We start from the raw sequence: 72,089 nt of genomic DNA on the forward strand, positions 1-72,089 counted from the left end.
CACTCTCTGTAAGCTCGTCGTCGTCCTCCTCCTCCTCCTCATCTTCCCTATCCGCAGAATCCTCAGGCCTGGCTGAGATTACCCCCCACACACTCGGAATCCACGGTCAGGGGTGGGGTAGTGGTGGCGGCCCCCCCTAGAATTGCATGCAGCTCAGCGTAGAAGCGACATGTCTGCAGCTCTGCACCGGCCTTCCGTTTGCTTCTTTGGTTTTCTGGTAGGCTTGTCTGAGCTCCTTAACTTTTACGTGGCACTGATCTGAGTCCCTATTGTGGCCTCTCTCCATCATGCCCTTGGAGATTTTTTCAAATGTTTTGGCATTTTGTCTTTTGGAACATAGCTCTGCTAGCACTGAATCCTCTCCCCATATAGCAATCAGCTCCAGTACCTCCCGTACAGTCCATGCTGGTGCTCCTTTTCGATTCTCGGACTGCATGGTTACCTGTGCTGATGAGCTCCGAGTGGTCACCTGTGCTCTCCACACTAGGCAAACAGGAAATGAAATTCAAAAGTTCGCGGGGCTTTTCCTGTCTACCTGGCCAGTGCATCCGAGTTCAGATTGCTGTCCAGAGCTGTCACAATGGTGCACTGTGGGATAGCTCCCGGAGACCAATACCGTCAAATTTTGTCCACCCTAACCCTAATTTGAACCAGCAATGTTGATTTCAGTGCTACTCCCCTTGTTGGAGAGGAGTTCAGAAATCGATTTTAAGAGCCCTTCATATCGAAGTAAATGGCTTCGTTGTGTAGACGGGGTGCAGGGTTAATTCAATTTAACACTGCTAAATTCGACCTAAACTCATAGTGTAGACTAGGCCAAAGACAACAATGGAGTGCTTAAAAAAATTTGATGTTATTTCCATGTAACAGGAGATTCAGACTCTCATTGGAGGTAATGGACAAGAGTTCTTGGGTTCTCTAGCAGGTGAGCCAGAGCACAGGGAGAGAGAGGCACCAGACTGTGTCAAAGAGGGCATGCCCCTGGAAGGGACTGTAGTGTCAAGAGAATGGGAGGGAGCAGAAGAGCTTCGGTCAGGAAAAGGTGCTAAATTGGAGAAACCATCTTCACAGGGGCCAAAGTACCATAGAACGAGGAAGAGCATCTCTCTGTGGGAGGACCCTGGTGTCTTAAATAGGGGGTGTATATCTTGCTGGTCCTTGAGGAAAGGCCTCCCTCTCTTAAATTTGGAAAATATACTCTGAGGGGAAGGCGGCTCTCCAGCAGCCTTTCATAGACTTAGATTAAGTGATCATTAAGATCTAGTTGACCTCTTCCATAACACAAGCCAGAGAACTTCACCAGTGATTCCTTCATCAAGCCCAGGACATCTGGCTGAGCTAGACTAAGTCTTTTTGAAAGACATCCAGTGTGGATATAAAGCCTTCCTGTGATGGAAAATCTGTCACGTCCCTAAGAAAGCTGCTCCTTTGCACCTCAGCAGCCACTGTACTGTCTCTGGATGGGTGAGGAGAATTGACTTGCAACCTCCCCACAATCTCTTCTACAGCACAGCCCTGTGGTACAAGTCACCTCAGGTGTGTCTTGTTTTTCTTGTAACCTGCCGTGCAAAATCAAGATGATGCAACAGAAGGGAAATGAATGGAAGAGTTTAGATTTGCCTGTGGGGATGTTAGCAATAAATTCACATTCTTTTCTGTTACCACAGAGGAACCAAAGCATGTTTGAACTGCAAGCCTGATGATTCCTTCTGAGGCCTGTAGAAACAACATTCAACAGCTTTTTGCTTTATGCAGAAGCTAAAACAAAACTATCAGTGACAGAGAACAAACTGAACAGGCCTGGACTGTGGATGGTGCAGAGGCCAGGAGACTTCTTAGGCACCATCCCAGCTGCAATTCCTTCCTACACAGAGGAGTGCACACTCTGCATCATTTCTTAGGAAAGTGCAACAGACTTCATCTAGCCTTAACCTCCTTCCCACCCCCTTTGGAGCGGTGGAAGAAAGCAGCTCTGTGCTTCGCAGCCTGCAGGGAATGCTCTCGTGCCAGGTCCTGGCATGGGGTGCAAGAGTAGAGAAATGTGCCTTGTACCATTCTCCCCACCTCTGCATAAAATCCCAGACAGCCCACTCCTAAATACAAATAATTTTCATCATTCACAAGTTTGCATCAATGCCAACAAAAGGAAACACGGTCTACCTATGGAGTGCCCAATTTTCAGTGCAACTTCTACCCCGCCTGTTGTGCATATGCAGCTTCATACATATGCATAGCCCTGAATATGTACTTCTGTGCACTAACATATGCAGGAGCAGTTGATAATATACCACATGCATGCACAGGAGATGGCATTCCTTGTGCAAAATGCATTCATTTACAAAAAACATTCATGAAAAGTTGCACATGTACATTGGGAGACTCTCTTAAAAGTCAGGTGCACAGCCTGTGAAAGAAAACTGAGGCTAGTATTCTCTAGCCAGAACATATTTCAACATTAGCAAGATTTCAGTCAGTAACTGGGTGAGCCTTTTTCCCCCTCCTTGCTACCTCTTGGAAATGAAGCTTCGGTAGCATTGTGGCCTGAGAATACACAGAACCAGATGACCATGCATTGAAACTCTAAGGATCACCTTTGCCATTAGCACCATAGCATGAGGTGGAGTTGCATGCAGATAACACGGTGTTTCAAGAGTCAAAAGCCTGAACTCTTGACAGATCTGCGATCCTCCAGAGCTTGTTTAGTTGGAGGAGGATAGAGGTTCTCAGCAGAGGCCCTCAAGCAACGTTTGATTCTACAGAGTCCAACTTTATTGACTTTCAAACTACCTATCTATTTTCTCAGGTTTTTGGGGAGCCAGAGGGTTGAGTGGGCAGAGCCTCCACTTTGAAAGACTGTGTGTGTTGAAGTTGCACTTGTTTAACTTCTGGTCTGATTTTAAACAGAGGTCATTTAAAGCGGTGCAAAACACTGTGTGGATACTGTACTTATTTTCTTTTTTTTTTTAATTTTTATTTTGACTTGATTAGGAATTCATTTAAACTAAACCAAAATATACCCTTCTTAATTAAACCAAGATGAGAGTGTTCACACAACTTTTAGCACTGGTGTATTAAACCAGTATAACTTTCTTGTATAGACATTGTCCAATATCAATATTATGCGATCTGGATTGATGGTCCCAATCTTTAAAGAGACAATGATTTTAAAGAGACCCTAGTGAGTTTGTGCACTATGTAGGTGCCCAACTGGACACCTTTTAAGGGCCTGATTTGCAGAGGACAGGTAGTTGGCAATTTCTGAAAATCAGGTCTCCTCAAGGGATCATGTTTGGTATCCAAAAACAATAATGCTAGCATGCTCAAGAGTTTTGGATATGCACATTGTACTAGCTGAAAGATCAAAGAAGTTCCCACTCATTTGAGCTCAACTTCTCTCTCGTAGTAGTGGACATGGAGCAGCATGTCTGTGTGACAGTACGTCACCCTTAATTTTTTTCCCCATAATTTTTAAGCCTTTGCTGAAGTGTTAATTTTGTCCCTCAGGAATGGCTTCAGTGCCAGCCTCACCTACTCTTTTGCAAGGTGTAGCCGATGCCTCTTATTGCAAAAGGCTCATGGAAAATGTTCGTGAGTATGTGGCCTTGTGTTCAATTAGAAGCTGATGCATGATTATTAATCTCTTTGGAAGGAATGTACTGGCAAGGTGATGGCTGACAATTTGTTATAAGGAGTTGCAGCAAAGGGAAAGGCTCACTCTTGTAACTTCTGGTGTTTGTGGATGAACAGCCTTCTAGGCACCTTCCACACTCTGCGCTAAGTGGTTCAGATGCAGTAGGTTACAGAATTCTTTTTCTGTGTAGTTTAAAAAAAAAAAAATAGTTTGGGGACATATTGCAAAATACAGGATGTTGTCCAGTCAGTCAGGAAAACTATTCCCAGAAGACAGATTAGGTAACATCAACCCTCATGATCGCTGCTAATGGGAACTAGATTGTTGAGTAGATTATACCAAGCTTTTCAAGTCTAACTTGAAATCTAGTTCAGATTTCAGGTAAAAGCAAGTTTGAGATCACCCCCATTTCTAGTGGACATTAGCAACTATTACCAATCACAAAATGTAGGATGATCACCATCAACACTGTTCAAAAGGCTTACAATCTGAGTAGGGCGTTGGTGATTAGGACTGAGGCAAATTACAACATACCCAGAAACTTTTCTGATGAAAAAAAATTTCATGCTTTTTCATTTTCCACAAGGATATATATTTTACAGGGAACACATTGAAGGGATTCAGAATAATGAAGATATTGATAGGTGCGTCTGTCTCAGGAGAGATTAAGAAGAACAGAACAAAGTTAGAACTGGGTTTAATTTTAAAGTCCGTTTCTTTCTGGCCTCTGCTTTAGAAAGTGCATTCGGAGGACTCCATGCTCTTAAACATGGCAGAGATTTAAAGGCTGCATTGTGTATGTAACCCAGTGTACTGGCTAATAAATACTATCCATTGGCATGGAGTAAATAGCTACGCTCTAATATAACCAGCATGGGCAGTCAGTGAAGTATCCCATCCAAGCAGGTGATTTTCAAAAGTGCTAAGCAGCCTGCAGTTCCAAATGCAAGTGCTATGTATGGATTTAAGAGCCTAACTTCAGACTCCTGGGGGTTTGTTTTGTTTTTGTTTTTTTTAATCTTGGTGTTAGTTTCTCTTTAACAGAATTCTTCACACTGGTACATTCCATAGAGTAGCTAACAGTCTGAAACAGTTGAATACATATTTGGAATGGTTTAGATTTTTTCATCCAATTACTCTGTGAAGTGATTTGCTGTACAGCACTAATACATGCACATTCATACAGAATGTCATTCTCCAGGACTGTCATACGGCACCTTTTATGAGCAACAAATTCAATCTAAAAATGTAAGTGAAGAAAGCTGATATGACGGTCTAACCTTTGATTTGTTTTAATTAATACCTCAAGCTTTTAAACTGAAGACAGTCAGCATTAAATCATGTATATAATAGCATAATAAACTGCGATTTTCCTCCTCAGTCAGCTACTTAACCTGTCTCCATTGATCAATTTGGTTTATTGCCCCAAAACAGAACAAAGCCCTACTTCTTTAATAATGGAAATTTGTATATTCCCTGCCCCTTCCCCCCCCCACGTGTAAGGTTTAGTAGTTCAGTTTGTTTAACTACATGATGTACTCTTCCTTTTTTCCCCCCTACTAATTACAGGAAACTTTGCCTAAGAAGAATTTACATACAATAGATATAAAACAATTATATTTATTGATAAACAGATCACATTTTAACTTTGAAAAGCATGAACATTGAGAGGCGTATTAAAACATACCCAGGCCTAAACAGTCTCAATATTTTCTGCTGTAGAAAATGTATACAACTGGTAGAAATACTCTATACACAGTATATTTATATTAGACAATTCACCACACACAGTTCATTCATTTAGGACACATAGCGTGCCACTGTACATGTGGTTCTATTATATACCTAATCTAAACAAACTGCTTGTGAAGAGTTCTGTAATGTTATTAGAATATAACATTTAACTACAGTTGATCATGAATCAATTTCAGCCACAAAACCCTAAAACCTTAGTTGCTTCTAGTTTCACATTAAACACACGAACAGATCCTTATTTCACAACTGACTAGTAACAAAATATAATTTTATATTTTACTGATCTTACACTATATACAAGTTACTATATTGTATATCAAAAGTGAACTTCTGTGCTTCACTCCACCAGCCAGTCTGAGAATTCTTCTACCATATGCATTGACTGAAGATAGTCTCTTGACCATTCTGAGTAAACAGAAATGTGTGGCTTTATAATCAACAACTCTATATTACAATGAAAGGAGTGGATCACTTTTATATATTCCATTTTGTACCTTCTGAAAATGAAATGAGACTTAGCCACATGGTCCAGGTTGAAACAGGTCTATCCTAAAACACATTTTAAATAAAAATAGCTTGCGTCTTTCCAACAATGCTCATTTCAAAATGATTTGTGTACTGTCAATGCCTCCATGGTAACAAGTTATATTAAAAACACACACAAAGGATAGATTATGTAATAATCCAGTCATCTGAAATAATATGCTTCTCCCACCATGTGTCTGAAGAAATCAGAAGGCAGGATGATAATACTTAAATGCGGGTCTGGCACATTGAAAAATTAAGGCACTATTTAAACCCCATCTAATTAACCCTCACAACATCCCTGTGAGGTTAGTTATACAAGTATTTTCATCTCCACTAAGGAAACAAAATGCCTTGCCCAGGACCACACAAATGACAGACCTAGAATCAGTACTCAGGAGTTCCTGGCTCTTGGTCCTACACTCAGTTCATTAGGCCATGCTACCTCTCTAAAATGCAGCTTCTGATTGGCTAGAATTCAGACTTATCTGCAGACTTAATAGAAAAGCAGGTCACTGCGCAATTCCAGGAGAACTCCCAAAGAGAGTCAAGCTCCAGTAAAGATCTCAAGATTCAGAATTTGTTCATTTAAGTCTCACCTAGCAGCATGACTACAGAGCTATTCCCACTTTGCTTAGCCAGCTGCAGTGGAGTCTGAAACTTGAGGCTTTGCAAGTCATCCAGGGCCCCATGTTGTAATAGAATCTCAACTGTTTTTGCATGCCCGCCTCTTGCTGCCAGATGAAGAGCTGTCAGCCCTTCCTCATCAGAATCATTCACATTTTCCGAATTGACGAGTTGCTCGACTACTTCGGCATGTCCATTTTCAGCAGCAAGGTGGAGCGCTGTCCTGTTCAAAGGGCCCCTAGCCAAAGCATTAGCCATTTCATCTAGCAACAGTTTGGTAGTTGCTAGATGTCCATTGCGAGAGGCTAAATGAAGTGCGGTGCATCCCTCCGCTGTTGCTACCTCGATTTCTGCGCCACGATTGAGAAGCAGCCTCGAAGTGCTGGTATGGCCAGTTTCAGCAGCTACGTGGAGAGCCGTTTGCAGAAGCACGTTCCGTACGTTGACATCGGACTGTAGTTCTATAAGAACGCGGGCAACTCTGTAATGCCCTCTTTGTGCTGCCAGGTGCAGTGGGGTCCTTCCATCCACTGTCTGTGCATTCACATTCACGCCTGGCTGTTTTGCCAGAAGCTTTACAATGGAGAGATGACCTTGCCAGGCAGCATAGTGCAGTGGCACCCAGCCATCCTTGCCTTTGATATCCACATTGACACCTCTTCTCAACAGTATCCGCACTATGTGCTCTTGTCCATGCTGGCAGGCTATGTGTATGGGGGCTCTTCCTTCAAAATCCACTTCATTCAGTGATGCATTTTTATCAAGCAGCAGTCGGGTACTGAACTCATCCCCATTCTGTGCAGCAAAGTGAAGAGCAGTCCACTGATCCTCATCTTTGGCATTCACATTGATTTTCCGTGCCAGAATAAGCTCCACAATGCTTTTCATTTTCTTCTCTATGGCCACATGGAGAGGAGTGGACCCTTTCTTGTTGGTCAGGTTGGGGTTGGCATTATACAGAAGAAGCCACTTGACACATTCTTCTTGACCTGCTTCAACAGCCAAGTGTAAAAGGCTGGAGCTTCCATCTAAGACAAGATCAACATCCTGGGGCTGGAGAATCTTCATCAATTTGCTCGTGTCTCCAGATATAATTGCCTCGGCCAGTTTTCTCTTCTGAATATCTGTTGTGCCAATATCTGGGTGGGGAAAGAGCATCAAAATTCTATTACAACCAAGAATTTTATTTTCATGACTGAAATAGGCGAACAGTGAATAAAGTCATTACCTTTCCTTGCCTAGGAATTAAGCTACAGTTTAATCCACACCTCCTTGCAGTATAGTTAGGACAGTTTTAAAATCAGATTTGGAATGTGTGCTAACTCTTTTCTTGTCTTCTCTCATGAAAGTAGGCAGGAGAGCATGGTGGGGTGGGAAAGACATTCCGCAGGTGATCTGTCCTCACCCCTGCAATTATCTCAGTTTAATCCAGGACTAAAATAGAGTCTTTAGGAGCACTAGCTTGGAAGTGGAAAAATCTATTATAGTTCTCATCATGTTTGTATTGAACCAACTGCATGACACTAAGCACAGATATTCAAAAAAGGAGCCCAATTATAGGCACCTGAAGTCTGTATTTAGGCAACTAAACAAGTTACTTGATTTTCCATAGTAAAATAAGTGACTAGACATCTCCCACTAAGCCCATATTTAGGCACCCTGGAGCTTAAATTTAGGCACCCATTTTTGAAGAATGGGAAGAAATATATATCTTTGCCCTAGTTTCAAATCACATAATGCTTTCCCATTTCAGTCTGAAGGTTTATCCAGCATTTAGGTGAACAAATAGTGCTAAGAGCAAAACGGTCAATGCTCTGATTTATGGAACAGTTTATACAATCCCCCTCTCTCACTCCCCACCTTGTCTCCCATGGCTCATTTCAGTAAAATCACCAACACTTACCACTTCCAGAGTTCTCTCTCTCAAAGGACAGTGACAGGGAACCTCTAGAGGAAAAGGCTGAATCCACAGACGAAACCCCTGAAAGCCTCTTGTCACTGGAAACAAGTTTGGACTCAGAAGAGCTACGACTGAGTTCTTCAGGGCCTTCCATCGTCTGCGAGATCCCTGAATCCAGCTGGGACAACAACTCAGAGAGGCTATAATCCTTAGCAGATACTGGAGTGGACTCACGTTTTGGCTGGGATAACACAGGCATTCCCTTCAAAAGAAAGGAAAACACATGTTTTAAAAGTGTCTGAATTTCACTCGGCAGTGGGGAAAATTAACAGCATGAAATCAAAACGTGTTCATTTGCAGGTTTCTTTAAATGCTGTTAAAGACAAACAAAATGAAAAGGTGTCTGGAAGACTTCAGTACTAGGAAAAAATGGCAGGGTTTATCAGTATTATACTTTCAGGGAATCCCCAAATCCAGCTGTTCCTTCACAGCATTTTGAAGATCAAGCCTTTCTCCCATCCAGATTGAGAAAGTGTTAACTATCAGGCCCTCATCTCCTCTCTGGCTTTCCTCACACTGTCTTTTCTGGGTTTTTTGCCCCATCTGCCCTTGTTATTCACCTTTGAAGCCCTTCCACTGACTCCCTCACCCCCTACCCTCCAAAAAAAAAATAATAATAATAATAATAATAATTTCTTAGCCTTCACTGCCCTGCATAATACTGCTCTCCCAACCACACCCGCCTTGTTTCTTATCACATCACTCCCACTGTTTCACTAATGGTCCCAACCTCACTCTCCTCGTTATCCTTTTCTGCCACAGCAGTTTTTGTGCTTCCTTACAAGTCCACCCCAATGCCTAGGAGGTCCTTTCCGATCTACAAGTCTGCTATTCCTGTTTGCATTCAAATCCCTCATCGAGATCCACTTCTACTATAATGCCTACACAAAGTTGCCCAACTAAACCACTGGTGGAGGGATACTGGGAGTATTACAATGGTACTATAGGGGGTTTAGGTCAGGGCAGTGTTTGATTCTGGCACATTTCACTTCTGGCAACAATTTAAGATTTGTTTAGAGTGCATTTCATATTAACTTTGCATTAAATATGGGAAGAAGAACTACCTCTGAATGTGGTTCCGGACATCTTTTGGTGGTCAGGTCCTGAGCTATCATTTCCTTTGTTTCATCTTCTGGTTTTTCACAGAGGTCCTCGGTTTCTGAGGTGATTTCTTTGAAAGAGGCAAGAAAGATTTAATAGCCAAACCAGCAGTTATTTGTCTGAGAGGCATTTAATGCTAGTGAAAGATGCTTGGGTCAACAGTACTGGAGATTTACTCCCCTCTCCCCCCCCCCTCCCGCTTTATCCCACAGCACACGCATCGAGGGCAGCAATGTAAGTTTTCCCCCCACACTGCCCACTATCAGTGTGCTATTTTCACCTTATCTCTAGACATGAGCACGTATCTCAGTCTTCCTGGATACTGAATTATGCCTTTATTGAAATGCCAATGGCCAACTAGCCACTAAAAACTGAACAGAGCCTAACAGCAACTCATTGCACATAAGCTAATGATCAGCTGTGAGATGGTAACAAATCTGTCAGTACCCGCCTGGCCCAGATTCAGACATGTGACTGAGATGCGGAAGTCTCCTCATCCTCAGGGCTTGTCTACATTTGAAATGCTATAGTAGCAACACGTCACTATAAACACTACCTATGCCAACAGGAGGGGTTATCCCATCAGCATAGGTAAATCCACCTCCATGAGAGTTGGTAGCTAGGTCAACAGAATAACTCTTCCATCGACCTAGCTCTGTCTACACCGGGTGTTAGGTCGGCTTAACTACATTGCTCAGGGGGTGTGGATTTTTCACACCCCTGAGCATTGTAACTGGGTCGACCTAACTTTTAAGGTGTAGGCCAGGCCTCAGTCATCATCCAGTCCTGTACTTCATCTGGAGCGGGGACAGAAGGGGGGCAAATCACACTTTAGCAATTAGCATTAAAAACATCTGTAGAGGATTATTGCATTCTCTTAGGTGTTTACAGTTGGAGCACTTGTGTTTGGTTTTGGTTATGCTGAAGGCTTTTTTTTATTTTAATTAAATTGCCAGAAACATGTGTCAGTTGTAGAAAGACCAAGCCCATTCATTGGTTTATAACATTAGGCATCATGGCCCAGGGCATCCAATGCTCTCCTCCACCACACCAAATTCAAATCTTGGCTAGGATGTGTGCTTTAGGAAGTCAACCTACGCACACACTCCCCAGGCAATGGCTACAGGGATTACCCAGTTCAGTACATGTCTTACTTCTAGGACGTTTACACAATATTTCTTCATGGCCAGACTTGTCTTCATATAATCCCTTCCCCAAGTGAATAAGCTTCCTCTAGCCTTGTCTTCACTACACAATATGCTCAATGCATTGTGTTACCATCAGTTTATATAGGATTTAGTCTTCAACACTTAAATGATTCACAGGAGAGATGGGTAGCTGCATTATCAGGAAAGGTACCTTGAAATGTTGGCCGTTTGCTAGGATCATCTTGCCAGCACTTTTGCATCAGTTTGATCAAGTTATTACACGAGCGAGGTCTGGATTTGGATATGGCAGGTAGCTCTGGGCGGTGGCCTTTAACCACTTTCACCATAATATGCAAAATGTTGTTTTCCTCTGCAAAGTAAGGGCACACAAATAGAAACAGTTTAGCAAAATGATGAGATTCTTTTCCTTGAACCGTTATATGAAAGTTCAATTGCTTCAGATGAAACTTGGGTTCTCTGCATTTTTTCCAGGGTTGGGAATATATATATTTTCTATTATGGTATAAAAACAGGTTTTAAATTCAAATTTCACTAATTGCTAGAGAATAAGTTGAAATACCCAACCATATTTGCTTTGCTTTCAGAACAGATGGGGATACTGATGTCACTGACAACAGTGCTATGTTTCTATCACCTATGTCAGGTCACTTTACAAAACCATAGGTTGGAGAGAAATACTGGTCTGTGTTACTGTACAGTATTTTGCACTAGTCTATCTATCTGCAGTAATAAAAGAGGAAGGGACTTGTTCTCTTATTCGTGTGCCTCATTATAAGCTAACAGTACCATACAGCAATTCAACCTCCAGACATACTGTATATAACAGTTGGTGAATCTACCATGGTCTCCATGCTAACGTGCATGATCATGTAATTCAAGTGATGAAAGCTTGCACTTTTAGGTTCTATTGTATGTTAAAGTTAAGCAAATAGGGACAGAGAAGGGGCAGGAACAAACAAGATCTTGTTCTCCAGAAAATGGACAGTAGGGTGGAGAGGGTAACCTGCCCAAACAAGTTTGTTATAGATTTGAGAAGCTAACTAAAAGGGTAAGATAGCATAGTTTGCATTTCAGTACATTATGGGGAGGTAATACTTAAAAAAAAAAAAAAAAAAAAACCACGTAACACTTATAAAAATTGATCTACATCAGGACTTGAACAAACTCTTCCTCGGGGCCCTTCGGGTTTATAGTTAGTCTCTGAAGACAACATTTCTTGCAGGATGGATACATATCAATTTTTATTTAAAATTATATATTTTTTTTAAATAAATAAACCTGCTTAAAAAGTTAAGTTAAATGTAACACTAGTTATCTTAAGGTCCAAAATTATAATCTCTTAACACATTTAAATAAATAAATAAGCAAGCTGAATCCATGAGCCTCTATCAAAAACTCTGAATTAAAGGTGGCTTTCCTACATAAAGAAAAAATTAGAGGAAAAACATTACTTTTGAGGTCAAGCTTTACAAATATGGCATAACAGCTCAACCTGTATAATTTAGGAGATGTCTCATTTTTCAGGAGACTTAGGCAAGTAGGAATTTGTGCGCCACTCATTTTCACTTAGGCACATGTGAAAATTTTCCCCAGGCTGATGTGAAATAATCCATTTAATTTATTGACTACAGTCAATCCCTCTGTTTAATTAGTCAAATAGTTATAAATGTGAAATATATTTTGATGAGAAGTTTATATATTCAACACATTTAAGGTTGTTTTAAATAAAAATAAATTGTATATGCTGGGGTGTGTGTGTGTGTAATTTCCAGTTACCATCCTAATGCAGCTTGACAAAGTCATGAGCAAAAAATCAATTATCTAGTAAAGAAGCAATATATCATTCACCATTTTCTAATGTACTTGGAAAATATTAGGCTAAATAATTGCTTACATGAATATATATCGTTATAGTGTTCCCTCTTGGGTAGCACAGATATACAAAATCTAGCGTAAAGGCTCTATTTAGTTGTAAATAAACATGTTTTAATGGTTATATCAACCAATGAAAATGCATCTTTCTTCAGTTATTTTCTAAAGTACAGACGGAAAAGTTTATTAATTTTTTTTAAATCACCGATTTTAAAATCAATCCACCCTGATTTCTTGACAATTGCCTTCCATGAACTACCAATAGCAAAGCCAAGGATCTGTTTAGAATTCACTGGACCACATGCTACTCTAGAACTGTATGCAAACTCCTTTTGGATCACAGATTGAGGGCAGGTTACACTTTCAGAATATAAAGGGGAAGTTGGACTTTTTTCTTTTTCTTTTTTATATATAATCATACTTGAAATATGTGAGCTCAGAACATTAGTTAGGGACCAGCACATTGATATGCTGTAGAAATGGAGGTTGGTAAGTCAAGACACCAGACAAGACAGCTCAATTTGGGATATGCACACAGAGGAAGCAAAGAATCCTGTTTCTATTATGTACATCCAAAATACGAAGCTCATGAACAAAGTAGCATTGGCTTACCTGCAAACGGCTTTTTCTGTGTGAGGACTCCCCAAATGACTATAGAAAAACTGTAAAATAGATATTATGTCTGTTAATCCTAGGGAATGCTAGTGTATAGACAGGGCAAAAAAGCCACCCGCCGCCACCCTCCCCCCTCCCAGTGCAGCGGAGCAGGGCAGCGAGCCCAGCCGGGGCTCTCCGCTCTCCCCGGCGGCCGGAGCGCTGGGAGCAGGAGGGCGAGCCCGGCCGGGGCTCTCCGCTCTCCCCGGCGGCCGGAGCGCTGCGGGGAGGGTGGCGAGCCCAGTCGCGGCCCCACTCTCGGGCTGGAGCGCCCCGCCGCGCCGCCCCCCTCCAGGTGCCGCTCCAAACACATGCTTGGTGGGCTGGTGCCTGGAGCCGGCCCTGTGTATAGATGACCCCATGTGATTAGGTGTATTTATAGGCTGGGCTAAGAACCATGCCTGAATGGCAGTTAAAATGAAATTAGGGATCTTATGGCGAGGACTAACTAACAGTGTCCAGGCTTTAGTGAGTGACCGGAGAGAGTAAGAATCATGGTTACATTCGCTACTAGTTTACACCAAGTCACCACATATGCCAAAACCAAGGAAATCTGAATGAAGTCGGGAATTTCTAAGAAAGTTGCTAAGTAAACTTGGACTCAAACTGAAGCAATCCCAGTTTGTCTTCCATTCGCTTAGAACATGCATTATTTTATTAGAAAAACAAAATAAAAGTATGGGTAATAAGCAGGAAGAACTGGAAGTGCTAATAAATAAATACAACTATGACATTGTTGGCATCACTGAAACTTGGTGGGATAATACACGGGATTGGAATGTTGGTGTGGATGAGTACAGCTTGCTCAGGAAGGATAGACAGGAGAAAAAGGGAGGAGGTGTTGCCTTATATATTAAAAATGTACACACTTGGACTGAGGTGGAGATGGACATAGGAGATGGAAGTGTTGAGAGTCTCTGGGTTAGGCTAAAAGGGGTAAAAAACAAGGGTGATGTCATGCTAGGAGTCTACTACAGGCCACCTAACCAGGTGGAAGAGGTGGATGAGGCTTTTTTTAAACAACTAACAAAATCATCCAAAGCCCAAGATTTGGTAGTGATGAGGGACTTCAACTATCCAAATATATGTTGGGAAAATAACACAGCGGGGCACAGACTATCCAACAAATTCTTGGACTGCATTGCAGACAACTTTTTATTTCAGAAGGTTGAAAAAGCTGGGGGAAGCTTTTCTAGACTTGATTTTAACAAATAGGGAGGAACTCGTTGAGAATTTGAAAGTAGAAGGCAGCTTGGGTGAAAGTGATCATAAAATCATAGAGTTTGCAATTCTAAGGAAGGGTAGAAGGGAGAACAGCAAAATAGAGATAATGGATTTCAGAAAGGCGGATTTTGGTAAGCTCAGAGAGCTGATAGGTAAGGTCCCATGGGAATCAAGACTGAGGAGAAAAACTGAGGTGAGTTGGCAGTTTTTCCAAAGGGACACTATTAAGGGCCCAAAAGCAAGCTATTCCACTGGTTAGGAAAGATAGAAAATGTGGCAAAAGACCACCTTGGCTTAACCATGAGATCTTGCATGATCTAAAAAATAATGAGTCATAAAAAATGGAAACTAGGACAGATTACAAAGGATGAATATAGGCAAACACAGGAATGCAGAGGCAAGATTAGAAAGGCAAAAAATGAGCTCAAACTAGCTACGGGAATAAAGGGAAACACGACGACTTATCAATACATTAGAAGCAAGAGGAAGACCAAGGACAGGGTAGGCCCACTGCTCAGTGAAGAGGGAGAAACAGTAACAGGAAACTTGGAAATAGCAGAGATGCTTAATGACTTCTTTGTTTCGGTCTTCACCGAGAAGTCTGAAGGGATGTCTAACATAGTGAATGCTAACGGGAAGGGGGTAGGTTTGGCAGATAAAATAAAAAACGAACAAGTTAAAAATCACTTAGAAAAGTTAGATGCCTGCAAGTCACCAGGGCCCGATGAAATGCGTCCTAGAATACTCAAGGAGCTAATAGAGGAGGGATCTGAGCCTCTAGCTATTATCTTTGGAAAATCATGGGAGAAAAAAAATCAGTTTCACACATTCAGAATGGGAAGAGACTGTCTAGGAAGGAGTACGGCAGAAAAGGATCTAGGGGTTATAGTGGACCACAAGCTAAATATGAGTCAACAGTGTGATGCTGTTGCAAAAAAAAAGCAAACATGATTCTGGGATGTATTAACAGGTGTTTTGTGAGCAAGACACGAGAAGTCATTCTTCCGCTCTACTCTGCGCTGGTTAGGCCTCAACTGGAGTATTGTGTCCAGTTCTGGGCACCGCATTTCAAGAAATATGTGGCGAAATTGGAGAGGGTCCAGAGAAGAGCAACAAGAATGATTAAAGGTCTTGAGAACATGACCTATGAAGGAAGGCTAAAAGAATTGGGTTTGTTTAGTATGGAAAAGAGAAGTCAGAGGGGACATGATAGCAGTTTTCAGGTATCTAAAAGGGTGTCATAAGGAGGAGGGAGAAAACTTGTTCACCTTAGCCTCTAAGGATAGAACAAGAAGCAATGGGCTTAAACTGCAGCAAGGGAGGTTTAGGTTGGACATTAGGAAAAAGTTCCTAACTGTCAGGGTGGTTAAACACTGGAATAAACTGCCTAAAGAGGTTGTGGAATCTCCATCTCTGGAGAGATTTAAAGAGTAGGTTAGATAAATGTCTATCCGGGATGGTCCAGTATTTGGTCCTGCCATGAGGGCAGGGGACTGGACTCTATGACCTCTCGAGGTCCCTTCCAGTCCTAGGATCTATGAATAAACACACTCACAGTAAACTGAAGATGTAAATTTAGCTTATCAGTGTGTTTAATATCGCACTATACAATTTAACAGTGCTTCACTTGAGAAAGGATTAAAACAAAGTAAGACCAAAACAAGCAATTAGTCACCAAGGCCTCAATCCTGCAAAGACTTCAGTGGGTCTACTCTTCCTCAAAAAGTGAAGCATATACGTCTTTACAGGATCAGGGCCTAATCTGGAATTTTTATTTATTTTTTAAATTGTGCTTTGATGTTAGAGAGACTTCCAGAACTTGAGAGAAACAAGTCTCATTATTACAATTACAATGTTGTATCATTTAACCAAGGGTTTTTGATAGCTCTACTGATACCTACGGAGACGTATGCACTGACCTGTACACATCATGTTTAGTGTCAAAGTATCTGTTCTTCTCTTTTATACGTTCTGGAGGCAGATATGCAATAGTACCACACAGACCATCTATGCTGAGATCATGGGAATGTGAAAGTCCATTGCACTTTGCTAATCCAAAATCAGAAATCTGCAAAAGTAGGAAAGAAAAAGAAAAAAAAACATAAAACAATTAAACTTCAGATGATTTCACCTAAACTTTTCTTGAACAAGTTATAATCCTACATTACAGTGAATTGTCATGTGGAAATATCAAGCTAATAAATTCTGAAAATACTAAGATATGGTAGGCTTACTTTTTTATTGGCTTAACAAGAAATAATTTAAAAGATTTCTATGAAGAATAAAAGATTATTAGCCCATAAACTAAAGAGACACCCTTTTCTTTTTCCAGTTAGCCCATTACAAACGTTTGCACTTATATTACCTCAGGAGGGCAACTTCACATGATTCAGACTGTGAAAGTTTGGCTAATGTAGTCCACAAATGAATACAACCATCACTCTTTCCCCTTCCAAGCAACATCAAGCTAGAAAAAGTTTGATCATGTATGTTTCAGAGAAACTTTATAGCTTGCTCAAAGCCCAGGGAAAAAAAAAAAAAAAAAAAAAAAAATCACAAAAGCTATTTAGAGAATGGTTATCAGGATCATCTATGTATAGTGATTATGTCTACGTAGACTAACAAGTGGCATGTGCAGAGGAAGACAATGTAAAAAAGCAGTAGGGATTTTTCTGGCAAGCAACACAGATAGCAAGTTGGAGTGAAGCAGTGGAGCCAGCTGAAGAGAGAAGAACAAGTGACAGCAAGTTATTTTTAAAAGGAAACACCTCCAATGTAATCTGAAGGATCAAACAAATATGCATTAATTTGTCCTCCAAGGTACATCTCAGTCATAAATCAAACAACTAGATAAAGAATTTTCTCTTGTGTTGCTACTTGATATTTTCCCAGCTATTTTAGGGAAGATTCTAGAATATAGGTGAGAATTTCAAAAGGAGATTAAGTGATTTAGGAGCACAAATCCCACTGATTTTCAATGGAACTTGGGCTCCTAAGTAACTCCCCCCCCCCCCTTCTTCAAAGCATAAAACTCACCACTGTATATAACAGGGTTCAAATGTCCCCTTTTGTGTAACAATGCACAGATCTCCCAGTAACTCATTCACATAACATTTTTCTTCTTTATAGCATCCCCCTTGAGAAAATTCTATACGTTTATCACCTATTGATTCAAGGCAATGTTAAAAATTAAAATAAGTTTGTGGGAGATTCTGACTTACACTTTGGGAACTCCATCCTCCATCCCATACACATTATAACCAGTTTTATGGTGTTAGAACTCAGAGACTTCAGTCTCAAAGAACATTTGATCTCCCTGTTAATTTTCAACAAATTTCAAAACATTCCCCTACCATAAGGGCTAAGAAAAACTCTCCTCTGGGAGCAAGGAATCAGACAGACATTCTTACTCCAGAAGTGTCTGGAAGGGTAATTTATAATATTCATAATGGTGTAGTAATGGACAAGTATGATCCCAACCCACTTAGAGAGCCAATACAAACAGTGGAATCAAGATCGGCATGAAGATGCAGAGCAGGAGGAATAGGGAAGAGATACCCCCAGACAGGCAAATGCTCAAAATCATGTTGAGTTTCAGAGGGGCTGAGAACCTGCAGCTCCTATTAACTGCAACAGGAGTTCTGGGTGTTCAGTGCTTCTGAAAAATACAGCCCTAAAATGTCTGTTTAATCAGCGATCTGACTATGCAAGTCTGAACAGATCCAACTTGGAAGAGTCCTGGTACCTGTATTATATGACTAACACAGTGCAAGGTAGTGGATTGTGCACTTCCCATAAGATTTACAGGGCATTGAGTGGTTGCTCATAATGGAAGTAATGTACCACCCTAAGATAAACAATGTAAAGATTTAGTGTTCAGTTGAAGTGAAAAGTGAAATATAAAACTGCACATATGTAAAAAGTTCCTAAGTTCAGAACAGCTCCTCGCTCACCTTTTCTTTATAGATCCAAGTCAGCAATTCCCAGAACTACAATATAGATTAGATTAAAGGTCTTAGAACCAACAAAGGTAAGGAAACAAAAGTAACATTGGAACTGTACAGCGCATCTCTGTAGGTCTGTTGGGTTTTTGGTTTGGAAACATGTTAGCATGAATGTACAAAAGGACACCACAGAGTCAAATGTATATAGATAAAAGGAAAATCCAACAGCAAATTTCCACCTTGAATGTGCTAACATACTGCAAAGGGCACTGGAAATTAAAGTACTGTACCTGAGGGCTGCAACACCCAAGTTAAACAGGCATTTTCTGGAGGAAGCTTTTGTGGGATTAAATTAGGTCCTCTGAAGTAAGTTTTCAAAAGTGTGTAGTATTTAGTCACACAGCTCTTATTAACGCCAGTAAGCAGCATATGGCAGGTGGAAAATGTAACCATTTAATGTAGGTTTTCCCCTTTAATTAGCTTGTTAGAGTTGTCCCCCAAACACACCTATTAAGTTATGCAAAATGACAACGTTAAATGTAGTGATTCAGAGTTTGGCATGTGAGTGTGTTCTTGGAATGGATATCTTCTCTAACTAGCAAATACACACAACTACAGGCAACTGGAAACTCCCAAAAGGCATTTGTGGGTGACATCATCGTTAGAGGAAACCTTAACCTTAATTCCTTAGAATAGTAATTTACTTTCATATGGAGCCTTTCATTTCAATGTGATTCATGAGCTTACATAATAAAAGCAGTTAAAAATTGCTGCCACTTCTGGGGTGGAGGACAGCGTTCTATACAGCATGTGTATTGAGATGAGGAGACAGACATTGAGAAACATTTTCCTGCTCCCACAGGATCTTTAATATTCAGAGCATTTAAAGAGCCTCTTCCTTTGAATTTCATACGGTCAATGATGAGGAAAGAGTAGCTAAAGTATTTATACATGTGTTTCTGTACATCTATCAGAATAGCATTTGGTACGGAACTTGAGGATATCAAATCATTTCTCTCCCAGGGGTTTCAGTTTGTTCATGGAGCATGGCCGCAGCATTTTTGGCTTGTTAAGCTCACACATTTCTATTCTGATCATCAGTATAATGTGCTCAGAATAACTTTCAGAATACTGGTCTGGTCAAACATGATTTCAAAAGCTACTTTTAATGACCATTCTGGAGAAACTGATTCTCAAAGAGACGTAGTACATTGGCATACCTGGTATTACCCATTATATTTGCAGATCATTATCCATAATGCCCTCTGAGCTGTCAGCTGTTTCATAATAGTGCTGGGGTCTGAATTCTGGGAATTAAACAGTGAGTTTAAATTGGGATTTTTGCACACAATATTCTGTATGTTATACAAGCCAGAACTGTGGAAGGCACTTGGTGCTTTTAGCCTGTAATCTCATGTGTGTTATTTTTCTGTGAATAAAACCAAAGCATTTAGTCATCAACTGGGGTTCATTGCATCACACTCAGTGACAGAGTTCATAAACAGGTTAGGTAATATAAAACAAGATTAATATTTAATCTCTGTTGGCGTGCCTGGTGTTTATTTCATTGTCAGATATGAACAGACACCTGGAGAGCTACAAAGATGCTATGGTTTTGACGACTTTTGGAAACAGACGGGTGTTTAAGCTTGCATTGAATGGGTGCAGCGAACTGTGTGTTTTAGCTTCAAAAAATGGAACTTTAGTTTTTAGCATTTCTTGATAACTATCACATATGATGGAGTGAAAGCAAATTGCTACATTAACTAATGCAAGCTGTATGGATAGATGGTATTTAACTTTTGTTTGTCTCCATTTCCCTGAACGGTCCCCAATTTATTTAAAGCCTTTGCTAGTAGAAATATTTCTTAATTGTAGGACTCTGACTAATTTAAAAAGAATCCCAGTTTCTGATAGGCCATCCTTTAAACAATACCCTGAAATGTTAAAAATATATATTTTTTTTCCCCTAAAGGGTTTTTCTGTTCCTCGGTGAATATTTAGAACGAGCTTTTCAGCAAAGGAGAAGCTGACAAACACACACTACTAACAAAGTAAACTGCAGAACAGAAAAAGCTAGTCTAACTTTTCAGTTTGAGTAATTTTGAACGTTACTTGTTACTACAGTAAGTACTAAGGACATTGCCAGACAGAAATACATCTTTCAACTTGACTGTGCCCCTTTAAAGTTCACATTCACTTCTTTAATAAAACAAAATTAGCAAGTGACAGGAAAGTGGTAGATGCAATAACATTTAAATGTTTCACAAAGTCTCACTCCTAACATTTGTTTAGATAGGAACACTAATGATACAGAGGAAGTGTGTGTGTGTGGGGGGGGGGGGCATTAAGATGGGGTCTAGCTAAATAATTGTCCTTAGATCTGATCTTATTAGAGATCTGGAAGGAGGAATGAAGAGTAGACCAAAGGATCCTGTGGATTATGTTGCGAGAAGTTGTAAATACCAGCCAGGGTAGAAAACAAAAAAACAAAACAAAACAAACAACAGAAGACTCTAGAGAGATCAGGAACTGAAGCAGAAAGCAGCAAAATGAAGTTAGCCGGGAGAAGAAAAAAGAAATGACTAGTACATCCAGGGAAAGTGATCTGAAACTGATATTTAATGGGAGGAGAACCTGGAAAGCGGTAATGCTGAAAAAGACCTACGAGCAGTAGCTGCGAGAAAGTTAAGAGTAGATACTGCAGCACAAGAGGCCAATGCACTTTATGGATGAACATGAAGAGGCATCAGATCTACTCGAATGGCTCTTTATGGCAGCATCTGAGATATTGCATTTGTTCCTGGGCACCCAATTACTAGACATACTGGAAAAATCACAGGGAAAGCAGAGAAGAGTTATTTCAAACCACCCAAATCATAAGATTATCAAGAAAGATTGCCAGAGCCAATTATGTCTAGCTTGGCTAAGTGAAAAGTGGAGACAAAGAGACTACAGTCTATATTTGAAGGGGGCAAACACTAAGAAGAGAGAGGAATTACTTAGATTGGTACAAGTGGGAACAACAAGGAGTAATGGGTCAGAATTAAGACAGTGAAAATACAGGCTGAATATCAGGAAAAGATCCTTGATAGTGAAGCTTATTAATATGTGGAATCACACTAGAACAAGTAGTATAGGAAAACAGTCCTGCATGAGCAGAGAACTGGACTAGATCATCTACTGGGTCTTTTCCATCTCTAACTGTAGGATACTTGTAAATAGCTGCATGAACTAAAAAAAAAAAAAATGCTTAGCAAAGCTTTACCATAAATAGATCATTTAAAGATGACAAGACAAGACATCACCTTGAACTCTTTGAAATAGATTTCTTATATTCATTTGTTTCCGGCTGTGGTTTACACCACTCTGTTAATTATGCCTCAATAATAAAACTAAACAAAAATACTATGCAACACCCCAGAGACAACTTTATTGTACAAAGGCATCCACTTGATGACTAATGCAATAGGGCTGCACAGAAGTTAATATCATCCCCGCATGGAATTTTTTAAAATAAATATTGTGCTTGTAAAAAGACGGGCGTGGTTTTTATTTTAGAAAGTGGAAGGACATACAGGAGCATTTCCTATTTACTGCATTTGGGAGCCGTTTTGTTTGTTTCCTGGCTTAAGGACACATACTTTGTAAAGAACCTTTTCCCCCAGAACACGAATCTACTCTTCTTTTGCAGCCTGCAACTGTTTGTTCACTCAGGGCAGGCTACACTTGCACATGCAGAGCGCTGTGAATTAAACCAGTCCTCGGAGAGCACAGTAGGGAAAATGCTGCAGTGTGTTCACACTCAGCTGCAAGCACACTAGCTTGGCCACATTTGCCGCACTTGCAGTGGCACTGGGAGCAGTGCATTATGGGCAGCTATCTCAGAGCACCTCTTCCCATTCTTTGGAGTCTTTCGGCCAGTGATCACAAGGACGGTTGAGATCTCAAGGTTGCATCTCTAAAGCCAAAATGCAACACTTAACAGAGGCAACATCATTCACACCAGACAGAGCAATGATTCGCCCATACTTAAAGACAAGCACAGTCTACACAATAGCAGAATTTGCCCATCCCAAAGCAAGCGCACATAACCCACAGGAGCCCCAAAATGGTGAATAAGCACAGGGGCAAGAGGGACTGATTGTTTCATGGCCATACTGTCCTCTGGGTTTCTGTGCCTTAGGGAAAGCTAACAGCTGCAGGGGGGCTCCCTATACTGACCACTGTCCCCACATTTTCCACAGGAGTTCGTCCTGGACGATATCTCGCTGCTGAGGGTGACCTGGGAAGCAAGGGAGGGTCTTCTACTGCAATGCGGCTTCCGCCCTGGCCCATATGCAGCTTGCCTGTGTGCCATGGAACAGCGGCACGGACACGTTAGCCTGACTGATACAAGGAGCACAGTAGCTTTCCCAAGGAACCTGGGCAAGCGCATGCCTAGCTTCTGCATGAGATCTTTGAAGAGATCACTGAGGCCGATTACCGCGATGTGAGAGCACATCAACGCCCTATTCCGCCACACCTAGAACAGATACAGAGCTGGCCCAGTGCACCACTCATGTTCGCAGCATATATACAAAGATCTGCTTCAGTCAGGAACAGTAAGGAGCTGTGCATGAGCGTGTCTTTTAAATGACTTTGTAATTATTTATTTACCATTTAAGAGTTGGGTTCATTCCAAGGTAAAGAACTCAAAAGGAGCTGATGGACTAGAACAAGCTGTTTATCCATTTGGGGGAGCAGGTCACCACTTTGATACAAGATACATGTGACCACCAAACAAGGGGCTAAATCCTGCACCCTTGAGGATAAGAGTTTTGCCACTAACTTCAGCAGGGGCGGGATCGGGCCCAAAACTAGAAAACAAGCACTGAGCTCAAATTCCAAACACAAGGAAAGCCCACATTTTTAACAGAGTGGATGACAGGACTAGAAAAATCCACCTCAAATGGTCACGACTTGGCTGATGAGGGGGAAATTAAGCGAAAGAAGAATTTCTTAACACTAAGCCCATGAAAACCTCCGAGTGAACATTATGATGGGTGTGGCTGGTATGATGGGAGGCTCACTTTTCACAGTATCAACTCCGAGCAAACCAGTTGGGGGGAGGAGGGGAAAGAGCACCTCCAGGAATTCAGTCATTCCTGTGGATTCCAGCCCGAAGCCTGCTAATACTGACTAGACTTGGACGTGCATGGAGAGGCCCCAGATGGAATAGGGCTGCTAAGTGGGTGCTGTGAAAGATCTTGGAACATACACAAATAACTTAGAAATCATCCCTCCAAGGGCCACATCCCTTTTCCCTCCATGTTTACGGTCTTATCCCCCATCACAGGAGTGAGCTCTTTGCTAAAGACCTAAAAGCCAGAGTTTTCTACTAAACTTTGACCCTGCTATTTTTTAACTGATCGAGCCCTAGATCTACTGTAACTGGTCTCTTCTTCAGAGGGAGACCTTAGAGCCTGTACCAAGCCAGTTGTGCAACACTTCAGAATAGGGCGGGGGAAAAGAGAGGATTACTACCTAAACCCAAAAAGCAGGTTTCACATGGTACAAATCAGGCTTAGAAGTATTTATTTAGAACCCTCCGGGCACAGTTTTGCTCTCACATACCTGTACAACTCCCTTTGAAATCAGCAAAAGTCATGCAAAGATACCATTGGGCAGAAGTGAGACCTAAAAGCACACTCAAGTAGGGATACACCCCAGACATTACCTTCACATGGTAATGAGCATCCAGCAGGATGTTGGCAGGCTTGAGGTCCAGATGGAGTAGTGGCGGGGACATGCAGTGCAGGAAGTTCATACCCACAGCTGTCTCGTGGATAATTCGGAAGCGTAGCTCCCATGGCAGCGGTTCTGAGGCCAGGAGCTTTTCCAGTGATCCTGTCTCCATGTATTCCATGACCAAGCCAACAGGTTCTTTACAGATGCCATACACAGGAAGAATGTAACGAAACTTTGCCATTTCCATCTTCTTGGCTTCTTCCAATAGCTCTATACGCTCCCTAGATGAAATAGAACATATCATACAGGGTTCAACCGTCATTCACAAAACAGTCATACACACACACAGTTACCTCGTTCTAACAAAGTACCTTCGCGCATTAGCTCACAGCACTGAATAATGCACTTAATAATCCTTACTTGGTTGAGCCTCAGATGATGTCCAGTATCCACAATTAGTATTAAGTCCATTCGTCCACTGATTACATGCACAGCACTTGCTTTTAACAGAGCACATTTAATGCTTAGATTTACCATAATCATAACTCCCTTGGCTATTAAAATCATTAGCCTTTTGTGAATCATAAGAAAAACTCATTTCTAATCGTGATAGGACAGTATTGCTCAGATTGCCTTGCTACACATAAGTAACCAAAGCTATATTAGGTCTGGGGACAAAAGCCTCAAACTAGTTCCTTAGAGAGGGGAGTTTTTCCAATTAGATGACCAAGTCCAGTTTGTTACTACAGTCCTCCAGCTCTAGCTAGCACTGAAAATGTTGACCTTCATTTTAAATTAGCAGGCAAGTATCCAATGTATCCAGACTTGTCGCCACACTGTAACACAAGCATTATTCACAAACCATGTGCAGTCTGACCCCATGAGTTGCTTCTTTTAAAGTAAATGGGAGTTGAGGCCATTCACTACCTCCCAGAACAAGATCCCACACTGCAAGCAACAAGGCAGAAGACTTACTACTGACTTCACAATCTAGTCATTCAGATTTGTTTACCTGAAGTTAAGACCAAATCTGAAGATACTAGGGTCTCCGTTCTAAGTTTTATATAAAGGACAGAGAACCAGAAATAGAGAGGATCACCTATTAGGAAGGAATACAACCAAAAATTAACAATAGGATAACATACTGTGCAACTTTGGCTCATGGGTAACAATAAAACCAGGTTGCTTCTGTTCTCCAAGCAACAAAAAGAGGTATAAAAGTCATGTAACATCAGAAGCTCTTGTTCCATGCAAGCCCTTGCAACATACACAAGCTATCCAAGTTGGGAGGACTTTAGCTGCACTAAGGATTCTGGGGGGTTGCGAGCACTAAGGAGTGAAAGTTTGAGTTCAGTAATGTCTAAATGAAACATCTTATGTTCTTAAAACCTTTGTGAACTATTTTGGAAGATGGGCTAAAAAAAACCAAACATGCAAGAATAGATAAAACTTCTGCATTTTGGTTCTTCAGCATGGTGGATGTGAAGCGCTAGTTTCCCCTTAAAATGCAATGAAAACGTGGACTTAATAAAAACTGTTTAAAAAAATTGCACTAAAAACTTTGAAAATTGTTAAAATGCAGAAAATTCCTGAGGTTGTGTCTACACTGCCACTTTCAGCTAGGGTTACCATATTTAACAAATAAAAAAAGAGGACCCTCCACGGGGCCCTGGCCCCGCCCATTTCCCACCCCCCAGCCCCACCCCAACTCCACCCCTTCCCCGCCCCCTCCTCCCTCCCACTCCCAGCTACGCGGAAAGAGCTGCCCAAGCGCTACTGGCTTCACGGTTTGCCGGGCAGCCCCCAGACCCTGCGCCCCCGGCCGGCGCTTCCCCAGCACAGCTAGAGCCCAGGAGGGGAAGCGCCCAGCCGGGGGCGCAGGGTCTGGAGGCTGCCCGGCAAACCGTGAAGCCGGTAGTGCTCGGGCTTCGGGCAGCCCCTATGCCTCCGGACCCTGCGTCCCCAGCTGGGCACTTCCCGTCCCGGGCTCCAGCAGCGCAGGGTCCGGAGGCATGGGGCTGACCAAAGCCTGTAGCGCTCGGCTCTTAAACAGAGCCGAAGAGTCGGGGAGGAGCAGAGCAGCCGCGGGAGGGGAAGTGCCTGGCCGGCATTTTCCTGGGAATGTTCAGCTTTTTGGCAATTCCCCCCGGACGGGGGTTTGAGTGCCGAAAAGCCGGACATGTCCGGGAAAAAAAACGGACGTATGGTAACCCTACTTTCAGCACTAAAACTTTAGTGGGGGAGGGAGGGGAACCACCCAACTCCTGAGCGATAGAAGTTTAGCACTGAAAAAGCGCCATTAGAGACAGCACTTTATTGCCAGGAGCTGCTCTCCAGGCGATAAAGCTACCACACGGGGTGGTTATTTTATCATCGCTGGGAGAGCTCTCCCCTAGTGATAAAGCATGAGTACACTGCCCATGTCACAGCGCGGCCATGCTGTAACATGGGCAGTTTAGACATACCCTAATTCTTGTGTGGTTTGTCACTTCAATCAATTAGAACCAGCAGGTCTGATAAATGCCCAGGGCCAGATCCCAGGCTGATGGAAGTCAGCAAAGGTCTGTTGACTTTAACTGAAAAATACCATAATTTATATGATCCGATGATTTGGTCCTAAGGCCTTGCTACACTTGCAGATGTACAGCGCTGTGAGTTAAACCTGACTTCGTGCAGCTGAGTAGGGAGAGCGCTGCAGTCTGTCCACACTGACAGCTGCACAGCGCATTGTCGTGGCCACATTTGCAGCAATTTCAGCGCTATTGGGAGCGGTGCATTATGGGCAGCTATCCCACAGAGCACCTTTTCCCATTCTGGTGCCGTGGGTTGTGGGAAGGGGGCGTGGGTGCGGGGCATTCTGGGTCCTGTCCCAACTCCCCGTGATGCATCGCTTCGCATCCCAGAAATCCCTTTGTTTCCGTTCACCTTTGGCGCCATCTTTCAACTGTTTCTGTGCAGCGCGATCTGTCTGTGGGAAATGGAGTCCAAACTGCTAAGGCATATGCTGACTTATCTCACCAGCACGTCACATTTGGTTGTCAAACTATTCCTTAAGATCCAAAGTGACAGTGAGAGTGAGGAGTCCGACGATGCTATCAAGCCACGTAACGCGTATGACACAAAATTGCTTGTGGCATTCACGGACATGCTCAGCACTGTGGAATGCTGCTTTTGGGCTCGGGAAACAAGAAGCGAATGGTGGGATAACATCATCATGGAAGTCTGGGATGACGAGCAGTGGCTGCAGAACTTTCGGATGAGAAAAGCCACTTTCATGGGACTGCATGAGGAGCTTGCCCCAACCCTGCGGCACAAGGACATGAAATTGAGAGCTGCCCTGCCAGTGGAAAAGTGGGTGGCTATTGCAATTTGGAAGCTGGCAACTCCAGACAGCTACCGGTCGGTTGCAAGCCAGTTTGGAGTGGGAAAGTCGACGGTCGGAGTCGTGTTGATGCAAGTTGGCAAGGCCATTAATCGCATCCTACTCAGGAGAACCGTGACTCTGGGTAACGTGCAGGAAATAGTGGATGGCTTTGCACAAACGGGGTTCCCTAACTGTGGAGTGGCGATAGATGGGACACACATTCCTATTCTGGCACCACCCCACCTAGGATCCGAGTAAGTTAATCAGAAGGGGTATTTCGCTATGGTTTTCCAGGCACTTGTGGATCACCGTGGGCGTTTCATTGACATTAACACAGGCTGGCCCGGAAAGGTGCATGACGCACGCATCTTTCGGAACACTTGGCTGTTCAGGAAGATGCAGGCCAGGACCTTTCCTCCCCAGAGTGGAAGATCACGGTAGGGGAAGTTGAAATGCCCATTGTGATCCTTGGAGATCCCGCTTACCTGTTAATGCCGTGGCTCATGAAACCCTACACAGGGAGCCTTGACAGCAGCAAGGAATGGTTCAACTACAGGCTGAGCTGGTGCCGAATGACTGTGGAGTGTGCCTTTGGCCGTTTAAAGGCCTGCTGGCGATCTCTGTATGGGAAGCTGGACTTGGCTGAAAACAGCATCCCCATGGTTATATCCGCATGCTGTGCCCTCCATAATATTTGTGAAGGGAAGAGTGAAAGCTTCACTCAGGCATGGACCTCCGAGGTTGAACACCTGGAGGCTGAATTTGCACAGCCAGAGAGCAGGGCTATTACAGGGGCCCAGCGCGGGGCTGCAAGGATTAGGGATGCCTTGAGGGAGCAATTTGAGGCTGAAAACCAGCAGTGATATCTGGTGCCCTGCACGGGAGTGAAGTGCAGTAGTTCCAATCTTTAGGAATCAGTGTTTGCTAAGCAGACAAGAAGACTTGCAGTGCCTGTTTATTTCCTGGGCAAAGGAGTCTTTTACTTTATACAATAATAAAGAATGTTTTCAAAGCCAAAAAATCCATTTATTGAAAAGAAACAAGGGGTGGAGTGGGGACCAGTACAATCACAGATTTGCATATGTCCTGTCTGGTGTGCTGTGCAGTGAGTGCTGCACTTCGGGGCAGCTATACTGCATGGCGATGGGGGTTGAGTGCAGAGAGTAAGGGTCGTAGTTTTCAGGGCTGGGTGGTGAAGATACTGGTGTTGGAGGCAGTGGGTGGCGTGAAGAACAAGGAAGTTGGGGAAAGTGGGCTGGAGGTGACAGTGGGGCACAACAGAAAGAATTTTGGGACAAGGGCTGTACGGTGGGGGGGGGGGGTGTTTGCGTTTGTGGTACTGCTCCTCTTTCTGCATGGCTACCAGCTCCTGGATAGCATCTGCTTGGCGCTCCAGGATGCTTATGAGCCTATCAGTGCTTTGCCGCCGGTGCGCTGCGTTTTCCTGGCGGATCCTGCTTTCTCTCTCTCCCTCCAGTCCTGTGCTTTCTCGTTCTCTTTAATAGATTGCCGCATCACTTCTTGCAGCATGTCTTCTTTGCTTTTTCGTGGTCTCTTCCTGAGTCTTTGCAGTCTCTGAGCAGTGCTTCGGGCGGGAGTGATGCAATACACGGAGAAACCACCCGCCCACCCAGGGGCCGCAGGGACACGTTTCTAGGAACGGTCTGGCATAGAGTGAGGAAGGCAGCGTGTGCAGGGAGCCGCCTTAGCCCTGCTGCTGGCTCGTCTCTGCGTGCCCCTTGGGGGGAGGGGACAGCGGGTCTCCGTGCGCAGTTGTGACAGGAGCAGTGTGCCCCCCCACGCCAGGGGTACGCAGAGATGTGCCAGGTAGCCTACCTGAGCCCTGCTGCGCCACTGGCCGGGACTCATGGGCAGGTTGTCAGATATTTGTCCTGAATTTTGGGGGTCCCCCGTCATGGTAAATCCGCCTCTGGACCCAAGCAAGATAAACATTTGCTACAAAATTAAATATCAACAATGCTTCTTAACACATTTCAGATGCTAGCCATTAACTACAAACTAAGCCTTGAGGCTTTAGCACTTTTCAATTGAAGATCTTAACATTTTATCTTGACGTATTTCTTCACACTCTGGGGCAGAAAAATATTCTATTGGGTCGTTCATGGGAAATGTATGTGAATCAACATCAGTCATTAAAATTAAAAATGCAGCTGGTAACTCAAAATCCTGTCTAGCAGATGTAACAATCTGGTGTGGTACTGTTGAGTGATGAGTGACTCGCAGTTAGCGGGAAGGACACTAACCTGATACGATTCCAATTCCAAAAACTTGGCTATGAGATTTCTTTTTTTTTTTTTTTTTTTGGGGGCGGGGGGAGGAGGGAGAGGAGAAAAGTAGTGTGGGGTGTTTTTTTTTTTGGTTTTGTTTGAGACGAAGGAAGGAAAAGCCAGAGAATGTGGGGAAGGAACCTCTCCTCTATTATCCATGTTGGCTCTTGTTGCTGCCTTCAGCAATTTTCCTTTGAAATAATTGCCTTTGTAGACAAGCACAGAGGCTGCTCTTTGGCATGCTGGAAGGGAGCTCCCATGAACAGAACCACCAACTCCTTGCCCTCAAGCCACATACATAGCCAGCATAATTCATCAGGCTTGAGCTAGCTTTGGAGTCTAAGGTGTAAAATCTGTCTGAACACTCCAAGGTGGTGAGTTAACAAGAATCATCCAGCAACCACTCAACCATGTAAATAGAGCCACTGAGACATCCACAAATATGGGGGTTTCTTGGTTATGAAGGGGGCTGAAGTTACAGCAAGATTAAAGATTCTGTTTTCCACCTCCTCCCCTACATGAGAGTAACCTCCCTGTATAGTTAGTGCTCAAAATGTTTTTAAAAAGTGATTAGTGGATTTGGGTGCCCAACTTGAGAAGCCCTAAAGGATTTTCAGAGGGTAGGTGCATTTCAGCATTTCCTGAAAATCAAGTGCCTAAAAGGGTCTCTCAGTGCACCCAAAATCATTAGTCAGTTTGAAAATCTTGGGCAGTGTTTATAGTTAGCCCATTAATCCAAACAAGTTCTTTTCAATAACAGCAGTCAAAGGTGAGAGATCTTTAACTAGTCCTTCTTATAGTGCAAAATTTGATGGGCATTCAGAATACAATCCTCAGTGTTCTTAAAGTGCTTATCACCTGGATATCCAGGTGCTAATACTACCCCAGAGAACGAACACACACACACACACACACACACACACACACACACACAGTGAGTGATATAAATTGGATTTAAGTTTTTTAAACCCATCAAGAGGTTTTTTTATACATGCTCTTAGTTATTCAGCTAGACATTCAGTACAAGTTGCTGGTGCTGGGGAACACCACCACTGTTAAATGCACCTACGTAAAGAAACAATGTTCTTTCTAATTGATGTTATTTAATCCAACGGCACAAGACTATTTCCAATGTATTATTACCCCCATCAGCTGCAATATTCTACATTACAACCTGAGATATCAATCATTATCCCACCACAATGATCTTCTCTACTCAGTGTTGTGTGTTGCTTGGTCTCCCCACATGCTGGTCACTAGTGGGTGTAGAATAAGAAATGAGCTTCCATTAAGGATTATCTCACATAATTCCAGTTAGTATATTTTATAGTACTGCTCAAAATTATTATTTTTTTAATTCGGTGTTCTGTAACTAGGACCACCCCAGCAGAATGCACTATATCAGAAGAATATACACCTCTACCCCGATATAACGCGAATTCAGATATAATGTGGTACAGCAGTGCTCCGGGGGGAGGGGGGGGAAGGATTGCGCACCCAGGTGGATCAAAGCAAGTTCGATATAACACAGTTTCACCTATAACGCAGTAAGATTTTTTGGCTCCCGAGGACAGCGTTATATCGAAGTAGAGGTGTACTAGCTTCAGCTAATTAGATAAATATGCATACTGCTTGAAGGTCTACTCTAACAACTTGGATCTTTGGCATACCTAAAAAGCTTGTATCTGATTTGCCTAAAGTTCTTTTTCAAGATATCAGAGATATCAACTCTGCCTTCACTTCATTCTTTGAATTTTATTTTTTTGCAATCCGCTCCAAAAGGAATGAGGCTGTGTCAAATGCCTTCTCTATCACAATAGAGACTCTCCCTCAAAACACACAAGAGACAGACCCAGATGTTAATTGACATGTGCCCACAAGGGCTGATCAAAACCAGAAGTGATAGGTAGTGATTTGAAGAAACTTGATAACCCATTGTTCAGTTTTGCAAGTCCCCCTCCCAATCTTCTTACAAAGACAACTTTGATTATTTCCCTTGTATTGTAGTCAGTATGAAAGCCAGTTGAGAACCTCTATATTGGCATTTATCTCGTTTTGTTATAAGGATTGCACTCTGTGAGGAGGAATACAATTTTAACATTGACCAAGTAATCCTTGCAGTTATGCATTTCCTGAGAGGAATCTAAACAAAGTTAACTATTACTCCAAACATAGATAGTGATCCAGAGGGAAGTCAGAAAGCATCAGGAGTATTAATCTCTGGACAACCTCTTGAGCAAAACAGCTGGAATGCTCTCAGGCAAGGAGAGACCCATCCCATTTACACAGAATTCCACCACACAACTCTCTAGCAAGGAATACAAGTAATACCATCAGAATAAACTGTCACTGGCTGAGCAGTGATCTAGAAGCAGGACAGTTACCTAGCAGCTTTTCAAATCTGGGTTTTATATACACTAATCCTTTCAACTGTGTCATGCCACAGTACCCACTTCTGACACGTGCGGCTTCCGCTGCTCATTTCAAGCTTCTCCACCAATTTTCAGCAGCACAATGTTTTGAACCTCTTATTGACTCTCAAAATGGAATGCGGACAAGGTAGATAATACATTTTTTATTGGGCTACCACATATTTGCGACCAAAAAGATTCCTTCATTCATGTTAATATAGTTCTCAATCCATTCAACACTGGCAGACAAACACTGTTGACCATACTGGCTCACTGTGGCATCGTAACTAACCCCTTCTGCCCCCCCCGCCCCCGCCAAACTTAGTGGTAGTTAAAGATGGGAGACTGAACCTTTTATAGGCAGTGAGAGATCAGCAGCTAGGGCATTTAGGTTCTCTCCAACTCTTCTCAAGGAGTATTACATGAGCATTGAATGTATACCACACATTCAGCAGAGATTGACAGAAAGGAGCTTTTTTCATGAAGCTGACTTTTACATCCAAGCAACAACGCAGCATTCTCTACCAGTAGGGTGTTTCTTAGTACTACTACTACTACTCTGAAACCTGTCTTAGTACTATGAGGATCCCACTGTAGGATGTGGGAGTATGGGGAGGGTTTAACTGAGAAGGTTCCTTTTCCCCCAGAATCCACCATAAGGAGTCAGATACCAATACGTTCAGTCAAAAAGTCCCCTTTCATGACCTTTACGCACACAACCTAGAATGGGAATGAGATCTTCAATAAACAAGTGCATATAAGAACTTCTGGATTTCTCCCTGCAAGTTTGTTCCCCTTTGCCTCAGATATCCCCATATAAAAGCCATTCTAGGCACAGGGCTAATAAACTTGCTTCGTCTACCACTAATCCTTCAGATTAGCTTGCTTTACTTCTTTCTGGTGCATACCCTCTTTTGATGCTCTTGCTTGGGCTTCCATTGGTCCGCTCCCCTCTTTAGAGAAGAAAGTCAAAATAGGCGGGGAGGGTGGGGGGGGAAGGTCTGTATAACTAGATTGCTCAGGGATAGAGATTTTTCTCACCCCTGAGCATAGGATGACCAGACGGCAAATGTGAAAAATAGGGATGGGGGAGGGGGCGTAATAGAAGCCTATTTAAGAAAAAAAGACTCAAAAATCGAGACTGTGCCTATAAAAATTGGGACATCTGGTCACCCTACCTGAGCAGCAATAGTTATACCAGTGGTTCCCAAACTTTTGTATTGGTGACCCCTTTCACACAGCAAGCCTCTAAGTGCAATCCCCCATATAAATTAAAAACACTTTTATATATTTAACACCATTATAAATGCTGGAGGCAAAGTGGGGTTTGAGGTGGAGGCTGACAGCTCACAACCCCGCCATGTAATAACCTCGTGACTCCCTGAGGGGTCCTGACCTCCAGTTTGAGAACCCTTGAGTTATACCAATACAGGGCTGTAGTGTAGACCTGGCCTAAGTGACAACAGATAATTAGCTAAACAGAGGATTACAAGTAAACAATGATGTCAAGTATCAGGGGGTAGCCGTGTTAGTCTGTATCTACAAAAACAACAAGGAGTCTGGTGGCACCTTAAAGACTAACAGATTTATTTGGGCATAAGCTTTCGTGGGTAAAAACCTCACTTCTTCGGATGCATAGCTACGGTATGCATCCAAAGAAGTGAGGTTTTTACTCACGAAAGCTTATGCCCAAATAAACAATGAGACAGTATTGATCGGCATTATAGACCGATCTCAGCACATCAGCAGCCTAGTTAAGTTTTTTTGACAACAAGTTTTTTTGAAGGCATTGTGGCAAAATGTTGGAAATGCAAACACTGAAGCACTGAGAACCTGAAAGTAAAACGGACTTCATATATTTTCACCTTACAATATGCAAAGAAACAGTGAGGAATAGAAATGAATATCCAATGTAATAATCTAAAAAGATGTTAATACTAATGGCTGAGGTCTTAAGATCTAGCTAGGAAATGCATCAGCTTTGAAAGGCTTAACCAATCAATACACATGCAACTTTCATTTACAAAACACATTTTTCAAGTTAAGAGCATCCATTTAATTGTTTAACTACTTTGAAATCACTGGATGAAAGAGGTTATCCAATTGCGAAGTAGAATATTAAATATGAAGACCAATTTGTTGAAAACTCATTAAGTTAAGAGATTTCCCCATGTCAGACCAGGAGACAATTTTATTTATTGTTTCAGATTCCTTAAATCTGAAATTTGAATACTGCTTCTCTCCAAACTCCTGAGCTCCTGGAGAGAATAAAAGCAGTAGCAGGTTGAGTGAATGAAAAAGTGACAGTCCTTTAGGCTAATCCAATATTGCAAACAAAACAGGTCTAGCAAATTTGCCAATTCTAAGAGTTATTTTCACTTCAATTGAACACAAAATAAAAAAGCCTAAGCAATTGTGTGAGTATACCTAACCAAATTTACCCTTTAAGTTTTTTGGTTTCTCTTTTATTGAATCATCTGCAACTTTTTGGCCTATTTTAATCTTAATTCTTTTATTCTGACCTAATAATTACCATGTCAGGACACCACTTGGTACGGGAGACCATGGGCTTCCGCCCAAAACAGGGCTACCCACTTCTTGTCGCCTCTCTCCATGCAGATCCTGAGCCCACAGAATCTTCTCTCCCCCTTCCTAGGAATCGCAGAGTGCCATGGAGATGGCTGGCGACCCTTCTCACAAGAGAGGAGAATGCTCCTTGCACAGAGGGTCCACACCATACACTGATCCTGGGGGCAAATATCTGGCCTAGAACAGTTGCCACACTCCACCTAAGTGCCCTATACCATGTTACACCTAAGCTAGGGCCTTGTCTACAGAAGAACCATTTTTATTGAACAAATTGTTTCCCTAATGAGGGCATGAAACAACCAGAATAAGAGGAAACAAAATGGAGCACAAGAGACAGTTGACCCTGTCTTCTTCTATTGCCAAGGAATACACTGTCCTCTTTCCCAGGGGATGTGGCCTCTAACCACACACAGACCCCAATCCTGCAGACTTGTGCATACCAGTCCAGTGAAGCAAAGCCACGTTAAACAGATTTAATGCTTAACAGCAGCTCTCAGAAGTGGCTATAGCTAGCACAGTTTACAGCTATAACAAAACAGCACCTGAGGTCCCATCCAGACTGTAAAGTCAACCCTGCAAACTAACCCAGTTACAACATGGTAAATCTGACCTAGTTAAAATATGGCTTGGTCTTGAAGCTGGATGGGAACAGATTCTGCAGTAGCCACACCCTAATCCTACCCTACCCATGTCACAATCAGGTCCCTCAGCAAAACGGCTTTTACCAGGAAAATGGGACAAAAGAAGCTCCACCTCACATCCTGCTCCTTCCTCATTTGCACTTTGAATGGAAAGTGCCAGAGCACTTCCCATTCAATGCCGCCTTTTGTTGACCTCTTGAGCAGCAGCGGGTGGAGCCCATCAGCAGCACAAGCCAACACATGCCTGATTAAAGGCAGGGCAGAATACTTTGGCAATGGCTCCCAGCTAATAGGCAAAAGCCATACTGAATTGGAGCTAATGCAATATTCTTAGCCTGCCTCAAGTGGCAAGGCAGCATAGCCAGTGTCTGAAGAGGCCAGCCCAGCCCAGTGCACACAAGACAAAAGCTGTTGGCCTTGTCTCATTTAGGTAGGACAATGGCCACATATACACAGGGAAAGTTTAGCAGCTGGGGGTTGTCTTCACTGTGTTTAATCACAGTCTCTACGTACACTGTTTGCACACCAAGCTAGAATATAGGCTCCATTCACTTTTGTTGGCCACATTAACCAAGAATTTTTCACTTGACCAGAGCTCAAAGAGCCGGGAAGCGAAGTTTTTAAAAAGTCAGTGTTCTGGCCCATAGCTCTGGCCTAAATAGCTTTTCATTTAAAACCAGTTTACAGTGGCAGAGCAAACTGTGTGATAAATCCAGTCTGGCCACAGCAGCATTGAAATTGTGCTTAAATGCAAGTATGGTTGTTTATCCTGGGTAGCCCGGGTCAAAAATTTAAGCTCTTAGGGGAGATAATGAGTCAGATAGGGTCTTGCTAATTCCTCGTATGTTTCACTACTATGTTACATACTGCACCTGCAAAGTCATTGCTGTGGGTGAGAGCATAACTTATAATTTTTATATTCACGAGAATAAGAGTCCTTGATAATTATAATAAGCCTGATGCCTATACCAAAGGAATTCTGTAAGAGCTATGGCAGTCAGCCTCAAGCCGAGGGGGGACAGCTCTCAGCCCTACTGAAATTGCTCTAGATTTTTTTTAAAAGATCCAACCTGCGCCCCTTCTTCTGAAGTCAAAGTGATTGACTTCTCCCCATGGGAGTTTCCCCTCCCCCCCCCCCCCCCAAGACCAGGGCGGGATCTTTAACATGCAAAGAGTTAGTATGCAAGCATTCCACAAGGACCCCCACTTTCCTAGTCACATGTTTTTAAATACCTTCACAAAAAAAGGGAGAGACAGTTGAAGCATCTCAGAGATAGAGGGGAGGAAGCAACGATAAGAAGCCTGCTCTGGATGTTGAAGAGTTAGACCAGTGGTTCTTAACCAAGGGTACACATACCCCGAGGGTATGCAGAGATCTTCCAGGGGGTACATCAACTCATCTAGATATTTGCCTAGTTTACAATGGGCTATATGAAAAGCACTAACTAAGTCAGTACAAACAAATGTAATACAGACAAAAGGAGAAAGTAAGCAATTTGTCAGGAATAGTGTGCTGTGACACTTTTGTATTTTTATGTCTGATTTTGTAAACAAGGGGTTTTTAAGTGAGGTGAAACTTGGGGGGACACAAGACAAATCAGACTCCTGAAAGGGGCACAGTGGTCTGGAAAGGTTGAGAGCCACTGAGTTAGAGCATCTAAAAGGCTGAGCCACAAGAGTGGACATTACCAGTTGAGATCAGTCAGTTTCCCTGTTCTACAATATCTATTGTTTCAAAAATACTGGTACTCATCCCACAAGCACACTCGAACCTTGCAAGTTAGCAATAGTGACCAAGAGACCAACTAAGCATTACTAAATAGCAATGTTGCCAACTCATGATTTTATTTGCATCTCATGATTTGTTTCTTCTTAAAGTCCTAGCTCAGTGGCTCTCAAACTTTTGTACTGGTGACCCGTTTCACATAGCAAGTCTGAGTGATCCCCCCCCCCATATAAATTAAAAACATATTTAACACCGTTATAAATGCTGGAGGCATATGAAGTGAGCACTATATACTTTGTATTCTGTGTTGTAATTGAAATCAATATTTGAAAATGTAGAAAAAATATTTAAATAAATGGTATTCTATTAACAGTGCAATTAATCGTGTGATTAATCACATTTAATTTTTTTAATTGCTTGACAGCCCTAGTGATTATAGGAGAATCCCCACTTCATTTAAAAAAAGTTTTGAATTCATCGTTATGAAGAATAGCTTGAGTGACATGACATGAATTTAAGGGCTCCATGACCAAAACAAAGCACACCTTTATCTCCCCCTTCTCCCCCCCTCATGACTTTTAAGCTAATCACATGATATTTTGGTGTCTGACTCAGGATTTCTGTATGCACTACAGCTGTAGCTGTGTCAGTCCCAGGATATTAGACAGACAAGGTGGGTGAGGTAATATCTTTTATTGGACCAACTTCTGTTGGTATCTCCCTCACCACAGAAGTTGGTCCAATAAAAGACATTACCTCACCCACCTTGTCTGAGGATTTCTGAATATTTGAGGGTGACAATAATGCAACAGTTATTAAAGTTTTCTGCAGTACATTTTCAAAGTAATGAAGCCTTTGTAATGAAAACCTACTACAGCACTTTACTGTTGAGTGAGGTGTGAATTAGTAAAGTTCTTCTACTGCACTTCCCCCATCCTCCCCCCATAAACAGTGTTCTCAAAGAGAGTGGGGAAGATTTCAAAAAGTGACTGGCGATTTTGGAGGGCTTAACTTGTGACTTTAAGGACCATGATTTTCAGACAACTCCGAGCACCAGTGACCAAAAATGTGGCCCTGTTAAAATATCTGAAGTTGGGCACCTAAGATTTTTGCCCAGCTATCTACAAAAGCAATCAACATAAGGGTGGGTAGCTCATATTAACATATTTGACTTAAGCAACTTACATTTTGTCAGTAATGACACACCAACCCTTTCCTACTGTACTACTACTAAGTGGTATGAAAGTTACCACAGATCTATGGAGCCCTTTTTTGTAACAAGATAGGCCAGGGTAGATTCTGAAGCAATTTAAAAAACCTGCACATCCTTCACCAGCAGACTGTGAATAATGAATATGAACAGCTACAAAATGCCCCTTGAGTGTAAGGCTAAAATCCTGCAAACGCTTATGGGCAGAGAAGCGCCTACAGGATATGAACTGGTAAGTTCCTATTCCCCACACACAGCTGTCCAAACGGGACTTCTTTCTGAATCCCAGACCTTTTCCTCCAGCACAGACAACTCCTTCCTGCCAAAGCCACCCCATCCCCACCTCTCAAGTGCCCTGCTAAAGGGCAGGCAAGTACTGTACAACACTGCATGCTAACATAAGCTTTTTCGTTTTAGCATCTGTTCTCAGAAAAACATTTTGCTTACTAAAGCAAATTGGACTTACCTATTAGAGAATACTGTTGCAATTTAAACTACAATATTTGCACTATTGCCTCGCCCTGACGACTCTGTAAAGCTGTTAACCTAGGAAAATAATCACTAAACATGCACAGCAGAAGCATTATACCAAGAACTTAATTCAACAAATAAGAAGAAATCCACAGGTAACAGGATGGTGTGGAATTCTCTTGCAAATCACTTTCCAATGCCAATAACCAGACATTTCATCCGAGATCGTAAAATGGAAATCTTGTCAGTTAACAGAAAGGAGTTAGCTAGCTTCAGGTACTACACTTGCTCCTACAAGCCCTGGCAATGTGTGATTTTATAGTCATTTTTCTGTTTTAGGCCGGCTTTTTCCTCCCCACTCTTGCTGCATCATTGAAGTCACACACAAACAGGAGAAATTGACCAGAAACAGAGGAAACAGTGGAATTGAACTATGTATGAAGCGCTTTGCAAATACACAGAGCAAACAAACTCAAAAGAGATTAGAAGGAAAATATTTCTCTTTCAATCCCAGCAATCTTGGGTGTTACTTTTAACAGCAGAAAGATTTAGACGGAAGTGTGAATTGGAAGTTGTCTGTCCCCCTTTAAATGGAAGTAATTGCACACACCTTTTTGTAGCCTGGCATGTCAAAAATCTCAAACTAGATTTCAGCAGACGAGTCACTTTGCGAGTGTCAGTGCAAAAGAGCTGCACTGATCAACTGGCTTCATTTGCTTCCAAATTAAAACGGGCGGAAAAAAAAAACCCCAATCATGTTCTACTCCCTTACAGTCTTCAGCCTAGAGCTCCAAGTGCAACCGTCTCAATCAAAAAGCATTTCAGTTTTTAAATGCATTGGTGAAATGAAGAGCATGTTCTTCAGAACACCACCATAAGCCCCATAATTGTAATTAAAAAGCCCTTCTGGATTTTTGCATAGTCCAACGGCCATACGATGAATTGCAACGTCTGTAACGCTTAGCTTCTTTAGAGACTATATTGCAATCAGGAAAAAATGAAACTCGATGCATAAATTAAAAAAAAAAGTCACATTTAAAAAAAGACTGGCAGATAAATAGGTTATTCTACCTTGTTTTTGGCTAAAATAATACCAGCCCTTTTTCATTAGTCATCGCAAATGCTCACTTACTAGAAGCCTTTTATTTGAGAGAGAATGTTTAGGGCTTTTCAGCTGTCAGCTAGAACTCTAGCTACCAATTTCACAGAGACGCCTCATCCCGTGCACTTGTGCATACACATTTAATACGAAAGCATGAACAGTACGCACTGTAATTGGGACAGGCACTTACTTTTCATCCACATGAAGGCTTGGGGAGCACTTGATTGCTAGCCATGTTTTCCAGTGTATATGTCGCACTTTGTAAACCTGCCCAAATCCACCCGAACCAATCTTCTCCCAACTAACAAATTCACTGGAATCGAATGTTTTCAGCAGCCCCATTTCCCAATGGGAACTGCTTTCCTTTTCCATGGTGTCCTCTTATTCCTCCCAGGGTGATTTCTCCAGCCACTTGAGAATTTCTGACAGACTACTTCCCTCTCTCCTAGTCCCCACTTGTTTGCTGCTCTGCCTTTCCCTACCCAGGTGACTAAGGTGTATTCATTAACCAAACAATTACATCACTTCCTGAGTTCACTTCTTGCAGCTGTGCTATCTATGTAATCTGAGCAGACACAACAGTTCCAATCAGACAAGCCATTCCAAATGTGGGTGTAGTTAGGAGTCTTTACTGGACAAAGGTTGTAAAACTGTTCTGGAAAAAGTGAATTTACAGCTACCATTTTGTATTTGCTTTATCTGTCTTATTTATAGACAAACCTCCCTACATTTCCCTGGAGCACGAAGCAACTTTTCCCCCCCTCATTGCCCCATCCCTAAAAACAAAACAATACTGAATAGCCACCTCAATCCTAACTCATCAGCATAGTTCCAAGAGCAATTTATAACTGTTATATTATTTCCCCCCTCACTTAATAGAAAGCTGCATGCAGTATGCATGTGTGCCATCATCTGAAACCAATAGAGTATATTATATATGAAAAATAACAAAGAGTCTGGTGGCACCTTAAAGACTAACAGATTTATTTGGGCATAAGCTTTCGTGAGTAAAAACCTCACTTCTTCGGATGCATCCGAAGAAGTGAGGTTTTTACCCACGAAAGCTTATGCCCAAATAAATCTGTTAGTCTTTAAGGTGCCACCAGACTCTTTGTTGTTTTTGTAGATACAGACTAACACGGCTACCCCCTGATACTTGACTATATGAAAAATGTAACTTCTTTCTCCTTAGATTTCAAAACGCCTTATCCCCCCCCCCATAGCAATATCAGTTTAAAAAGAAGACTCTGATCCTGCAGTCTTACATGTTTGCTTAACTTTATGCACTTGAGTAATCCCATTGATTTAAACAGGATTACTCATGTTTAAAGGTAAGCAGCTGTGTTAGTCTTTGCAGCATCAGGACTAGATATATTAAACAAAACAGATTTCCTTGCCTAAATTACATACCTTACGCTATTAAAACTTAATAAAACTAGTTCAATGTTCACTCTTTATGCTGCATGTTTCAATGAAAATGTACGTGTCAATTTTGTGTTTTTTTTTATAGCACATTTTATAGCATATTTTCTAGAACATTTCACTTCCCAGTTCTCAGGCACAAGCACTATGTTGAAGTGTTTGGTTTGCAGATATTGCAAGGAATAGATTTTCTCCCCACAGATTTTATGGCCGGAAAGGACCATTGTGGTCATTTAGTCTAACCTATTGCATAACACAGTCATTGTTGCCAACTTTAGTGATTTTATTGCAAATCACACAATATTTGCCGTTTCATCTTATCTTAAAGCCACAGCTCCTGTAGTCAGGTGGTTATATGAGAACCTCAAGCTTCATTTTTTTAAAATAAGTTGAGTTTGTAAACCTCTTGGTCCTAGAGAAAAGTTTGTAAATGTGACCCTAAACACTCAAAAACCAGAAGGAAATAAAAAGAACCCAATATTTTTAAATCTCCTTATTTTTAAGCCAATCATGATTTGGGGAGTCTGACATTATTTTTTTAATAATTCAGGTTGGTAGTAATTGTAACAGAGCATACAATGTCACCCAGGAAATTTTGTTCAGCCCTGATTCTGCAAAGCTCTCCATGAGGTATCCATTCATGAAAAATAATTTGTTAGATTAAGTGTTTTAACATTGTTCAGCTTGATATATTTTTTTTAATCTTATTTAACTGGTCTTAGGTTTCATTAAAGATTATTTTAAAAAGTGTCAGTTTTGGCCAAATTTGATCTGCCAATGTCAGGTGAGAACGTTTAATGTTTTAAACTTCTTATTGCCAAGTACAATTTAGCCAAATTATATTGTAGATACTCTTATCATTCAGAAGATATCTCATCTATCACTTACCAAAACAGAACAGTTGTCATTGGTATGTCTGCGTATACATTTCCTACGACCAACCCTGTCATTTTAATAAAATTGTGGGTTTGGTTCAGATGAGTTCTGACAAAAATAAATTTAGATGCACACAAAAATATAACGTTTTAATCATAATGGGACAAATCCTGAAGTTATTACTCATGACCTGATCCTGCAAAGACTCTGAGGAGCACCATTGACTTCAACAACCATAAAGTTAAGCCCTTTTCTGATTAATTGAAGTCAATGGAAGTTTTGCCTGAGTACTAAAACTGGGAACCAGACAGTAGCGGTCTCCTCTGAGTGCGGTCAAGGGGGTGGGGTGCTAAGTGCCCCAACAGCCCCCATGGTGGAGCCAATCACTCAGGCCAGGTCTGCACCACAAACTTACACCAGTATAACTATGTCACTCTGGGTATGACAAATCCACCCCCCTGAGTGACAGTTATACCAACCTAACCCACCATGTAGACAGCCTTACGTCAACAGGAGGAGCTCTCCCATCGGCGTACGAGCATCTCTTCACTAAAGTGCTACAGTGACACAATAGCAGCTTTTTAAACCTAGAACTGCCCTCAGTCAGTCTCTGGGCTTTCCTGAGGGCAGAGACTGCTCAGCTCCTTGTATCTTTCTCCTGACCACGGCACAAGGGGTAGGAGGCAGGGCCATGCTCAATCCAGCTGGGGAGAATATGCTACACTTGATGAAGGAGTATAGCAGAGGGCGTGTTTTCATTGCTTGCTTAGTCACTGGAGACAAAGGGCTAGATCCCCAAAGGGACTTAGGTGATGTTGCAACACTGCATGAGAGGACAAGGCAGGAGCCTCCCCTACAACCTTTAGCCCAGTAGTTGTTTTATTCACCGAGGATGTAGGAGATCCTGATTCAGTCCCTCCTGCTGCCTGATAAGGAGAAGGGAATTGAATAAGGATCTCCCACTCTCAGGTGAATGCCTAACCACTGGACTACCGGAGTGAGTTTTGCTCTGCCTCAGTTAAAGAGGAATGGCTTCAACAAGAGAGACTGAGACCATGTCTACACTAGCACTTACGTTGGCAAAACTTTTATCGCTCAGAGGTGTGAAAAACCCCCCCCCCACCCCTGAGCAATGTAAGTTTTGCTGGCATAGCTGCTCGTGTGCACAGAGCTATGTTGGCGGGAGACGCTCTCCCACCGACATAGCTACTGCTGCTTGTTGAGCTGGTTTGATGATGTTGATAGGAGAGTTCTCTTCCATCGGCATAATGCGGGTACATGAGCACTCTTACAGTGGCACAGCTGCATCGGTACAGCTGTGCCACTGTACACTTGTAAGCGTAGACATGGCCTGAGAAACCTCCACGATCAGAGTATCCCATACCTCCATGGTTGGGGCACTCACCTGGGAAGCAGGGAACCCTGTTCAAATCCCTTCTCACCAGGGGAATTGAACTGGGGTCCACAGGCACTGACTTTCATTTTTCTAGGTGGGTGCTCCACCCCCACTCCACCCCAAGATCCTGCCCCTCCCTCCCCACAGGACCCCATCCTTGTTACACCTCTTCCTGCCTCCCCTCGCCACTGAACAGCTGATTGGCAGGTAACTGGTGGATGCTGAGCACCCACTATTTTTTTTTCTGTGGGTGCTCCAGCCCCAGAGCATCCACAGAGTCAGTGCCTATGCTAGGATCTCCCACATCCCAGGTGAGTTCTCTAACCACCAGCCTAAAGGTTATTGGGTGGGGGGGGGTCTTGCATCCTCCCCCCAGTTGTGTGTGCAGCTAGGTATGCTCTGAGCACGTCTACTGGATAGAGCCCCACAAGCAAGGTAAGTGGAAGCACACCTATCTTCCCTTGGTTTGATGATTGCAGTGGGGCTTAGGAAGGAGACTGAGCATATGTACTGCTACCTTGGGCAGGCTTCCACATGCCTGAGGCAGAAATGTAGGTGCCTAGAGAACTGTTCTAGCAAAAACGTAGGTGCCAAGGGAGTTTAGGCATCTATAGAGTTAGGTGGCAGCCAAGCAGGAGTTTTGTGGATCGCAGTGGTGCTTAAATCTGGGCCTTAAGCAACTAAGTGCCTTTGGACAGATCTAGTCCCAGTTCTCTCACTCACATTGTTAAACTCGACACCATCTCAGTGCAAGGCTGTGGCAAAAAGCTACCAGTAGGCCCAACTAAAGTCCTCAGAAACTGGCTACCGATTTGGTTATTCTTCAAAATGTCCTGCTTTGTTTTCAGTAAAAAAAAAAAAAAAAAAAAAAAAAAAAGCAAGGGTCTGTTCAAGTGACAGCAAAGGTTTTACATCAGTCACACACACACACACACACACACACACCCCTCTCATGGAGGGGTAATCTACAAATCGAGCAGGGATATTATCTTGCAACCTGATTGGCAAAGGGCCAAATCTTGTAGTCTCTACTCAAGCAACACTCTCAGTGAACTTACCGGGAGTATGGATGTTTTGCTGGAGGAAGGGCGAATACTGTGGGATTTGACCCAAAAGGATGAAGGAAAAGAAATGAGGCACTAGGCTCAATCCAAGCAGGGATTATCTGAGATATTGGGGGTGGAGGGAGGCAGTCTGCAACCATTGTTATAGATTCTCTTTACTGTGAAGCTCCGCACATAAAAAATATAAGGGGTGTGAAGGTCACATGATGCAGGGCAACAATCAATGTGCAAAGTCATCTCACAAAGCAAATCTCTGTTTTTTAAAGTGAATACCAGACTATTGAGCCTATTGTTCTGGCAGCTAGTGTTTGAACTATTTAATCTGGCAAATTAAATATCGAACAGAAAGTGTGTGCTAAATCTATTAGGGATAGCAGCCCAGTCGTCACACAAATGAAGCCCTCTTTCCATTTTGTCTTTGGAAAGATTTGTGTTTAAAAGGCAACTGTTTAAGGCATTTTAAAAAACAGCCTTAAAATGATTCAGGAACCTCAAGTTTGGGATTTAAGGGCTTGTCTATACACAGAGTAGTTCTTGATTAACTCCATGTGTGGATATGCTCGTTCTGAAATGACAATGCCTTGTTTCTGTGGCAGGACCCTAATATTGAACCCAGGCCCCCAAAATGGCATCCCTGGCTTCCACGTCAGAGCGGTAACACTTCGCTTCTCCCCTTGACAGCAGCATTAATGCTAAAGGTCTACAGCACCACAGCAGCTAAACCCCTGTTTGGCTGGACAGAAAGCATTACCGGTGGATACCTAGATTATACAAAGTTCCAACAGGCAGAGAAAGTTGTCTGAGCAACAGGCCATTGCTGCCCCGACCGCCTTGTTGCCCTGCTGTCTCTCCTGACTTTGCCTTGCCAGCTTGACTGACCTTGCCTCCCTATCCTGCAACCTGGCCACTGATCCCTGTGAGAATTCCAACCATTGCCCCAGACTGCCTTTAGTACCAATTGATCTCCCAGCTTCCAGACCACGTCCACACCACTTGACCGTGGCTCCAGATTGACTCTAGCCTGCTTTGGCCACTGGGCGTTACATCCTGTTGCTTTCACAGCATACAAAGACATTGGATAAAAACAAACACTTTTGCTGGACACTTGCAACATAACAATACTAATTACTTAGAATTCAGAACAATACCTGAAAAACCCCAAAATAGAGAGAGAGAAAACAGCCTGCTCTCCAATGCAGGGGAACGTCAGTCACCATGCTTTAAACTCTCTTTCCAGACTGTGTGCTGGGCAAACTTTGCTACTAAGCCTCTAACCTGCAAATAGGACCCAGAAACCCCTCCCCTCTTAACATGATAGCTTGCAATTCTAACCATCCACAATACTCCACAGTTCCTGCGTGGCTTAATAGTTGGGTTAGTCCTGCTTGGATTAAGAGTTAATCAGGGAACAACTTCATGTGTAACAAGCTGTTATCCAGCCTATGTAACCACGTTATCTTATTAACGTTACTCTTGCCCTTCCTCTTATTGTTTGTTGGGCTAACTTGTTTCTTGTCTTGAATTGGACCACAGTCAGGGAATCAGATCAGTGCAAGTAGACGTTTGTGCCCTCATAGAGCCCCAGTGAAGTCAGAGCAATTTGCAGAATCGGGGCCTTCGGCTGTACAGTCTTTGTGTCAGCACCTAGTACAATGGGGCCTGTGGGCCCTTCTCCACTAATAATAATAATAATAATAAAGTAAAATACAAACCTTTGCCTGACTGGAATAATTAAGAACATTGTTAGAACTAAGCTAGCTACGATATTTTAACAAAAATATGAGTTAACTGGGGGAAAAAAATCCATCCAGATGTTCTTAACTGAGAGCCAAAGAATGGCATATTGAAGTAGTGAAGGATCAAGGCCTAAAAAAGCAGCCACATGAAATCAGGTCCTGTCCATTCAGGGATCAGGTGCCTGCCAGTTCCAATCATATTTAAACAGGAGTGTTACTAACCAGGTTCCATCAGCATTTATCTGATCAAAACATAGAAGCCTTTATCCGCAAAGAGCCATGTTATAAAATCATGCCATTAGAACCCAGTTAGCATGACTCTGAACCCGTGCAACCAAAGCCCCAGAAAACCCCCCACATAAGCGATTATTATGCACCAAAGCTGCTTTATTGTTCGTAGAAAGCTCTCTAAGACCATGATCCTGCAAAAGCACCTGCTTAACTTTATGGTGTGACAGTTACAGCAATTTCCTGTGATCATAGTCCTCCAGGAACTTAGAACAGTGGGAAGTGATTAGGCAAATTCACTCAGGTTGTAACACCTCTAGAGAGGTACCACCACCTGGAGAGGTTCACGTATATTGGTTTGAAGTGGCTTCTCCACATACCAACAAAGAAAGGTCTTTTGGATAAAGAATTTAAATTGACTCAGGACCTTCTTTCTGATCCAGCAAATGGAAAGGACCTTCTGTCCAAGGCAGAGCCTGAATCCTTGGTGAAGGGTTGGAAGGATGGACACTTGCCAGAACCTGAGGTTGGAGTGAGGGGCTGGTCTCTTTGGCATGTGTGTAGGTTCTTGCATTGTTTTTAATGTTCTCTTTGTAATGCTTTTATCTTAAGAATATGCGTGCTTGCTTCGAAAAGCCTATGTGATAACTTATAACTGCTGGCAATTACAGCAGTTCATAGCCTTCAAAGAGAGAGCAAAGCACAGACACTAGCCTGTTTAAGCAGTCTGGCTTGCTGGGGAACTGCCAGCATAGGCAAGAAACTGTGCAGTCTTGAAATACCCATCAAGAAGGAGAAAGATGCAGGTCTCCGTCCCCAGAGAGGTGATGCCAGAAGAGCCAGAAACCTAGAGCAGATGCCCTTGATGGACCACAGAGGTGAATACAGGTGCAGTTGCTCTGAACTGGGACATACACACTGTGATAGCCTCACAGTGTGTAAAGTTAAAGCACATGCAGGACTGGAGCCTAGAGCTCCAAATAATTTTGTGCACCCTGTTTAATCAAGATTCGTACTCCATAACATTATAATTAGCAAGGAAAATTCCTCCACCGTACTCCTTACAACACATTCATATTTCACTGTATCCAAAAATAAAGTGATCTAACACTGTTCTGCCTCAACTGACTTATTACCATATTGGCTTTATCTTAAAGATCATGATGGGTGAGTTGGTTGTAGAATATTGTTTCTTCCTAAATAAAAGCCACAGTAGGCAGCTCTGTCCTGGTTTCTGGGTGGGGTACAGGGTGGTATGCGCCAGTGAAGTTTTCAAACAAGGGCACAGAGATTCTATTTTTTGCCACCTAAAAGGGAGCATTTTAGTCTTTTGGGCAATTTCATATGTACAATGTAAATATTTGCAGGTCTTAGATGAGAATGATATCCTTTAACAAACACTTCACATGGCATTTTGCTGATAGGAAAGGGTACCTTTAACACCTTGATGCACAGGAACTCTTTGGCCTTAAAGCATTGGAATTTTCCAGGATGCCAAACAAGTAAATTCTTTAGGGAGGGGAAGGAAAGGTACATTCACTATCTCTAAAGTGACAGTAGAACTACCTCACTGCAGTCTGGCCATGGTTCTAGAGCTCAGAAAGCCACCATTTACACTGTCAAACCAGCTACTACCTCCAAATTGTCCCTTTTGGGCAATGACACTGGGATATAGGACAAGAGTTCCACATGGGTCTGGATCTCCTAGGTAACCTGTTGAAATGTCCACTCACTAAGAGGGCCCTAGCTCCTTACAGGGCCTGATAATGAGCAGAGGCATTTGAAATCAAAGGTGCAAAAAAAGCCTGGGAACTTGATTTGGGCACTTTCTGCCATTTAATGTTTTCTACATAAGCTTTTCTTCAAAAGAAAAAATGGTTAATGAATCTAGAACAACATTCCAGGAATGTACTCTGAAGCTTAAAATGCCAGCTGAGTCAGCATGAAGTGATGGAAAGAGCTACAAGCAGGGTTGAGAGCTCTTTGGGTTCAGAACATCACCAGGTTGATTCATCACTGGGTTTCACGGTCTGTTAACCTTCAATTTTTAAGTTCTCAGCCATTTCCACGTTATGAATGACACCTGTGCAGTGTACAGCTACAGTAAGACAAGTATCTATGCTACGCCAAGAGTCCTAGACCCTTGTGATATCAGAGGTAACTCAGCCAATCATCACCCATATGCTATGTAGATGCTAATTTCATCGGTTGCATGAGGGAAACTGCACAGAGTGATCTTCTTGGCCCAACAGCCACAGTTCTTCAGAACCACCCACACAGCAGCAACACAGCCAGCACACACGATAATTCAAAAGACACATAGCCCTTCACTGCAGCACACACTCCTCATTGTGTACACACACACACACACACACACACAAATCCACACAACACAGCCTGCCCACACTCATGCTAATCCCAAATATCACTCTGAAGCTTACTCTGTCTGTTAAGACAGTGTGAAGCAATGGAAGCAGCTACACACACGGTTGAACTCTTTGTTTATTTAGAATTCCTCCATGTTCAATCATCACTGGTATTCACAATTTATTACCATTCAGCTGTTAAATTCTCAGCCAAGTTACACCTGCGTGACAGCACAAGCGTTGAGTCATAGGTGACTTTAGTACTTCTGAGACATGCCCCACTGACAGCACTGGAGAAAAGAACTGCCACCCACAGAATAGGGGCAGCAGGGGCAGCAGCACTGTAAGTGAGGCTCCCAAGCAGGACCCTGGGCTACCAACACACAGTCATCTCGTTTAAAATTCACTCAGGTAGCAAAATTCCAGCTTCTGATAGAGTTATAAATGAGTTGACCAGCCCCTTAGCTCTTACCTCAGAGCCTGGGTGAGTAAAAGGGCTCCTGATGATCAGTTCTGAGAGGATGTGACTCTGGGGTTCAGCTTGCCACTGTACTGCTCAGAACCGACTCCCTTAGAAGCATCTCAGAGTCAGCTCCCCACAACACTTTCTTCAGCTCTCTTATAAACTGCTTGAGGTGCCCTACCCATGCCAGGTGTTTCAAATTGGCTAATTTAGCAAGCCTGCTCCAGGTCTCCTGCAGGCAGCTCTCTCACAAGGCCCCATAGATAATATGTCCTGATTTATTTTAATTGCTGTTTTTCTATACAGAAGTGTATAGAAATAAGTTGACTGATTGTCTGACTCTAATGGAGAAATAGTGCAAAGGACTGTGTACAAAATGCTAAGTACCCAAAATAAACAAATTGGGGGGGGGGGGGGGAGAGAGAGAGAGAGAGAGAGAGAGAGCGCGCGCGACTACAACAGTTAAGTCCCTGATCTTGCAAGCACTTTTAAATGTGCTTACTTTTACTAGTGTAATTTAAGTTAAGCACGTCTATGTGTTTGCAGGATTGGAGCCAAATTTCTTTCAGCTCTAGTCATCTCAAATATAGCAGGTACAGTATTTTCACACAAGTATTTTTTTCAAGCTGATGTCCCTGTAATAACCATAGGTGTCACTTAAAGAAACTTTATTCCTGGGGATAGTACATGAGCATGAGTTTGCTGGACTGGCAGATAGACCTTGATGTATATTTAACTTGCACAAACAGTACTTATTCAGCACATTATGTTAGCTTTCCCTAACAGGACTCATTTATTGTCACATGGAAAAATGGATTCGGAAAAGTTTCTCCAGTGTGTTTCTCCACCCTCTATTTCTCCACCTTCCCCCTTGTTGTGGCTATTGCAAAGAAATCTCACTCCCTTAGTTGTGTTCCATTGTCACTGACTTACAACATTTCCAAGTCATGCCAAAGAACAAGATTTTGTACTGCACTTCAACCTTTTCTTTCAGGATGGTTCTCCTTTAAATATTACTCAATATACACAGAATAAAACAATCTGAAGTTTCTATGATTTAAGCTCTGTCCTATGCATCAAAGATCTGTGATGTTGTGCTGCTATACTGTACTGTAAAACAGAATAGCAGATATGGAACTACATGACCTTATAGTCCAAACCAATATATTGTTATACACAATTTGGTCAAAAGTAGCCACAGATTTTGGGTGCCCAACGTGTGACACCTTGGGCACCCATACATGCGGAGTACTCACATCTCCAGGTTAAGGCCCCAGTCCTGCAAACATTTATGCACATGCTCAGCTTTCCACATCCTTAACAATCCCCTTAAATTAAAGTCAATTAAAGATTTTAATTGGACTGCTCACCCTGTGTAAAGAAAAGCAAGTGCATGTATCTTTGCAGGTTCAGGGAGTAAGTTAATGGAAGCTGTCTGTGCTCAGCATCCTGAAAACCATATCCCCATATGGATCATAAGCTGCTGAAGGCCTATCATCTTCCCCCAGTTCCTGGCACCCTGGACTTAAGCACCTATCTCTGAGGGAGGGGCAGAGCTTAGTACACACCCCTCTCACCAACATCTCCCATCGGCTACCTTAAGCAGCTCCCCACCTAGTGTGCTGGCTTTGTGGATCGGAGTGTGAGGCCCCTATCCCCATTCATTGTATAGGGAGCCTAGGCGCCTCATTCAGGCTTTGTGGATCACAGTGGTGTTCTTGTGATTTTCTAGTGGTGTGCGCAACACTCAGCATTGCAATGCCGGTGTCCCTTCATGGATCCCACCCAGAATGATTTGCTCCAGATCACAGGGACAGCCTGTGTCAGAACTGGAACAGAACGCTCCAGTTTTCCATTCCTATGCCTGACTCAGTAGGCCATTCTTCCTCTTCATTTGCTTAACTTAATCCAGCACAGGAAAGATGGACTTGCCCAACAGTTTGGTATTCTATTAAAACCGCCGTTGCAACACTAACGTACCATGAACCAAAAAAAGGGAAAGCTAGTTAAAACATAGTAATGACTGCAAACAGCATAGTTACGCCAATATAAAGACAATGTAAAGAAGGAGTGTGACCTAGAGCAAGATCAGTATAAAAAAAGGGAATGAACACTTGGGTCCCCCCCAAAATCTATTGTCAGAACATAATTGATGACCTAGCAACAAAAGACGGTTACTCACCCTTGTAACTGTTGTTCTTCGAGATGTGTTGCTCATATCCATTCCATTAGGTGTGTGCGCGCCGCGTGCACGATCGTCGGAAGATTTTCTACCCAAGCAACACCGGCGGGTCGGCTGTGGAGCCCCCTAGAGTGGCGCCTTCATGGCGCTGAATATATACCCCAGCCGACCCGGCGCCCCCTCAGTTCCTTCTTGCCGGCTACTCCGACAGTGGGGACGGGGGGCGGGTTTGGAATGGATATGAGCAACACATCTCGAAGAACAACAGTTACAACGGTGAGTAACCGTCTTTTCTTCTTCGAGTGCTTGCTCATATCCATTCCATTAGGTGACTCCCAAGCCCAACTTAGGTGGTGGGGTCGGAGTGAGACATTGCTGTGTGCAAAACCGCTGATCCGAAAGCAGCATCGTCTCTGGACTGCTGCACTAGTGCATAGTGAGCTGTAAATGTGTGGACTGATGACCAAACCGCTGCTCTACAAATGTCCGGGATCGGAACTTGTGCCAGGAAAGCCGTCGAGGAAGCCTGTGCCCTCGTGGAGTGAGCGGTGAGGTGCGGTGCTGAGACACCTGCCAGGTCATAGCAAGTCCGGATGCAAGACGTAATCCAGGAGGATAGGCGTTGTGAGGAGACCGGTGAGCCTTTCATTCGGTCGGCCACTGCAACGAAGAGTTGCGTCGTCTTTCTAAAGTGCTTTGTGCGGTCAATATAGAAGGCCAGGGCCCTTCGTACGTCCAGGGAATGCAAATGTTGATCCTGGCGAGTGGCATGTGGTTTGGGATGAAAGACCGGGAGAAAGATGTCCTGGTTGATATGAAAAGGAGAAACCACCTTAGGGAGAAAGGCAGGATGTGGACGAAGCTGCACTTTATCCTTATGGAAAACTGTATAAGGGGGCTCGGATGTAAGCGCCCTGAGTTCAGAAACGCGCCTTGCTGAGGTGATGGCTACAAGGAAGGCTGTCTTCCAGGATAGGTACAAAAGTGAACAGGTGGCCAGTGGCTCGAATGGAGGACCTGTGAGCTTGGAGAGAACCAGGTTGAGGTCCCACGTCTGAACGGGCTGACGTTGTTGTGGGTACATCCGGTCTAAGCCCTTGAGGAATCTAACGACCATCGGGTTAGAGAATACCGAGGACGCGAGTTCCCCTGGGTGAAAGGCCGATATAGCGGCCAGGTGAACTCTAATTGAAGATATCGCCAACCCCTGCTGTTTTAGGGAGAGGAGATATTCCAAAATGAGAGGAATGGGTGCCTGCAACGGGGACATGGCTCGTTGTTCGCACCAACAGGAGAACCGCTTCCACTTGGCCAGGTACGTGGTGCGTGTTGAGGGCTTCCTACTGCTCAGCAGAATCTGTTGGACAGAGTGTGAGCATTGCTGCTCTGCCTGGGTGAACCATGGAGCAGCCACGCCGTGAGGTGGAGTGATTGCAGGTCGGGGTGACGCAGCCGGCCGTGGTCCTGAGAGATGAGATCCGGACACAACGGAAGCGGGATCGGTGTCTGAACCGAGAGTTCCAACAGTGTGGTGTACCAATGTTGTCTCGGCCACGCTGGAGCGACCAGAATTACCTGTGCCTGGTCTCTGCGCAATTTGAGCAGTACCTTGTGGACCAGAGGAAACGGAGGGAAGGCATAAAACAGGTGGTCTTTCCAGGGAAGGAGAAACGCATCCGAGAGGGAGCCCGGAGCTCGACCTTGTAGGGAGCAGAACACGTGGCACTTCCTGTTGTCTCGAGATGCAAACAGGTCTATCTGGGGAAACCCCCACTTTTGGAAGATGGAATGTATGATTTCCGGACGGATAGACCACTCGTGCGTCTGGAAGGACCTGCTGAGTCGGTCCGCTAGAGTGTTCTGGACTCCAGGGAGGAACGATGCCGTGAGATGGATTGAGTGGGCGATGCAGAAGTCCCACAGGCGAATGGCCTCTTGGCATAGAATTGACGAACGTGCTCCTCCTTGCTTGTTGATGTAAAACATGGCCGTGGTGTTGTCGATGAGAACTAACACACATCGGCCACGTAGGAGGTTGAGAAATGCCTGGCACGCCAGGCGCACCGCCATCAGTTCCCGAACATTGATGTGCAGGGCTAGATGGGCGCCCCAACCCAGAGATGAAGCGTCTGTGACCAGGTGCAGAGAGGGTTGTGGGGCATGAAATGGCATCCCCTCGCAGACCACATTGTGATCTAGCCACCAGGTGAGGGAGGTCAGGACCGAGATCGGGACCGTGACCACCATGTTCAGGCTGTCCCGATGTGGTCGATATATTGACGACACCCAGGTCTGGAGTGGGCGAAGCCGAAGTCTGGCATGCCTGGTTACGTACGTGCAGGAAGCCATGTGACCCAGCAGGGTAAGGCACGACCTCACCGTGGTAGTTGGGAACGCCTGGAGCCCTTGAATGAGGCTCGTGATGGTGCCAAATCGGTTGTCTGGCAGGATGGCTTGTGCACGTCTGGAGTCTAGAACTGCGCCTATGAATTCTATTCTCTGGGTAGGTTCTAGAGTGGATTTGTCCTTGTTGAGTAGGATGCCCAACTCGTTGAATGTGTGCACTATTATGTGGACGTGAGCTTGAACTTGCTCCTTGGTGCGACCGCGTACCAGCCAGTCGTCTAGGTACGGGAACACCTGTATCCCTTGCCGACGAAGGTACGCTGCCACGACAGCCATACATTTCGTGAACACTCTTGGGGCCGAGGATAGGCCGAAGGGAAGGACTGCAAATTGGTAGTGCACCGCGTTTACCACGAATCGCAGGAAGCGTCTGTGAGGTGGGTAAATTGAGATGTGAAAGTATGCGTCTTTCATGTCGAGGGCGGCGAACCAGTCTCCAGGATCGAGGGAAGGGATAATGGCCCCCAAAGAGACCATGCGGAACTTCAACTTTACTACGAATTTGTTGAGTCCGCGCAAGTCCAAGATGGGCCGCAGACCTCCTTTGGACTTGGGGATCAGGAAGTAACGGGAATAAAATCCCCTGCCCCTTAACTCTATCGGAACCTCCTCTATGGCCCCCATGGCCAGGAGCGTAGAAACCTCCTGTATAAGAAGTTGCTCGTGAGAAGGGTCCCTGAAGAGGGACGGGGAAGGGGGGTGGGAGGGGGGGATAGAAGAAAACTGGATAGCGTATCCCCTCTCCACCGTGCGGAGGACCCAACAGTCCGAAGTTATAAGGGACCAAGCGCGGTGGAAGTGGGAGAGACGATCCTGAAAGGAGGGGGCTGGATCCTGGGGGATGACTGGGGCGCCGTCCTCGACCGCACCTTCAAAAGTTCTGTCTAGGACCTGAAGGTGGTCTTGGTGGCCCCTGGTTCTGACCGGGTTGAGGGCCAGCCCATCTTCTCCTACCACCTCGCCCTCGCCTCCGGGCCGAGTCTTGTCTCTGACGAGGCGGGGGGGGGTAGAAGTGCTGAGGCTGCGGCCTAAATGGTCTGCGCTGAGGGCCCACAACATGCATCCCCAGGGAGCGCATGATTGTTCTCGAGTCCTTGAGGCTCTGCAGGCGAGAGTCCGTCTTGTCTGAGAACAATCCATGTCCCTCAAAGGGCAGATCCTGTAGGGTTTGCTGCAGCTCCGGAGGCAAACCCGAAACCTGAAGCCAGGAGATCCTGCGCATAGCGATACCCGAAGCCAGGGTCCTCGCAGCTGAGTCTGCTATGTCCAAGGAGGCCTGCAAGGAGGTCCGAGCCACCTTCTTGCCCTCCTCTACCATGGCTCCAAACTCTTCCCTGGACTCCTGGGGAATCAACTCCTTAAACTTCCCCATAGAGTTCCAGGAGTTAAAATTGTAGCGGCTCAGTAGCGCCTGTTGGTTCGCCGCTCTAAGTTGCAGCCCTCCGGCTGAGTAAACCTTACGGCCAAACAAATCGAGCCGCTTAGCCTCTTTTGATTTAGGCGCTGCAGCCTGCTGGCCGTGGCGCTCTCGTGCGTTCACTGATTCCACCACCAGTGAACACGGTTGGGGGTGGGTATACAAGTACCCGTAGTCCTTAGACGGGACAAAGTATTTCCTTTCCACCCCTCTCGCTGTGGGTGGGATAGAGGCAGGAGTTTGCCATATCGTATCCGCATTCGTTTGAATCGTGCGGATCAGGGGTAACGCCACCCTCGATGGGGCATCCGCTCCAAGGATATTCACGATCGGGTCATAGACTCATAGACTCATAGACATTAAGGTCAGAAGGGACCATTATGATCATCTGGTCTGACCCCCTGCATGCTGCAGGCCGCAAGACCCTTCCCTGGACTCTACCGTTGAAGTCCCCAATCCTGTGTTTTAGTGACTTCAATCGGCTGAGACCCTCCTGCTAGTGATCCCTGCCCCATGCTGCGGAGGAAGGCGAAAAACCTCCAGAGGCTCAGCCAATCTACCCTGGAGGAAAATTCCTTCCCGACCCCAAATATGGCGATCAGTAATACCCCGAGCATATAGGCAAGAGTCTCCAGCCTGACCCTTGTTGGCCATTATGCTGTTCATGTACCATTGCTTGGTTTTCCTTGGCTACTATGTTTTATCATTAAACCATTCCCTCCATAAACTCATCCAACTTAATCTTAAAACCAGACAGGTCCGTCGCCCCCACCGTTTCCCTCGGAAGGCCGTTCCAATATTTCACCCCTCTGATGGTCAGAAACCTTCGTCTAATTTCAAGCCTAAACTTCCCCCCGGCCAGTTTGTATCCATTCGTTCTCGTGTCCACATTAGTACTAAACTGGAATAATTCCTCTCCCTCCCTTGTATTAACCCCTCTGATATATTTAAAGATAGCAATCATATCCCCCCTCAGCCTTCGCTTTGTCAGACTAAACAACCCAAGCTCCTCTAATCTCTTTTCATACGACAGGTTTTCCATTCCTCTGATCATCTTAGTCGCCCTTCTCTGCACCCGTTCCAGTTTGAGTTCATCTTTTTTAAACATCGGAGACCAGAACTGCACACAGTACTCCAAATGAGGTCTCACCAGCGCCTTATACAACGGAAGCAGGACCTCCCTATCTCTACTAGATATACCTCGCCTAATACATCCCAAGACCGCATTGGCTTTTTTCACCGCCACGTCACATTGCCGACTCATAGTCATCCTGCGGTCCACAAGGACCCCTAGGTCCTTCTCCTCTTCCGTTACTTCTAACCAATGCGTCCCCATCTTGTAACTAAAATTGTTATTATTCGTCCCCAAGTGCATCACCTTACACTTTTTACTATTAAATTTCATCCTATTTCTGATACTCCAATTCACAAGCTCATTCAAGTCTCCCTGCAGAGTATCCCTATCCTCCTCCGAGTTTGCAACTCCTCCCACCTTCGTATCATCCGCAAACTTTATCAGCCCACTCTTGCAATCGGTCCCGAGGTCAGTTATAAATAGATTAAATAAGATGGGTCCCAAAACCGAACCTTGAGGCACTCCACTAGTAACCTCCCTCCAACCCGACAATTCACCCTTTAATACGACCCGCTGCATTCTCCCCATTAACCAATTCCCTATCCACCTCTGGATTTTCATATCGATCCCCATGTTTTTCATTTTAACCAATAGTTCCTCATGGGGTACTGTATCAAACGCCTTAATGAAATCCAGGTATATTAGGTCCACCGCATTTCCCTTATCTAATAAGTCCGTTACTTTCTCAAAGAAGGAGATCAGATTCGTTTGGCACGATCTGCCCTTCGTAAAACCATGCTGTAATTTATCGCATTTGCCATTAACTTCAAGGTCCTCAACTAGTTTCTCTTTCAGAATCTTCTCCAGCACCTTGCACACTACTGATGTTAAACTAACAGGCCTATAGTTACCCGGGTCACTTTTTTTCCCTTTCTTGAAAATAGGAACCACATTGGCTATTCTCCAGTCTAACGGGACTACCCCCGAGTTTACAGATTCATTAAATATAGTCGCTAATGGGCCTGCTATTTCCCGCGCCAATTCCTTCAATATTCTCGGATGAAGATCGTCCGGTCCACCCGACTTAGTCCCATTAAGGCGTTCTAGTTTTGTTTCTACCTCGGATGCGGTAATCCCCCATCCCGTATGCCCCTCTGTAACGGTGCTAGTATCCCTAATACCTTCATTGGCCTCATTAAACACCGATGCAAAATATTCATTGAGATATTGCGCCATGCCTAGATTATCTTTAATCTCCTCTCCGGCTATAGTCTTCAGCGGTCCCACTTCTTCTTTCTTTGCTTTCTTCCTATTTATATGGCTGTAAAACCTCTTACTATTACTTTTAATTCCCCTCGCTAAGTCCAACTCTTCCCGGCCTTTGGCCTTTCTCACTCTATCTCTACATTCTCTGACTTCGCTAAGGTAAGTTTCCTTACTGATCCCTCCCCTCTTCCACTCTTTGTACGCTTTCTGTTTTTTCCTAATCGCCCCTTTCAGCCGGTCGCTCATCCAGCTCGGTCTAAGTCTCTTGCTTAGTAATCTTTTTCCCTTTTTGGGGATACAGGCCTCTGACAGCTCTTGCATCTTTAACTTAAAGTAATCCCAGGCTTCTTCTGCCTTTAGGTCCCTTAATACGTTTGCCCAATCCACTTCCCTTACCAGTCCCCTTAATTTGTTAAAATTGGCCTTTTTAAAATTATAAACCCTAGTCTTTGACTTAATTCTGGTACTCTTTCCATTTAGTTTAAAGCGAATTAGCTCATGATCACTGGAGCCCAAGTTGTCCCCCACTACCACTTCCTCAACAAGGTCCTCACTACTTACCAGAATCAAATCTAAAATGGCCTCCCCCCTCGTCGGCTCAGCTACCACTTGATAAAGGAATTGATCCGCAAGCACATCTAGGAACATCTGAGCCCTATTATTGCTACTAGCGTTTGTTCCCCAATCTATATCCGGGAAGTTAAAGTCCCCCATAATTACACAGTTTCTATTAGTATTTACCTCCCTTAATACATTAAACAATTCCTTATCCATATCCTGGGTCGATCCCGGCGGTCTATAGCACACCCCAAGCACTATCCCCGGAGAGGCTCTAGTAGTACTTTTACCCAGCTTGAGTATCGCCCAGACGGACTCTGTATTATCTATTCCATCCACTATTATTTCTTTACAGCTTATTTCACTATTGACATACAATGCCACCCCCCCACCTTTACCTTTATCCCGGTCTTTCCTAAACAGCGCATACCCCTCCATACCTGCGTTCCAGTCGTGACTGCCATTCCACCACGTTTCAGTTATTCCTACGATATCCGGTTTCAATTCTCGGACCAAGAGCTCCAATTCCTCCATTTTATTACCTAGGCTTCTCGCATTGGTGTACAAACAGCCTAATGTATGTCGTTTAGCCTGTCTCCCATTACTAGCACTGTATGTTGCGGGCCTCTTTGTGTTCGTCCCCCCTGTCCCTCCTATGTCCAATCTCATCTCCCCGGCTATGTCTCCTCTTATTACACTCAGCTTTCCAATACTGGAAACTGGCGTGGAGATTAACTGTGCATCTCCCAACCATCTCCCCAAACTTCCTAGTTTAAAGCTCTTTTGATAAGATGAGCCAGCCTCCCTCCCAGAAGTCTATTTCCTTCCCTACTCAGGTGAAGCCCATCCCGCGAGAACAGGTGTCTGTCCCCGAAAGCCTCCCAGTGGCCATACATCCCAAAGCCCTCCTTATAGCACCACTCCCTTAGCCAACTATTTATCCTCACAATCCTATCAGCCCTTTGCTGCCCTTCCCTTGGAACAGGCAGAATCCCACTAAAGATAACCTGAGCCTCTATCTCCTTGAGAGTCTTCCCCAGCCTGGCATAATCTCCCTTGACTCTCTCTAACGAGAACCTAGCCGTGTCATTCGTTCCTACATGAAGGATTATCAAGGGGTCGTGCACCTCCACTATCTCCTCCGCCTGCAGGTCCATGTTACGGGCCATCCTGCGCAGAAGATCCTGGTGAGCCCGAAGATCTATTGGAGGTGGGCCTGTGCACGATGTGCCCGCCACTGCCTCATCCGGAGAAGAAGAGGAAGATGCCTCCGGTGGAACAGGATCCAAGGGCTGGTCCTGGTCTCCCTGTTCCTGGGCTGGAGCATCACCTGTGCCTGGGTCCAGGGCGTCAGGTGGTCCGGACCCAGAAGCCTCCATGCCCCCTGGCGGAGGCCGAGAAATGGTGGACTCCGGGGCCCCTCTGATGGAGTGACCGGAGCGAGAGGTCGAAGCAATTGGAGCCCCTTGCGCCTGATGGTACGCCCACGGGGTCCAAAACGACCAGTGAGATGGGCCATGAGAATGGTCCTCTGCCATCTCCTGCCAATGGCCCAAGTCCTGTTCCTCGGCTTGCCCCTGAGGGGGGTATGCCGATCTCGAGAGGTCCTCCGAGGAGTGGGACACCGATCTCGATGGCCACGGCGGTGCCGAGAGCGTCGAGACGATTCCCATTGGCTGCGGTGCCGCACGGTGCCGGTCCGGAGATGATCTATCTCTACGCGGTGCCGGCGATCGGTGCCGGGACCGCGACCGGTGACGATGACCTCATCGGTGCCGGGAGTCGGATCTGGACCTCGACGAGGACCTGGAGTATGCCCGGTGCCGGGAGCGGCCTCTCGACGTCGAGCGTCGACCGTAGCGGTGCCGAGAACTACGTCTCGACGTTGATCGGTGCCGACGATCAGAGCGGTGCCGAGACGTAGAGCGGTGCCGCGAAGAAGATCTTGGCCGCGAGTACGACCGGTGCCGAGGCGATATTCGGTGCCGGGACTGCGAGCGGCGTGGGGACCTGCTTCGGGACCTGGATCGGTGCCGAGGTTCCAGCCCTTGCGATGGAGGGCGCATCAAGGCAGGTTTCCCCCTCGACTGGACCGGGCGAGTCAACGGTGCAGTCGGTGCCGGTGGTTGAGGCGGTGCCGGCTCCATGAGAGCTATTAAGTCTCTCGCCGCCGCGAAGGTCTCTGGAGTCGACGGGAGGCACTGTATCACCGCCGGTCTCGGTGGAGACGCTATCTGCACCGGACTCAATGGCCTCGGCGCCGGAGTCGACGGTGCTGGAGGCACCTGTTTCCGATGCTCCACCGGCGGACGCGGCTCTACCCCCGGCACTGGGGGAGCCGGCGTCTTCGGCACGGATGTCCCCGTCTTATGGGCTTTTTTATGCCCCGGGGATAATGACCGGCGCCGAGGCACTGCTTGCGGTGCCGACGAGGTCCGGTGCCGGGGAGGCTTGTCTGACGCCACTCGCGTGGTCGTCATAGCCGGTGCCGCCGGGGCACTGCGCACCGAGGTGCTAGGTGCCGGGGCCTGACTTGTAGATGGAGCGTCCGGACTAAGTGCCGCCTCCATCAGGAGTTGCCGGAGCCGAAAGTCCCGCTCCTTCTTGGTCCTTGGTCTGAAGGCCTTACAGATCTTGCACTTGTCTGTTTGATGGGACTCTCCCAGGCACTTCAGACAGGAGTCGTGCGGGTCGCTCGTGGGCATAGGCTTAGCGCAGGAGGCGCACTGCTTGAAGCCGGGAGCGTTGGGCATGAGCCCGGCCCCGCGGCCGGGGGAGAAAGGGGGAGACGACCCCCTTAATCCCCTGAACTACTTAGAACAACTAGAACAACTTTTAAACTATTTAACTATTTAACTATAAACACTAGAACTATAACTATAACGATAACTGTGATACAACAAACTAAGCTAGGGAGAGTGGAGAACAGCTAAGCAGCGCTCCACAGTTCCAACGACCGTCAGGGGCGGTAAGAAGGAACTGAGGGGGTGCCGGGTCGGCTGGGGTATATATTCAGCGCCATGAAGGCGCCACTCTAGGGGGCTCCACAGCCGACCCGCCGGTGTTGCTAGGGTAGAAAATCTTCCGACGATCGTGCACGCGGCGCGCACACACCTAATGGAATGGATATGAGCAAGCACTCGAAGAAGAACTGAATGCTTTGAACTTTATTTAATACACCTCAATTTTATGTAATTATATTAAATATTAAAAGAACAGTAACATTGCAAAGTCAAGCACTCCGAAGTTAAGGAATGCCAGAAATAGTGCACTGAATGAGGCAGAGGTTCTGTAGCAAAAATGATAGGTGATCACATAATTAAGGTTGCACAAGCAACCCTAATTCTGGCATTTCCTAACTTTTAAGTGCTTGACTTTGCAACCTTATATTCTTTTAACTTGTTGTTTCAAATGTTATTTCCAAATTATTATTTCTTTTAAAAAACAAGCAACAACAACAAAAATCTGTCGTGTGAAAACATATTGACCTCTGCATGGGTCATCAGCAGAATTGGAACCTTTAGATCCACAGCACAAATTCTACCACTTGAGCTAAAGGAGCAACTAATACTAGTAGTATGTTGTCATTTTCTACATGGACCAATCACTAGAGAAGGGCTGAGATGCACATTTTATCAGTGGGTTTCATACCCATTTGTTGACAACAGAAGAATGGTGAGATTGGAGAATTCTGGTTTTGGAGGTGAGTATGCTCTAGGGGTACAGACTAGACCCTTCTTACACTCCCATTTCTCCAACCCCTCCATCAAGACTGACCCTTTCTTTCTTTCTCCCCTCCAGCCTGTTCCTGTCCCAGCACTCTCCAACCAGCCCCTTTCTGCCCTTTCCCACAACCATCACCCAATGCTCCTGTCTTGGTTTTCCCTTTCCTGGCTCCTGGCTCACTCCACTCTCTCCCCCCACCCCCAACAAAAATCTCTTCACCCCTCTGCATTCCAGTTAGGCTGCATCCTTCACCTCCATTCTCCTGGGCACCAAAAAGGCAGGTATCAAGAGCACAGGAGAGAGTTTCTGTGCTCTCAGTTCTTGTGCCAGTCACCACAATAGCATCTGCAGCCAGAAATAGTAATTTCAGGGAAAGTTCTACTCAGCACTGCAGTCTTGGGCAGGAGCATTTTCCATCACTCTCTGGGAATGGAGCATGCTCAGTACAGAGAGAATCTTTTGAGAATTTAGCTACAAAATTCTAACAAGCCTCTACTGAGCATGTATCAATTGTGATTTATTTTTTTTTTAGAGGCTTATCATTTGGCCAAATGGGTAGATTTCCATGGGGATGGCAAAAGGCACATCCCTGACACCAGGCAGACGCCTCTGCCAATTTTCAAATCCATGCTTTTAAATTAAACAGTTGTAATAATACGTATAATATAAAGAAAACATTGTATTTTTCCCTAACTGCATTCTTAGAAAGAGCTGGACTATTTTTGCTGATATTTTCCCAAAAAATCAGGCAAAGGTAGACATTCAACATGAGAAATTTCAGTCAGAACTATTAACATTTGACAAACATATAAACAACTCAAAAAAGGACCTTATAAAGTGTTAGGAAACACTAACTATGTGTGTCACTACCGGCTCCGCCTACAATAACATGATCCTCAGATGAAGGGCGAACCTATAAAAGTGCAAAATATGAACAAATGAATATTATTAAAATAAATAACTGAAAACCAAAGTTGTTTCTATAGTATTAAGAAAAAATGTGCGGTTCCCCCTTCCCCACTGGGCTCCTCAAGCCCCTGAGCATAGATTGCTGCTCTTCTACCATCTCCACTATGTCTACACTACGAAATTAGTTCGAATTTATAGAAGCCGGTTTTATAGAAATCGGTTGTATACAGCCGATTGTGTGTGTCCCCACATAAAATGCTCTAAGTGCTCTGTGCGTCCACAGTACGAGGCTAGCGTCGACTTCCGGAGCATTGCACTATGGGTAGCTATCCCACAGCTATCCCACAGTTCCCGCAGTCTCCGCCGCCCCTTGGAATTCTGGGTTGAGATCCCAATGCCCGGATGATGCAAAACAGTGTCGCGGGAGGTTCTGGGTACATGTCGTCAGGCCCGCCCCCCCCCGGTCACAGCAACAGCAGACAATAGATTCGCGCCTTTTTACCTGGGTTACCTGTGCAGACAACATACCACGGCAAGCATGGAGCCCGCTCAGCTCACCGTCACCATATGTCCTCTAGGTGCCGGCAGACGTGGGCCTGCATTGCTACACAGCAGCAGCTGCTGCTAACTACCTTTTGGCGGTAGACGGTGCAGTAGACTGGTAGCCTTCATCGGCGATCTGGGTGCTGGCAGCCGTGGGGCTGCATTGCACCAGCCCCTTGCCTTTTGGCAGTAGATGGTGTATTATGACTGGTAAGCGTCCTATTACAAGTTGGCTCATCGCACATTAGCAGAGTCTTCGCTGAGCAGCAGATCGTGCAATAGGCCTGAAGGCCATCGTAATACACTAACTGCCAAGCGCCCAGTATTTGCTGCCAAGCACCCAGAAAGATGCCGAGGGCTATCAGTCACGCTGCACCGTCGTCTTAAGATGTAAAAAATAGATTTGCTCTGTATTCATTTGCTTCCCCCTCCCTCCGTCAAATCAACGGCCTGCTAAACCCAGGGTTTTCAGTTTAATCTTTGGGGGGACCATTCTGTGTGACAGTTGTTTGTGTTTCTCCCTGATGCACAGCCACCTTTCTCAATTTTAATTCCCTGTACCTGTACGCCATGTCGTCACTCGGCCCGCCCTCCCTCCTTCCCCTAGTCCGTCAGATACTACTTTCGCGCCTTTTTTTTTAATTCTGGGTTGAGATCCCAATGCCCGGATGATGCAAAACATCAACAAACGTCGCGGGAGGTTCTGGGTACCTGTCGTCAGGCCCCTCCCCCCCCCCCCGTCACAGCAACAGCAGACAATAGATTCGCGCCTTTTTACCTGGGTTACCTGTGCAGACAACATACCACGGCAAGCATGGAGCCCGCTTAGCTCAGCTGAGCTCACCATCACCATATGTCCTCTGGGTGCCGGCAGACGTGGGACTGCATTGCTACACAGCAGCAGCTGCTAACTGCCTTTTGGCGGTAGACGGTGTAGCATGAGTAATAGCCGTGGGGCTGGCAGCCGTAGGGCTGCATTGCACCAGCCCCTTGCCCTTTGGTAGGCGATGGTATATTATGACTGGTATCCGTCGTCGTCGTACTGGAGTGGCTGTCAATCATGGGCACCTGGGCAGACATGCTACTGTCTCGATGATGATGGCTACCAGTTGTAGTATACTATTTTCTGCCAATTGCCCAGTATTGTCTGCTAAGCACCCAGAAGAGGCCGAGGGCGATGCTGGGTGCTGGCGGACGTGGGGCTGGCAGACGTGGGGCTGCATTGCTACACAGCAGCAGCCCCTTGCCTTTTGGTAGACGATGGTATATTACGATTGGTAACCGTCGTCATCGTACTGCAGAGGCTATCACTCATGCTGCACCGTCGGCTGCCAGCTTAAGATGTAAAAAATAGATTTGTTCTGTATTCATTTGCTTCCCCTTCCTCCGTGAAATCAACGGCCTGCTAAGCCCAGGGTTTTCAGTTTAATCTTTGGGGGGACCATTCTGTGTGACAGTTGTTTGTGTTTCTCCCTGATGCACAGCCACCTTTCTTGATTTTAATTCCCTGTTCCTGTACCTGTACGCCATGTCGTCACTCAGCCCTCCCTCCCTCCCGCCCTCCCTCCTTCTCCTGGTCCATCAGATACTAGTTTCGCGACTTTTTTCTGACCAGGCGCCATAGCTAGCACTGGGATCATGGAGCCCGCTCAGATCACCGCAGCAATTATGAGCACTATGAACACCACGCGCATTGTCCTGGAGTATATGCAGAGCCAGGACATGCCAAGGCGAAACCCGGACCAGCCGAGGAGGCGATTGCAGCGCGGCGAAGAGAGTGATGAGGAAATTGACATGGACATAGACCTCTCACAAGGCACAGGCCCCAGCAATGTGGAAATCATGGTGTCACTGGGGCAGGTTCATGCCGTGGAACGCAGATTCTGGGCCCGGGAAACAAGCACAGACTGGTGGGACCGCATCGTGCTGCAGGTATAGGACGATTCCCAGTGGCTGCGAAACTTTCGCATGTGTAAGGCCACTTTCATGGAACTTTGTGACTTGCTTTCCCCTGCCCTGAAACGCCAGGATACCAAGATGAGAGCAGCCCTCACAGTTGAGAAGCGAGTGGCGATAGCCCTGTGGAAGCTTGCAACGCCAGACAGCTACCGGTCAGTTGGGAATCAATTTGGAGTGGGCAAATCTACGGTGGGGGCTGCTGTGATCCAATTTGCCAGGGCAATGAAAGACCTGGTGATATCAAGGGTAGTGACTCTGGGCAACGTGCAGTCAATAGTGGATGGTTTTGCTGAAATGGGATTCCCAAACTGTGGCGGGGCCATAGACGGAACCCATATCCCTATCTTGTCACCAGAGCACCAAGCCACCGACTACGTAAACCGCAAGGGGTACTTTTCAATGCTGCTGCAAGCCCTGGTGGATCACAAGGGACGTTTCACCAACATCAACGTGGGATGGCCGGGAAAGGTACATGATGCTCGCGTCTTCAGGAACTCTGGTCTGTTTCAAAAGCTGGAGGAAGGGACTTTCTTCCCGGACCAGAAAGTAACTGTTGGGGATGTTGAAATGCCTATCGTGATCCTTGGGGACCCAGCCTACCCCTTAATGCCATGGCTCATGAAGCCATACACAGGCAGCCTGGACAGGAGTCAGGACCTGTTCAACTACAGGCTGAGCAAGTGCCGAATGGTGGTGGAATGTGCATTTGGACGTTTAAAAGCGCGCTGGCGCAGCTTACTGACTCGCTCAGACCTCAGCGAAAAGAATATCCCCATTGTTATTGCTGCTTGCTGTGTGCTCCACAATCTCTGTGAGAGTAAGGGGGAGACATTTATGGCAGGGTGGGAGGTTGAGGCAACTCGCCTGGCCACTGATTACGCGCAGCCAGACACCAGGGCGGTTAGAGGAGCACAGCAGGGCGCGGTGCGCATCAGAGAAGCTTTGAAAACGAGTTTTGTGACTGGCCAGGCTACTGTGTGAAACTTCTGTTTGTTTCTCCTTGATGAACCCTCCAAACCCCCCCCCCCGACCCGGTTCACTCTACTTCCCTGTAAACCAACCACCCCACCCCACCATCCCCTCCCCAATTCGAGCACCGCTTGCAGAGGCAATAAAGTAATTGTTTTTTCACATTCATGCATTCTTTATTAGTTCCTCACAGAAGTAGGGGGATAATTGCCAAGGTAGCCTGGGATGGGTGGGGGAGGAGGGATGAAAAAGGACACACTGCGTTTTAAAAAAGACGGTTACTCACCGTTGTAACTGTTGTTCTTCGAGATGTGTTGCTCATATCCATTCCATTAGGTGTGTGCGCGCCGCGTGCACGATCGTCGGAAGATTTTCTACCCTAACAACACCGGCGGGTCGGCTGTGGAGCCCCCTAGAGTGGCGCCTTCATGGCGCTGAATATATACCCCAGCCGACCCGGCGCCCCCTCAGTTCCTTCTTGCCGGCTACTCCGACAGTGGGGACGGGGGGCGGGTTTGGAATGGATATGAGCAACACATCTCGAAGAACAACAGTTACAACGGTGAGTAACCGTCTTTTCTTCTTCGAGTGCTTGCTCATATCCATTCCATTAGGTGACTCCCAAGCCCAACTTAGGTGGTGGGGTCGGAGTGAGACATTGCCGTGTGCAAAACCGCTGATCCGAAGGCAGCACCGTCCCTGGACTGCTGCACTAGTGCATAGTGAGCTGTAAACGTGTGGACTGATGACCAAACCGCCGCTCTACAAATGTCCTGTATCGGAACATGTGCCAGGAAAGCAGTCGAGGAGGCTTGGGCCCTCGTGGAGTGAGCGGTGAGGTGCGGTGCTGAGACACCTGCCAGGTCATAGCAAGTCCGGATGCAAGACGTAATCCAGGAGGATAGGCGCTGTGAGGAGACCGGTGAGCCTTTCATTCGGTCGGCCACTGCAACGAAGAGCTGCGTCGTCTTTCTAAAGTGCTTTGTGCGGTCAATATAGAAGGCCAGGGCCCTTCGTACGTCCAGGGAATGCAAACGTTGATCCTGGCGAGTGGCATGTGGTTTGGGATGAAAGACCGGGAGAAAGATGTCCTGGTTGATGTGAAAAGGAGAAACCACCTTAGGGAGAAAGGCAGGATGTGGACGAAGCTGCACTTTATCCTTATGGAAAACTGTATAAGGGGGCTCGGATGTCAGCGCCCTGAGTTCAGAAACGCGCCTTGCTGAGGTGATGGCTACGAGGAAGGCTGTCTTCCAGGATAGGTACAGAAGTGAACAGGTGGCCAGTGGCTCGAATGGAGGACCTGTGAGCTTGGAGAGAACCAGGTTGAGGTCCCACGTCGGGACGGGCTGACGTTGTTGTGGGTACATCCGGTCTAAGCCCTTGAGGAATCTAACGACCATCGGGTTAGAGAATACCGAGGACGCGAGTTCCCCTGGGTGAAAGGCCGATATAGCGGCCAGGTGAACCCTAATTGAAGATATCGCCAACCCCTGATGTTTTAGGGAGAGGAGATACTCCAAAATGAGAGGAATGGGTGCCTGCAACGGGGACGTGGCTCGTTGTTCGCACCAACAGGAGAACCGCTTCCACTTGGCCAGGTACGTGGTGCGTGTTGAGGGCTTCCTACTGCTCAGCAGAATCTGTTGGACAGAGTGCGAGCATTGCTGCTCTGCCTGGGTGAACCATGGAGCAGCCACGCCGTGAGGTGGAGTGATTGCAGGTCGGGGTGACGCAGCCGGCCGTGGTCCTGCGTGATGAGATCCGGATACAACGGAAGCGGGATCGGTGTCTGAACCGAGAGTTCCAACAGTGTGGTGTACCAATGTTGTCTCGGCCACGCTGGAGCGACCAGAATTACCTGTGCCTGGTCTCTGCGCAATTTGAGCAGTACCTTGTGGACCAGAGGAAATGGAGGGAAGGCGTAAAACAGGTGGTCTTTCCAGGGAAGGAGAAACGCATCCGAGAGGGAGCCCGGAGCTCGACCTTGTAGGGAGCAGAACACGTGGCACTTCCTGTTGTCTCGGGATGCAAACAGGTCTATCTGGGGAAACCCCCACCTCTGGAAGATGGAATGTATGATGTCCGGACGGATAGACCACTCGTGCGTCTGGAAGGACCTGCTGAGTCGGTCCGCTAGAGTGTTCTGGACTCCAGGGAGGAACGATGCCGTGAGGTGGATTGAGTGGGCGATGCAGAAGTCCCACAGGCGAATGGCCTCTTGGCATAGGATTGACGAACGTGCTCCTCCTTGCTTGTTGATGTAAAACATGGCCGTGGTGTTGTCGATGAGAACTAACACACATCGGCCACGTAGGAGGTTGAGAAATGCCTGGCACGCCAGTCGTACCGCCATCAGTTCCCGAACATTGATGTGCAGGGCTAGCTGGGATGCAGTCCACAGGCCCTGGGTATGGTGTTCGTTGAGATGGGCGCCCCAACCCAGAGATGAAGCGTCTGTGACCAGGTGCAGAGAGGGTTGTGGGGCGTGAAATGGTATCCCCTCGCAGACCACATTGCGATCTAGCCACCAGGTGAGGGAGGCCAGGACCGAGTTCGGGACCGTGACCACCATGTTCAGACTGTCCCGATGTGGACGGTATATTGATGACACCCAGGTTTGAAGTGGGCGAAGCCGAAGTCTGGCATGCCTGGTTACGTGCGTGCAGGAAGCCATGTGACCCAGCAGGGTAAGGCACGACCTCACCGTGGTCGTTGGGAAGGCCTGGAGCCCTTGAATGAGGCTCGTGATGGTGCCGAATCTGTTGTCTGGCAGGATGGCTTGTGCACGTCTGGAGTCTAGAACTGCGCCGATGAATTCTATTCTCTGGGTAGGTTCTAGAGTGGATTTGTCCTTGTTGAGTAGGATGCCCAACTCGTTGAATGTGTGCACTATTATGTGGACGTGAGCTTGAACTTGCTCCTTGGTGCGACTGCGTACCAGCCAGTCGTCTAGGTACGGGAACACCTGTATCCCTTGCCGACGAAGGTATGCTGCCACGACAGCCATACATTTCGTGAACACTCTTGGGGCCGAGGATAGGCCGAAGGGAAGGACTGCAAATTGGTAGTGCACCGCGTTCACCACGAATCGCAGGAAGCGTCTGTGAGGTGGGTAAATTGAGATGTGAAAGTATGCGTCTTTCATGTCGAGGGCGGCGAACCAGTCTCCAGGATCGAGGGAAGGGATAATGGCCCCCAAAGAGACCATGCGGAACTTCAACTTTACTACGAATTTGTTGAGTCCGCGCAAGTCCAAGATGGGCCGCAGACCTCCCTTGGACTTGGGGATCAGGAAATAACGGGAATAAAATCCCCTGCCCCTTAACTCTATCGGAACCTCCTCTATGGCCCCCATGGCCAGGAGCGTAGAAACCTCCTGAATAAGAAGTTGCTCGTGAGAAGGGTCCCTGAAGAGGGACGGGGAAGGGGGGTGGGAGGGGGGGATAGAAGAAAATTGGATAGCGTATCCCCTCTCCACCGTGCGGAGGACCCAACGGTCCGAAGTTATAAGGGACCAAGCACGGTGGAAGTGGGAGAGGCGATCCTGAAAGGAGGGGGTTGGATCCTGGGGGATGACTGGGGCGCCGTCCTCGACCGCACCTTGAAAAGTTCTGTCTGGGGCCTGAAGGTGGTCTAGGTGGCCCCTGGTTCTGGCCGGGTTGAGGGCCGGTCCACCTTCTTCTACCACCTCGCCCTCGCCTCCTGGCCGAGTCCTGTCTCTGACGAGGTGGGGGGGGGGTAGAAGCGCTGAGGCTGCGGCCTAAATGGCCTGCGCTGAGGGCCCACAACATGCATCCCCAGGGAGCGCATGATTGTTCTCGAGTCCTTTAGGCTCTGCAGGCGAGAGTCCGTTTTGTCTGAGAACAATCCGTGTCCCTCAAAGGGGAGATCCTGTAGGGTTTGCTGCAGCTCCGGAGGCAAACCCGAGACCTGAAGCCAGGAGATCCTACGCATAGCGATACCCGAAGCCAGGGTCCTCGCAGCTGAGTCTGCTATGTCCAAGGAGGCCTGCAAGGAGGTCCGAGCCACCTTCTTGCCCTCCTCTACCATGGCTCCAAACTCATCCCTGGACTCTTGGGGAATCAGCTCCTTAAACTTCCCCATAGAGTTCCAGGAGTTGAAACTGTAGCGGCTCAGCAGCGCCTGTTGGTTCGCTGCTCTAAGTTGTAGCCCTCCGGCTGAGTAAACCTTACGGCCAAACAAATCGAGCCGCTTAGCCTCTTTTGATTTAGGCGCTGCAGCCTGCTGGCCGTGGCGCTCTCGTGCGTTCACTGATTCCACCACCAGTGAACACGGTTGGGGGTGGGTATACAAGTACCCATAGTCCTTAGACGGGACAAAGTATTTCCTTTCCACCCCTCTCGCTGTGGGTGGGATAGAGGCAGGAGTCTGCCATATCGTATCCGCATTCATTTGAATCGTGCGGATCAGGGGTAACGCTACCCTCGATGGGGCATCCGCTCCAAGGATATTCACGATCGGGTCGTGAACCTCCACTATCTCCTCCGCCTGCAGGTCCATATTACGGGCCATCCTGCGCAGAAGATCCTGGTGAGCCCGAAGATCTATTGGAGGCGGGCCTGTGCACGATGTGCCCGCCACTGCCTCATCGGGAGAAGAAGAGGAAGATGCCTCCGGTGGAACAGGATCCAAGGGCTGGTCCTGGTCTCCCTGTTCCTGGGCTGGAGCATCACCTGTGCCTGGGTCCAGGGTGTCAGGTGGTGCGGACCCAGAGGCCTCCATGCCCCCTGGCGGAGGCCGAGAGATGGTGGACCCCGGGGCCCCTCTGACGGAGTGACCGGAGCGAGAGGTCGACGCAATTGGAGCCCCTTGCGCCTGATGGTACGCCCACGGGGTCCAGAACGACCAGTGAGATGGGCCATGAGCAGGGTCCTCTGCTACCTCCTGCCAATGGCCTATGTCCTGCTCCTCGGCTTGACCCTGAGGGGGGTATGCCGATCTCGATACTTCCTCAGAGGAGCGGGACACCGATCTCGATGGCCATGGCGGTGCCGAGTGCGTCGAGACGAATCCCGTGGGATGCGGTGCCGCACCGTGCCGGTCCGGGGATGTTCTATCTCCACGCGGTGCCGGCGATCGGTGCCGGGACCGCGACCGGTGCCGATGACCTCGTCGGTGCCGGGAGTCGGATCTGGACCTCAACGAGGACCTGGAGTATGCCCGGTGCCGGGAGCGGCCTCTCGACGTCGAGCGTCGACCGTAGCGGTGTCGAGAGCTACGTCTCGACGTTGATCGGTGCCGACGATCATATCGGTGCCGAGACGTAGAGCGGTGCCGCGAAGAAGATCTTGGCCGCGAGTACGACCGGTGCCGAGATGATATTCGGTGCCGGGACTGCGAGCGGCGTGGGGACCTGCTTCGGGACCTGGAGCGGTGCCGAGGTTCCAGTCCTTGTGGAGGGCGCATCAAGGCAGGTTTCCCCCTCGACTGGACCGGGCGAGTCAGCGGTGCAGTCGGTGCCGGTGGTTGAGGCGGTGCCGGCTCCGTGAGAGCTATTAAGTCTCTCGCCG

The 72,089-nt window shown here is 45.6% G+C and overlaps 1 protein-coding gene across 1 annotated transcript; it reads right to left on the reverse strand.

Annotated features, from left to right (window-relative positions):
* Window positions 1–5,235: 5,235 nt before the first annotated feature.
* Window positions 5,236–40,454, reverse strand: RIPK4 (receptor interacting serine/threonine kinase 4). Its single transcript, XM_054049520.1, has 8 exons — window positions 40,185–40,454; window positions 24,182–24,473; window positions 16,438–16,586; window positions 13,253–13,302; window positions 10,959–11,117; window positions 9,563–9,669; window positions 8,442–8,700; window positions 5,236–7,677 (listed from the first exon to the last, which is right to left on the reverse strand). The coding sequence occupies exons 1-8, from the start codon at window positions 40,364–40,366 to the stop codon at window positions 6,500–6,502; spliced, it is 2,376 nt and encodes a 791-aa protein (XP_053905495.1). The 5' UTR covers window positions 40,367–40,454; the 3' UTR covers window positions 5,236–6,499.
* Between the last annotated feature and the right edge of the window lie 31,635 nt (window positions 40,455–72,089).

The sequence above is a fragment of the Malaclemys terrapin genome, chromosome 1 (assembly GCF_027887155.1).
Source record: "Malaclemys terrapin pileata isolate rMalTer1 chromosome 1, rMalTer1.hap1, whole genome shotgun sequence".
In the NCBI taxonomy this organism is placed as follows: Eukaryota; Metazoa; Chordata; order Testudines; family Emydidae; genus Malaclemys; species Malaclemys terrapin.

What these genes read in the sequence shown, in the direction of transcription:
- RIPK4 (XM_054049520.1), bottom strand. Translation starts at nt 40,366, where the DNA reads ATGGAAAAGGAAAGCAGTTCCCATTGGGAAATGGGGCTGCTGAAAACA. An exon ending in ACTAAACATGATGTGTACAG is followed by an intron (nt 13,303 to 16,437) that starts GTCAGTGCATAC and finishes TCTATTTTACAG; the next exon opens with TTTTTCTATAGTCATTTGGG. An exon ending in ACAGAAAAAGCCGTTTGCAG is followed by an intron (nt 11,118 to 13,252) that starts GTAAGCCAATGC and finishes CTTACTTTGCAG; the next exon opens with AGGAAAACAACATTTTGCAT.